The following is a 70,218-nucleotide window of genomic DNA, read 5'->3' as shown; positions in this document are numbered from 1 at the left end:
GCACTCCGGAGCACTGCTTGGCAAGGACTGGTGATGCTGCAGGTGATCGTGTCCAGAAATTCCTGTCCTAGGCATAAAGTCAAGAAGACAGGTATTCCGACGTCCACTGCAGCATGGGGACTGCCCACACACCCATCAATGAGAGAATGGAGTCCTTGATTGTATTGTAGTCATACAAGGGAGTACAACCCAGAATGTGTCAGCCTTGATTACAATCTCACAAGTGCAATGCTATGGAAGAAGCACGTTGCAGAGGATTACAGCGCCATGTACATAAATATATTACATATGTGATTATATGCTATTATATAGCGCCATAAAACATTACAACACCATATACGTCAGGTTTAAAAGCTTGCATCACACTTTATCGTGTTTGTGGATACATAAAGAGGCAGTGCAAATATAAAAATGTGCGTGAGGGTGATGAACGCTGAATTCAACACAGTGCTTAACTCTGGGAAATGAGGGGGAGACAGTGAGACGAGGCGTGCAGAGGGCAATTCGGTTGTATTTCTAATATTTACTTTCTTTGAAGTCAAAAGGCACGAAGCAAACAAGGCACAGAGCAAGTGAGGCAGAGTGTTAATATTTGCTGACGCTGCTGTGGCCATCGTTAATGCTGCCCGCCAAGTGCTTCTGCCTCTCTGCCTTCCATGCCCTTGGAGCACTGCGTTTCCCAGTGCACCTGGACGTGAGGGATGGCCTGGAGACTGGCCTTGGCCCATGGCCTGTGAGCAGTGAAACCTGAGGTTCTAGCCTCATGAGCTGGTCTTCCAAAGCTTTGGCCAAGAAGGCAGCCCATAGGTGAAGCGTCTCCCTCCCTCGTCCCAGGGACAGCGTGCACCAGGGACGAGTGGGTGAGAGAGATGAACCTTGTTGTTTTTGGTTGCTGAGATGTAGGGGTTGTCAGTAACAACACAACCAAATCTCCCCTGGCAGAAACAGCTGGGCAGTGCGTCCACAGGCGTCTGCTGTCTCAGGCTCCAGTTTTAGCTATATGCTGAACCAGCACCCTCTTTAGAATACTTCATTTAGTTTTAAAAATTATTTTCATTTTATTTAAAATACAGAGAGACAGAGAGGTTCTATCTGCTGGTTCACTCTTCAGATGTCCACAACAGCCAGGGCCAGGCCAGGTCAAAATTAGGAGCTAGGGCACCGGCACTGTGACATAGTGGGCTAAGCTTCTTCCTGCAGTGCCAGCATCCCAAATGGGGCTGCTTCATATCCTGGCTGTTTCTCTTCTGATCCACCTCTCTGCTGTGGCCTGGGAAAGCAGTAGAAGATGGCCCAAGCCCTTGGGTCCCTGCACTCGCGTGGGAGACCTGGAAGAAGCTCCTGGCTCCTGGCTTTGGATCGGCGCAGTTCCGGTTGTTGCAGCCAACTGGGGCGTGAACCATTGGATGGAAGACTGCCCTCGCTCGCGCTCTCTCTCTCTCTCTCTCTCTCTGCCTCTCCTCTCTCTGTGTCACTCTGACTTTCAAATAAATAAACAAATCTTAAAAAAAAAGAGGATGGGACTGGGTTACCTGTCTCCCAGTTTGGGACACCTTGTCTTGACCGGCCTTTGAGAAGGCCCTTTCCTATTCCAGTAGCCTGTTTTCTGAGTACCCCGGAGTAGGGATGGGAGCTGTGTGCACTTGCAGGGGCCTTATCAAGGATAAGGGGATGGTGAGGGGCCACTGCCCCAGCCCGAGTCCACACTTCCTTCTGAGCGGACCCCCAGTCCACAGCAGCCCCCCCCCCCCGCCCCCCGTCAGCTCTGGGAGCCTTAGCTCTGCTCCAGAACAATGCAAACAAGAACCTTGCAGAATGCCACTCTTGCTGACTCTGGATGGCTTTGGGAAGGAATTTCACATTTCGTTCCCCCTTCTCGGATGTCGTGGGCAGCATCCGCTCCCTGTTTCCCCAGCCTCAGCTCACCAGGGAATGTAAGAAAACTTTCCCACTGTTCTGGGCATGGAGGCTCCTTTCCAGGGTTACCTGCGATCCCCTTCATCCATCCCCACCCCCACTTCCACCTGGGAAGAAGTGGGGGCAGGGCAGAGCTGGGAGAGCAGGAAGGGAAACTCAGGCCCTGGCTGGCGAGTCTTGTGCGAATGGTGCAGAGACAAAAACCGTGCCTGGAAGTGACCCTGAAACGCGACACCTCTGAGAAGTTCCGTGGAAAGAATGACATCATGGCCAGCCACTCCCCCACCCCACCTTGTTTCCAGTAGGAGTGAGAAATAAATAGACTGACACATTTTCCAGTCGGGGAGTGATTCTGGAGAGCAAGTTTGCCTTGGCATCAGAGCCCAGGTGGGGCTCTGCTTGCCCAGTAAACAAAGAGCCTGCAATCTCCCTGGAGCCTTGGCCACTGAGCAGGTGACTGAGGGAGGCAGGTGAGCAGGGCACCTGGGGCTGGCCAGAAGCGCGGGCAGAGCCAGGCCAACCCAGAGCGCCCCGTGTAAGGTAAATACTGCCCTCATTTGAGTGACGGTCTCATTTACCGACTGTCAGTGGGTCGCCAAGAGAAATGCCATCAAATTCACCGGATTCAAAGGTGAATGTCCTGTTCCTTATATGGACTGTTCTTAGACTGCAGAGAGCTGATGGTCCCCGGGGAGTCTCACTCAAACGCAGGCTCTGACTCAGCAGCTTGGGATGGCGAGAAATGGGCCTCTTAACACACTGCCAGCCGTGCCCTGCTGGGGCTGCTCTGGGTACCCCTCGGAATTAGCAAAGCCTTAATGCTCCCATGATTGTCTTCATTTGGCCCAAATAGTTGCCACGGATGGAGCACCCAGGCCGGCACCAGGTGCTGTACCAGGTGGCTCCTATTGTGTCTGTCTTTGAACTCCTCACACTAGCTCTGCAAGGTGGGTGTTATTATTCCCGCCCACTCCTTGGCAGGCGAGGAAATTGAAGCTGAGAGAGGTTAATTCATGCCTTCTACATGTCATTTCCAAGAGACTTCATTGCTACCTTCCCTGCCTTCCCGGTGATCTGAAGTAACCCAAAGACAAAGGATAATAAACCCCTGCGGTAGAGACGGGCGTTGTCTGCCTGTGCTGATTGGCATCCTCGCCACCTGGGAATGAGTAATTCCTTTTGTACAGAAGCACCAGGGCCAAGCACAGATATCGAGGGAGCCTGGTATCAGTGTTTGGGCTGGGAAGCCCCAGCTTCTAAAGAGACGGTCCAGCAGGAAGGTGGACATGTCTGGTTTTCAAATCGCTTGGTGCTGATGCATGGATACACAGCTGGAGAAAATCCTTCATACCAGGAAGAGTTGCTGTGATGTGTCAGGTTGGAAAGAATGTCTTAGAAAGGCCATTCAGGGTGGCAGGGTAACCATAAAAACCAGTCCAGCATGTGGAAACGCCAAAGCAAAGGCAATTTTCCCCGGCTGACCCACCTGGAGATGTTTAACTACCTGGAAGACCTGTGCTATGCCCTTGCAACACCCAGGCAGCTTCCAGGAACAACTTTGCATCACGTCTGGGTCACAAGAACCCAGGCAGCCAGACTGGCTGATCCTGCCCGAGATTACACTCAGGGAAAGTAGGAAGAATGTGACTGTCCCCATGGCGGCCCTTGGAAGACCTGGATTTTGGTGACCACTCGACAAGCTGAGCCACATCCGTAGTGGCTCCAGGGCACAGCCATGATTTGTGCTGCAGGTGGGGAGGCCACACCAGGCTCTCCTGGAGGCCCACAGCCACTCCATGTCCCAGAAGCTATCCCACAGGAGGCGCTCAGAGCAGCAAGACCCAAGGCAAAGCGAAGGCCTCTGAGGAAGGCCTATCTAATCTTGTTATTCACATGGGACATTGTTCCAGAAAGTACATAAAATAGGCCAAAGTTCAGCAAAATAAGAGCGGACACGGAAGGGAGGGGAAATATAAAGTGAGCTAGGATGAATCCCAGTGTGGTTGCCACGTTATTGTATGCTGTGAGCACCTGTGTGCTTGGACTAAGGTGTTTCTGAACCAACTCAGACTTCCTAATGTATAAAGCAACCTGTAAGACACTTCAAGAAAAGCTGCCTAAGACTCACAGCCCTTCCCAATGCCCAGGTTCCCCGTGGGTTCTCGTAGGGGATAAGAAGAAGACACACAGAGGGACCAGCATTGTGGCACAGGAGATAAAACTGCTGCCTATGATGCCAGCATCTCGTATGGGCACTGGTTTGTGTCCTGGCTGCTCTGCTTCCAATCCAGCCCCCTACTAATGACCCTGGAAAAGTAACAAAAGATGGCCCAAGTGCTTGGGCCCCTGCCACCCACATGGGAGATCCAGAAGAAGCTCCTGGCTCCTGGCTTCTGCCAGGTCCAGTGCTGGGTGTGGTGGCCACCTAGGAGAGTGAACCAGTGGATGGACGATCTCTTCTCTCTGTCTCTCCCTCTGTAACTCTTCAAATAAATTAATTATAAAAGAAGACACATGGAGAATGTCCTCAATAACATCCCTACAGTGAAACTCAAAGGGACTTTCATGATTATGTAGCATGTTTCTGAATACCCCCAATGCAGGCTGGTGGCCATGCCAATGCCCGGGGCCAGGACTGATGGAAGCAATGAAGGAAGATTCCAGAATGATCTCTGCTGCGTTGGCTGAATCCCAGGATTAAAATCAGAGGAAAGGAACTTCTCTGGGAATCTGAATTCAATCTGCAACCCCCACCACCCACCCTGGCTCCAACGCCCCCCTCCACACACGTACCCAAGGTATGTATTGTGCTGGCCTTGCTCACTCAGTGCTTGGGGAGTGAGAACCCAGGGCTCCCAGAAAAGTGGCAGACATGGGATACAGGAAGCATCATGTACATACAGCCCAGAGTACCGAAGCATCATGTATATACAGGCAGAGTCTTCCCACCACCCCACTCGGGGCACAGAGTAGACTCTGCTCTTGGGTCAAGCAGAGACCCGAGGAGCTGGGGGGAGCACACACTGTCCCGGCCTCACCATTCACTGGTGGAACTTGGGGAAGGCATCTCTTCTCCGTGAACCTTCATCCCATCACCCATGATATGGAGCAGTCAGACTAGCATGGAGCGGATCCCTTTCACAGGGATTCTCCCAGTCCCTGTGCTCTGCAATGCCTGGAAAACCACACAGAGGCACCGGAGCAGGCTGTGGCCTTTGGGATCTGTGGAAGACAGGAAAGGCACCCCCCAGACGTCCCTTCAAGGGAGGTGCCTGTTGCAGGCCTAGGGGAGGCAGGCTACCTCCAGCTGTCAGCTCTTTACAGAGAGCTGCCACCCCCAAGACGGTGCCCTTCCAGGACAGCCCACACCGTGGTTGGGTGAGGCTGGGGAATAGGGACCCAGGCATTGTGTCCCTGAGCAGGCCACTCTGCCAGGTCATATCTGCACCAAGCTTCCCCAAGGGGCTGGCCAAGAGGAGTTGCACCCATATCACAGGGAGAATTCTTTCTTGACCCAAGCCTGCCAGTCCTTTCCTCCAAGTTTTGTCCTAGGATTAAGCAGACCCTGCAGGGATCAGTCTGGAGTCTTCCACTGTTGCTGTGGATTCGTTCTGAGAGGAGGAGCGTGATAGGGGCAAGAGGTGCGGTGCCACCACACAGGCCGTGGGAGTCGGGTGAAAGCAGGCCAGAGGCGAGCAGCCCGCAGACTCGTTTATTTCAGTTGGTACAGCAGCTTATATAGCCAAGACAGCCAATCCGGTCAAGAGGCAGTTTATGTCCTAATCAATCACACCTGTTGCCAGGTGGGTTCCAAAGCCATTCCTGAGCAACCGAGGCTTGCTTGCCAGAGGCCATCTTGGCATGGCCTTCTCATTCCACCACATTCCACACTCCATCATTGCCATGGTGGAGTGGGCATTGGCGTGGACATCAGCCTGCATTGGGCATGTTACCAGAGACTCCCTCTGGGTTTCTCTTCAGGGCTCTCATGGAGGGCATGCTCCACGACATTCTGCCATGTCTGCTTATTCTCCCCTTCCTTTCCCAAGCCCTGTCTGCAGAACCCAAGGACCAAAGACCCACCAGGCATGAGACTTCCACGGCGGAAGCCTTAGCGGCTGTGAACCTGGGAGCTCCAGAAACAGTGAGCATGGATGGGCTGGCAACTCTGGTAGCCACAGTGACTGTTCTGTGGATGGCTATGGCATAGAAGCACCGTGTCTAAAGCAGGCATTGCCCTTCTTCTCCCCATACCAGCCCCCTCCTGACGGCTTTTCCAGCAGCAGGTGCCAGCTTTCCAGCCTTTTCTGGCTCCCTCTCCCTGCTGCTACATCCCAACAGCAGTCTGAAGTCCTGTAGCTCTATCTCTGAGCTGCCTCTGGTCCCCACCTTCCTCCATTGCTCCCCCTTTGGGGGCCCTTGAGCAGCCTCCCAGCGACCCTCTGCCCCATCCTATCAAAGGCTCACCACTGGTCCTGCCCCTGCTGCTCCCCATCACTGCACGGAAGGGAGACAAGGATATGCCAGAGTCATGCCCGCCCCTTGCACCTGTTTCCTGAAGTCACTGGGAGGTGCCGGCTGCTGCTTCTGAGAAATACCCACACACAAACAAACGGCGGCGAAACCATGTGTGCTGGATGGCAGCTTTCTGTTTCTATTTGGACAGAGGTCAGTGTTCTTTCCCCAGCTTCACCCCAGAAAGCTGAGCCGTGGTTCAAGTGCTGAGTAGCCACTGGTGCATCAGTGTGTGTGGACAGGTGGGAGCCCATGAACAGAAGAGCTGGGTGAGTGGCTGACACTCCATACTGGGATGTTTCTAAATATTCCTGCTGAACAAATAACTGTGGGAGCCCGAAGAAGAGGCCCCTAGTCCCGTGAGCCAGAGGGAGAGCTGTAAGAATGATGGAGCACACCCGCCAAGGAGGATGTGTTCAGCCTCTCCCAACTGCAACCCACGTGCAACAGCTTGACCTGAGTGCTGGAAGCCAATTTGTCAGCCAGTGTGAGATCCAGTGCACACGCCCCACAAAGGTTCTGGAAAGAGGGGGGACGGCACATGAGCCGTTGCATCTGGCCACATTCTCTTCTAAGCAGACAGGTTTGGCCTCTAGTTCTCAGAAACCGAGAAGAGGTTTTTGCTGCTGCCTTGTTAGGTTTTCCTGTTATCGAGCAACAAAATGAAGTAATCCCACATGGGTTTCACTTTCCCTCCTGTTTCAAGCCGGGCTGATAGAAGATAATTTCATATTGCACATTTTAGACAAGGAAGCTTGTCGCTGCCCTATCTCAAGGGCACCATAAGCTGAGGCAGGAAATATCAGGCCCATTATTCAGATGAGTAAACTGAGGTCCAGCAAGTAAAAGTGATCATTGGTTCTTTTATTAAGAATGCCAAGCATGAGGCAGGCATACAGCCTCATGGTGATGCTGCTGGATGGGAAACCTGCATCCCACAGCAGAAGGCCCTGGTTCAAGTCCTGGTTTTGCTCCTAATTGCGTCTCCACTAATGTGAACCCCAAGAGGCAGCAAGTGGTGGCTCAGGTATTTGTGTTCCTGCTACCCAGTGGGAAGCCTGGACTGAGGTCAGGGCTCCCAGCTTCAGCCTGGCCCAGCCCGAGTTATGGCGAGAATTTGGGGAGAGGACCCACAGATGGGACCTCTCTCTTTCTGTCTCTCTGCCTCTTACGTAAATAAATACATGAATGAATTACAAAAATAGACGAATGCCAGGCAACCTTATATCTGGCGTGTAGCCCATTAGGCTTTTTATCTTCTTCCTTTCAGGTGGAGAAAGACGTTAGCATTGTGGAAGACTGGGGAGGACCCTGGAGATGAAGGCAGTGGCAGGAGAACGCTGCTGGGAGGAGTGTGCTCGAGGGGACCTTCTCCAGGACCAAATTGGAGTGTGCACTGTGCACCTGCCCCCAGGTGGAAGAGCAGGTGGCTGGGGTCAAGGAGCATCGAAGACCCAAACACACAGAAGGCACCTGGGTTTTCAGTGATGTCATCAGGACCATGGAAAACAGCCTTGGGAGCGTCACCTCCATCTCTCTGGTTTTCTTTTCCTAAGAGAAAGCCCAGATGAGAATGAACAAGAGAGCTGGGCCCTCCTGCAGAGGCCTTGCCTCCTGACTCACCCGCCAAGGAAAGGGCAGGAGGTGTGGACTCCCAGCTACTCCTGCTCCGGTGCTCAGTAGTGTCGCTGGTTCTGCCCCAGCCCAAACTGTGCCACCCCGCCAGCCTCCTGGGCTCTGAAACCCTGCCTGTGAGCCTCTGCTACCCTGAGCTTCCGCCCACTGTGAAAAGGCACCTGCTTTTCTCACGGTCATGCCCGGTGACTGCTCTTGTTCAAGTTGAGCAGGACTTGTGTGCGAACCCAGGGCCACCTCCACGGGCGCACATCTGGATGGGGTGCTGGGTGCCCGGGGAAGTACTCAGAAGAGTCTTCCTTGGTCCAAAGCTCCACCCTTGTTTAGTAAGAAGGATGGAAGGAGGAAAACAGTGGGTGCAGACCCTTTTAACCTTCTCTCACTGATCATTGGAATTAATCCACTAAAATGCTGTTGTCAGGGCCACAGTTGTGGCACAATGGGTTAAACCACCCCCTGCAATGCTGGACCCCATATCCAAGTGCAATTTTTGTGTTCTGGCTGCTCTGCTTCTGATCCAGCTGCCTACTAATGCACCTGAGAAGGCAGCAGAAGATGACCCAAGTGCTTGGGTCCTTGCTTCCCATGTGGGAGACCTGGATGGAGCTCCCAATTCCTAGCTTTAGCCTGGCCCAACCCTGACCATTGTGGCCATTTGGGGAGTGAATCAGCAGATAGAACCTCTCTCTCTCTCTCTCTCTCTCTCTCTCTCTCCTATTCTCTGTCTCTATCTTTCCCTCTCTCTCTATCACCTGTCTTTCAAATAGATAAAATAAATCTTAAAACAAAAACAGCGACTGGAGCTTGGGTCAAAGGCTCCACTGAGATCTCTCCAGAAAGGCGGAGACCCACAGAGTTATCCCTCACCTGTGCCTGAGGCTGTACCCAGCCCAGCCTTTCTGAGGGGCTCCCTTCTTTTTCTGTCTCCCCAGGGCCTGGTTCCCTTCAGGCTGCCTTTCCTCCGCTGCAGGGCCGGCAAGGCAGGGCCTGCATGTCCTTCTCACAATGGTGCGAATTTATCTGCTGGATCAAGTTCTCTTGCCTGGCAGCTGCCCACGCCTCAGGAAGAGCAGGGTGGAAGCTTCAATGGAAGGAAACCGGGCAGTTCTGGGGCCTGGGAGGCTGTAGTGCAGGGAGCAGCTGCACTGGCATGGCCCGGGGGTGATGGCAGAGACATGTGAAACCAGAGGGGACGGAGAGGGTAAGTCTCTCGGAAGACACTTGTCACATCAATTGAATCTGACCTACTTAACACTTCTGCGCAGGCCCCTCCTGCCAGCTGGGGAAATGCTCATGTTCGCTCGGTAACTAGAGGTGAGGGAAATTGCACAGATTTGGCTGAGAAATGAACAGGGTTTTTTTCCTCAGCTAGAAATTCTGTTTCGATTCCTTCTTTTAAAAATGGATTGTTTATTTATTTGAGAAGCAGCGAGACAGAGCGAGATCTCCCATTTAGTGGTTCATTCCTCAAATGCCTGCAACAGGTAGGACTGGGCCAGGTGGAAGCCAGGAGCCCAAACTGAATCCAGATTCCTGAACTGGTGGCAGGAACTCAATCTCGAGTCATCACTGCTGCCTCCCAGGGTCTGCAACAGCAGGAAGCTGGAGCTGGGTGTTGAACCTAGGACAGGCTGATGTGGGCCCTGGGCATCTTAACGGGTGACTTAGCCACTGAGCTAATGCCTGCCCCTCAGAGCTCCTTCTGTAGAGAACAAGGTTCTGCCATTCATCTTGTAGACTTGGAGTCACGGGAGGCCCCGGTGCCTCTTCCCAAGATCCGGATGCTCCTCTGCTAGCTTGTAGTCTCTGCTTGCACCAGCACTTTTGTACCACTGGGCCTTTGCTTGTGCTGCTCTTATCAGCAGAACTGCCCTTGGATGGCTTCTTCCTGTCCTTAGAGACCAGCTCCACTGTCTTTCTTTCCCTTTCTCTTTCCTCTTCCTTCTACTGAGTGCTACTGAATGCTACGGTGTGTGTCAGGCACTCTTCCAGGCGGTGGGGCAGGGCAGTACACAACACACACACATGCACACACACACACACACACACACATACAGAGTCCTTGCCCTAGAAGGGTTCTCCCTAACCCTCTGCCCGGCATAGAACTAATCTCTCTCCACTGGAGGCAGGTGCCTCTGTCGCGGTGGTTATTCGTGGTATTGGAGAGTGCTGGAATCTCAGTCCCCTGTCTCCCTAGTGCCTTACTCTGTGCCAAAAATCAGGGACAGTCCCTCATTTCTATAGAAGAGGCATCCAGGAGTAACCAATCCCATAGGAAGGGCAGAGCCTAGGGAACTTACCTGCTAACAGCAAGTGCTGTTTCCTCTGCACTTGATGATTCTTTGGGGATCCCTAGTGAGCTTTAGGGAACTCATCTTAAAGCTGTGTGGAAAGGAAACACACACTGTGACCATGCAGAGGGTGTGCTGATTTGGGGTGGTCTGGGGAGGAGGGAAGCTCTCCTAGAGCAATTCCGTGGAGATAACACACGTGGGTGGCACATAGTGCACACCGGTGCCCGTTGGGGTTGTTGCTGTGGGGCAGGAAGGCGCAGCAGGGACCCAGCCATCTGATCCCAAGGGTGTGAAGTGCACCAGGGGCTCCAGTGAGCAGGTGCTGGCTCGGGTTACAGCTGCGGAGCAGGCAGAGGTGCCCCAGGAGGAGCAGTTCCCGGGTGCATAACACGCAGCCGCTTGCTCCTGCATGGAGCCAAGGAGCCAAGGGGCGGCAGCGCGTGTGAAAGCAGCAGGGACCAGCCGCCGCTGGAGGAAGCTAGCGGACATCCTGCCCACAGAAAAGAAAACTGAAAGTGCTCTTCTCGTGAGAATCGGTTGTGCTGTCCTCTTTTTCCGTAGTCCCACAGGTACGCTCGACTTTCTCGGGTGCAGGGGTGTGGGTGCCATGGGGAGACGCAGAGTGGTCTGGAGGGGGTTTGCGCTGTGCTGTGGTCCGGGCCCCCAGGGGAAGGTCTGAGCCCCTCCAAGGAGCCCTCCGCCACAGGACCTGCATCCTGGTGACAGTCAGCTCTCCCTTCTGGCTGTCGGGGCGCATTCCTATGTGGATGTGGAGAGAGCGTAAGCAAGATAGGGCCAGAGCTGGCGCAGGAATGTGAGCGTTTCCTTAATTGGACATGAGAGCCTTGAGCTGATTCCAGTTCCAGCGTTGTCTTTTAGGGCCGAGACCCTAAAGACTCCATAGAGCTTTCTTTCTCCGAAAAATCCCTTTGCTTCAAAGGTCCCTTGAGAGAAGAAAAGAAAAAGGGGGGTGGATCTCTTTGATATTTGGGAAGGCGTGAGCTCATGGGCTGCCAGCTGCAGGCTCCTTCTGGGGGCCAGCGGGCTCTAGATGGAGGAGCCTCCCGGGACAGCCCGTGGTAAGAGGATCCTGGGCTTTCAGATGGGGCTGCCGAGCCCTGGTGCAAAGCACTTCTTTGAGCATGTATAGAAGCACTTTGTTGCGGCTGCCTTCGCGCCCCCAGACCTGGAAAAAGAGACTTCCAGTGCCAGCTTTGATGGCTGGAGGACTCTGTGACACCGAGAGGGTGTCCCGCTTGCCAGAGGACAGACAGCAGGGCCAGTCAAGGACTGGAGGATCTGGCCTGGGGGGTGCGGCTTGCGCCATGCTCTTGACTTTTAATGCCCTTGGAGCTGGGGCCTGGGCACATCCTTGGGTCTCCCTGGTTCATCACAGGCCAGCTGGGTACTTCTAAGATGAGAGCAACTAACTGATGGGAGTGAGGGGGGCATTCCAGGACACTGGGAGCCCATTAGTGGCCGCCAAGCAGGGCACCCCTAATTGCCTCTGATGTCTGCCCCCCCACCCCTGTAAAAGCTGGAAGTGTCAGTCAAGGGACTCCAGGGGGAGTGTGTGAATGAAAAGAGTAAAACCTGAAGCAGGTACAATCAACCCCGCCAGCCCCCGCTTTCCCCCAGATACCTTACAAACAAGTCCGGGTCTGCTCCGTGCTTTCCAGTGTACCAAGTGTTTTCATAACATTATCTCATTTCATCCTCACCTCAACCCACACACAGTCTTGCCTTTCAGATTTCTTGTGTAGTCAAATGAGCTTCACCGAAAAATTGGCTAGAAACTCCCCATCTCCTACTCACTTTTTTTTTTTTAAACCCAAGTCTTTGAGTGGCATCTTTAAGAAGCTCCCAGATTCACAGGGTGCACACTTTGTTTATTCTGCCAGCTCTGCCCTACTCGGTGGACACCAGGAGTCCTGGTCTTTGTTAATGGAACTGACACTTTTGCGTTTAGTTCATAGCCTAGCTGTAAACCCAGACAAAGCCACAGAAGCCATGATGAGTGTGGTATCGAGGGAGAGAACAGAGGTGTTGGAACCAGTAAACCCCACAGTCAAATTGTGGTTCAGCCATTTGACAGCCATGCGGCCATGGCCAAGTGACTTACCTTCTCAGGGCCTCTACTTCTCCACCTGTGAAGTGGGGCCAATAGGAACCTAATGTCAGGTGGTTGTGAGGCATAACTGTGAGGGCAGCTCAGCAAATGTCCCTTCCCTTCCCCTATCTTCCTCCTCAAGGTCAGCCACCTTAGGCCCCTGAGAGCTAATCGAAGCTGCCGGCTTCACCACTCCTGGGCAAATTAATGCAACACTGTCTTTTTTGGAAGCCGGAGAGTAGAAAAATGTAGGACTACATTACCAAACAGATTCAGGTGGAGACTTTTAAAAATTAAAACAAATAATTAGCTACAGGTTCTGCACCCCACGGCACAGCTGCAACTGAGGTAACTCTAATAAGATTTCAAGTTCATTACCTTTATTCCTCTTTTTAAAAAATTATTTTAGGTGGGAGAGAGGGAGCTGGGTAACTGGACTTATGTAATGCTGGGAAATAAGGCAATTCTGATTTCACCTGGATTTTTATAGAAGCAGAATCGCATCTCAACTTCGCTGCTGACTTCTTGGCCAATGCAGCTTAAGATGCAGTGCCGTCGCGTGGAAAGAACACTGCCCAGCAGTCTGAGGCCTGTGTTCAGGTTCCATCTGCACCCCTAATAGCCTGTCGACCTTGGCCATGCGATTTAATCTCTCGGATGTCTTCTCACCTGTAAAATGAGAAGACAGGACTAGGTGATTTGGAAGGTCTCTTTTAGCTCTAGGGTTCTGGGGCTCTAAGTAACTTTATTCGCTGGTGTTTCTGTTTCCTCTTGTATTCAAAGGCAGCAGGGATAAAAACCTATCGCATAGAGCGTTGGTCAGTGCGCAGGTTAAAATACTGGGTCTCTCTAGAGAAGAGAAGGAAATGCAGCAAGGCTGAGCAATGGAACTGAGTGGGACCTCTGAGTGGCAGGCCCAGGCCAACCGCTTTCCAGCCCTGCGATCCTTGGCACGTGTGATAACTTATTTCAGCCTCAGTTTGCCGGTTTGTGGACTGGGGACTGCTTTGTTAACCTTATCACACTCTTGAAAGCCAAGATAATGAAAATGCTTTGAAAAGGTGCGGGACGTTATGTAAAGTAGTAGCAGTATTGAGAAAGGGCACACTAATTATGGTTGCATCAGAGTTCAGCATAGGGCCTCCTGGATTTTCAAACGAATGAATGTTGCTCTAGTCCCAGAGGAGAGACAGGTTTGAGGTCCCAGCCCAAGGCCCATTTTCTATTCTAACTTCCTGAGGGAGGTGAGATTCACCTACAACGGCATTTACACAGCGTTCCGCCAAGAGCGGCCTCTGAGAGTGACCCTAATGAGTTTTCCCAGGGGTTACTTCCCAGCCTCTTCCGGAGCTGGGCGGTGTGACTCTCAGGCTCAGGTGTGTGTGTGACCCTGTGTGGGGAGGGGCAGGCGGAGGTCAGCTTCCTGAGTTGGGAAAGCGCCACAAGGCCATCACCGCAGATGAGCAAAGTGGATCTATCGCCACAGCCTTTCTGCCCAGCCCCTGCTGGAGGTGGCTGCTGGGCAGAGCTGGCAGAAGGCTTCGCCCTGCTGGCCCCGGGGGCCTGGCTCAGCACCCTCCTCGGAGGGCCCTGGAAAGTCCCAGCCGGGAAACCTGCCCTCCCAGTCCTGGCTTCTCCTTCAGCTGCCTGGACAAGTCACACCCAGACATGAACGTGGAGGGCACAAAAGGCACCCACAGCCCCCCTGGAAGCAGGAACACCTCTCTGCAAAAGCTCCCCCTCCCCCTCCAATCGGGACACCAACGCGGGGGGAGCGGAAGGCGGCTTCTGGTAGCACTGATGGATTTCTGGTTTAGTGCGCGGGATCCATGGGGTTGGGGGTGCTCCTGCATCTCTCCGGCAGAGGGGGCAGCTAGGGGCTTGTCAGGAAGCAGCGCGTTTCTGGGTGCAGTTTTTACTCCGGTTGACTACAGGAAGGGCTGACAACAGCAAAGCTATCAATTGTTTTTTCTTTGGGTTGGTTTTGACAGGGGGCACTGATGGAATCACGAGGGTCCCCTCCCCTGCCTCTGAGGACCCTGCCCCTGCTGATCTCTTCCCATTCATTCCTGCATCTTTCCTCCCTGAGACGTCTGTGTTCCCACTTTTGAGCACGTACACAGGGGTTCAATATATTCCCTGTCTTGCCTTGCAAAACCGCCTGTCTTCAAGGCAGATTTTAATATTGCCTAGTGTTTGAAAACCGCCTCTGGCGTCACGGCCGCGGAGGCCCCCCAGTGGCCCAGCTGGGCTCTCATCGTCCTGCTCTGCAGGCTGCGCCGCTGGCCAGCCTGGGAGGCGCGGGACCTGTTCCTCCCGACCCCCTTTGTGGCGGCTGTCACGCAGCGAGGGACTCTTCCGCGCCGATTAGGGCGCCGAGGCTCGTGGGGTGCGCTGGTGCGAGTGCGCGTCCCACAGCGGAAAGACCCCAAGCCGACAACACATCCTTTCTCCCACGAATCGGACGCTTTTCGGCTCACGGCAACCGCACAGCCCCTCGCACAGCCAGCCCGGGGGAGAAGGGACGCGTCCCGGGCGCCGCGGAGAAGCCTGGTCCAGGTGTGGATGCAGAAGAGGGGGCCCCGAGGGCTGGGCCAGGTCGGCGAGCGCGGACCGAGGCTGAAGGAACTGCGCCCTCCGCCGGCGCGGAGCGGCCCCGGCGATCCCGCCCGCTCAGCCCGGTCGCCTCGGAGGACCCTGGGGGTGCAGGGACGCGCTGCGGGCGCCGCGCTGACATTGAACTCCAGCCCGGGGCGTGCGTGTGTGCGCGCGTGCGAGTCGCGGGGAGGGGCCGGGCCGGGAGCTGCAGCAAACCACGGCCCTGGGGAGCAGAGCCGAGCGCGTCCCCGAGCCGCCGCCCGCCCGAGCTGCGAGCGCCCAAGCCATTCATGATTTTGGTGACGTTATTCCAGGAGTGGGTGAGGGGGCGGGGCCTCTCGGGGCCAGGCTCCTCCCCCCTCCCCTATAAATGCGGCCTCCCGGGCTCTTTGTGGGGCCGGGATCGCGGTGGTGAGCGGGGAGCTCAGCGCGCTCCGCCGACGCCGCTGGCAGTGGGGCTGTTTCGGGACGGCGGAACCGCTTACGCCCGGCACCTCTCTCGGCCGCCTGCCGCGCCCGTCTGCACTCGTGTCCTTCTCTCCCGGGACGCGGTGACCATTTTTCAATCACGAGGGCGCGGGTCAGCCTCCCCTAGGACTTCATGTCTGTATATTTCCCCATTCACTGGTGAGTACCCGGTGCCCGCGGCGGGCGCCCGTCTCGCTGCCGTGGCTCCGGGGCGAGTGCAGCCGGGGGAGTGCGCGCCCCGCGCAAACCCGCAGCCGGAGCCCGTGCAGGAGTCAACGTCAAGGTTGCGAGGGTGGGGGTGGGGGGAGGTGGCGCTGAGAGCATCCAGACAAAGGAAGTGAACTCGGAGCGCTCAGCGGAGTGACTGCTGGAGGGCGTGTGTGGTGCTAGCTGTGGCGGCGTCGAGCCAGGGGTTGCCTCTGAGCCCCCCTCCCAGCCCACGAGACCCCCTCTCTGCAGAGAGCTGCGGGAGGCGCGCGCCCCCCTGGCGCAGGGGCTCCCGCTCTGCCGGGCCCCTCCCCTTTTTTCTTTTTGTTTGCATGCAAGTCTCGGCGTCGAGGCTGCAGCCAGGCTGAGCTGGTGCAGCCGCCGCTTTTGCAAAGCTCGGGCAGGGGGAGAGACGCCTTCCCCACCCGCAACCCCACTGAAGCCACAAACAGCAGCTCCCACGCAGCACACTTTCGACCCCTGCTCGCTCGGTAGCCCCCCAAACCCGTCCAGCCTTCAGTGCCGGTCCTTGCTGGCGATGAGCCGCCCTTCCCGAGCTGGGCCGAGGGGCGGCGGCGGAGGTTTGCCCCCAGCGGGGGACCCGGGTGGGGAAGGGTGCGGAGAGAGGCCTTGGCTGCCGGGACTCGCGCGCTGGCCGCTTCTTCCTTCCTGCGCTGGGGTTGGGGAGCAGACCCAGGGGCAAGCGCCCCGGAGCGCGCCCGAAGGTGCGGCTGTGGAGAGCCAGGCCCTGGGGTCGGGGTTCGGCACCCTGAGAGAGGAAACGGGCTCAAGTCTCGGGGCGCCGTCCTGCCGAGCCTGGGAACCAGGAAGTTCACTCTTCTTGCCCCAACTTTTCGGGGCCTGCGCCAAACCCTCGAGCGGGGATCAGCCCCCCTACATCAGAAGAGCCCTCCCCTGCTTGAGCATTCCTCTAGGAGGGAGGGGCGCGGCCCGGGAAGAGACTGTGCCGTGGGGGTCCTGGCTCCGGATCCAATCCTCTGCCACATCCTCCCTTGGTCTCTCGCTTCCGCCCCAGCCTGCCTGTGTTCAGAGAGAGGACTGAACTCTCCAAGCAAAGTAAAAATCCCCCCACCCCGAGACTCATCCAGGCCCCCCCCTTCCAGGAGCCCAGGTACACTGCACCCTGTGGTGAGGGAGCGGCCAGGTGTCCTGTGGCTGGGGTTCGCAGGCTGTTGGCCGCTTTTCCCCAGTGGTGGCAGAGCCCATCGGGGATAGTGCCCCTTGTGAAATTGAGGTTTAGGGTCAGCTAGCTGATGAGCAGTAACCTTTCAACCTTTCCCCTTACTTGCGAGACACCCAAGATCAACATACAAGTAACACGCGAACACGGGACACCTGTGACTCTGAGAGATTACAGGACCTGTTCTGTATCACTCAGCTCTTGAGGGCAGCACCCATTGCTTCTGCTCCCAAATCCAATGCAGTTTCTCCACTGTGTATGAACCTTGCAAGGAGTCTGGCGTCCCCGTTCCCTTAGGTAGACTCCCTCTAAAGCCTGCCCAGTGGAAATACTGGGTGTTGTGTAGCCAGGACCCGGGTCTGGGCTGTATATGTGGCATAATGCACATAGGGTCCTGTGTGTGCCCAGGGCTGGTGCTAGGATAATGGGACGTTTGTATCCGGCTTACAGAGTACAAAGCACTTTCACATGTCAGCCATTGGTGGGCCAGCGTGGCCCCTCTGGAAATTTCCTTTGCAATCAGAGTCCGGGTATCCTTAAGGCTTTTAATCCAGGGGATGTTTTTCAAGCTGTGAGCTTGCAGCTGCCGTGGCTCGGGCTGGAGAAGGGGGTTGGATGACAGATGTGGAGCTTGCAGAAAGCTGACCCCTTGGGGCTTCCAGTGGGACATTTTGCCAAAAGGAGCACCAGAGAGATGGAGAGAAATGTAGGCAGGGGGATTCGTGCTGGGCTTTGTTTTCCCCGAGGCTGACCTGTTACCATTATTGTGTAATTATGATTTGCAATTTCCCTTTGGAAAATTCATGAGGGTTATTTTTATGCTTAGTTGGAGGGGAGAGGGAGACCCGGCTGGATTGATTTTCATATAGACAGAGAGATCAGCTGCCTACTGTTTTGGTTTTTTCCTGGTGCTGTCACTTAAAGGAAACCCAGGGTCATTCTGTGCCAGGGGTCTCCCGTGCAGGAGAGGAGGGTGATGGCGGTTTGCCAGGGGCAGCGGGCTTTGTCCACTGGGGCTTGGAGCCCTGTTGCTGTGGGTTTGCAAGGCACTTCCTCAGAGCGCGCGAGCTTGTTTTTCTGCGAATCCCTCTCATCCTGTCTCCAGACGCTCCCCTGATCTCCTGGCAGCGTACGTACCCGAGAGGAGGAACGTGAAAGTGCCTGTGTTTGCTGACTTTGGGTCTGGGTTTCTTGGCAGCCCTGACTATCTGAGATCGGCCGAGATGACCGAGGTGATGATGAACACCCCATCCATGGAGGAGATTGGCCTCAGCCCCCGGAAGGACGGCCTTTCCTACCAGGTAGGTATGGAAGTCCTGCTGACTCTTCGCAGGGTCTCACGGCTCTTGCTGCGGATGGAGGCAGACTTGCTTTTGCTTCCGAGCGCCACTTGTAAAGAGCTGTGTGATCTCAGCAAAGTCCCCGGATGCCAGTAGGCCTCAGTTTTTTCATCTGTAAAATGGGGCAACAGTAGTCCTCACCACATGGGATCATGGGAGAGCCACAGCTTGGTGAGAGGCGGTGCTGAGGCGGTCATGGCTGTTGATTAGCCATCTGGCTCTGTGCACTCCTCCATTCACAGCAGCCAAGGAGGACGCACTTTGTGCGTTTCAGAGCTGCCTTCCCAGCCATGCTTTAGGCCACGGACACATGGCTGTGAGGAAGGATGGTGTCATGGGGCAGGGGCTAGGCCCGCCCAGCTCTCTTTCTAGTGCTGATACCTGGCCAGCTGATTCAGGTAATGTTCCATCTCATTAGAGCTGCGGAGTTGTTTCTCATGGGTGTTGTTGCTGGAATCTGACTTCGGGATCCAAGAGCACAAGGACCACAGAAAGGAGCCAAGGCCTCTTTGCACCCTGGCCCCACTGCTCTTGCTGGCTCCCCGTACCTGGCAGGAACAGAGCACTCTCCCTTACCTCTGGGGCGGTGGACAGATTTCGGATTAGCAGGGAGAATTCCTAGGCTGTTCAGTTTGGGGGAGGGAGCAGTTTGTTTTTAAGGGAAGATGTTGGGGCCAGGGAAATGAGTAGGGTGACTGGCCCAGGAGAGACAAACGAAGGTGTGATGGGTCCATGCGCCAGATGCAGTCGACGCCCAAGCACATTGTGTGTCACCTTATCCACCTTCACTGTAGCTCCCCTCCGGGGGAATGCTTGCCCTGTTTCGTGGCTGTACAAACAGCCTCAGCCAGAGCCGGAGACTTGGGTCTCCAGCCCCAGAGCCTTGTTCCGCTCGTGTATCCTGTGTCTGCTCCTTGGGCTGATTCTTGCTGGAGTCTGCGCTTGCTCTGGCGGGTCCTTCCTCAGAACTAACTGTTCCAGGGGCATTGACTTTGTAAAGAAACAGAATTCTGGGGCGGGTGTGCTGGGGAGAGGCTGGTCCAAGAGAGCCAAGGAGGAAGCTTGGGTTGGGGGCCCGACTACAGAGCAGCTAGGGTGGGTGGGTGGGGCTCCAAGAAGCCCCTTTGTCTTGTGTTGGTGCACGCAGGCCCTGTGCAGGCTGGAACACCAGGATTCTGTTAGCCTGCATGGGCCCAGGGGATCAGGGGAGAATTCTCGAGGTTGGTTTTATGTTCTCCCCCCGCCCCCCCTCCAGAGTGGGTCTGAGAAAGGCAGCTGAGGGCTGCACAGCAGTGGAAATGTAGCGAAGTTTCCTGGCTCACCAGCTGGGCTGTTTTTGGATACCAGTTTCTAAGCCACTGAGTCAGACCGAATCTCTTGGTGGTTACAGGTGAGGTTTCCTTTCAGTTTGGGTTAGATTTCCACCACGGAACCTTTCCTAACTCAGTCCTCACTCTGTCTTGTGTGTGCCTGTTACATTCTCCCAGGACCAAGGGCCATCTTCCCAGACCTTCGGGTCCCTGTCGCCCTTGTGCTGGGCCTAAGTGTTGGGGCAGGCGGCGATGGAGGAAGGGCGAGGTGGGGCTGCAGTGGCAGGAGGAGAATGAGACCACTTCTAGGCTCCAGAGGTGTCTCAACACTGCTGGGCGAAGTCCCCAAATCTGGGGTTGCTGCACTGGGGGTCCAGTTCACACAGCCTCTCGGGAAATCAGCTCTCCTGCCTGGTGAGGGCCACTGAGCAGTTTCAGTGTCTTCCCTGGAACTTCAAACCACAGTGCCACAGGTGATTTCAAGAAGGTCTCTGGGGTGCCGGTTGACAAGAAAGAAAGAGGTCATAGTATCCGGCTGCACAGCATCTACTGGCCATTTTCTGTGTGTGACCTGCTGTGAGAAACCAGCACCCACATACACACCTGGACACAGGCAATCTGGCCTGTCCAGGTGAGGGGATACAGAGGCTGTGGTTGATCTGGGTATGGGTGATACGACAGCAACAGTCAATCCAGGTGCGGGCAATAGGAAGTGGCGGTTAATCCAGGTGTGGGTGAAAAGGAAACAGCAGTCAGTCCAGGTCTGGGTGATACAGCAGCTACAGCCAATGCAGGTACAGGTGATATGGAAATAGCAATCGGTAGAGGTATGGGTGACACCAAAGAGACAGTGCAGGTATAGGTAATTATGGAAGCAACAATCAATCCAGGTGGAGGTGATAAGACAGTTAATCCAGGTACAGGTGATGTAAAGGCTGCAGCCAATGCAGGTCTGGGTAATGCAACAACAGCTACAGTCCATCCAGGTTCAGCGGATACGGAAGTGACCATCCACCTGAGTACGGGCAGCAACACTGACATCTGATGGAGTCTAAGAAGGCTCAGAAGAGGGAGGTCAGACTGGGGGCTGGTCTTTGAACGAAAACCAGGTCATTGAGAGGGCAGCTTTATCTTGTGTGTAACTTTTCCAAAATCCCTAGACTGGCCCCTGTGTGTGCCAGGTGCGGGGCCCTGCCCTGAGCTGGTCTGACAATGATCGAATGACAGATGCTGTCTGGCCTCCCTCAAGGCTACTTCCATTCAATTCAACACATTCCCACCAGAGCTCTGGGGCTCGGCTGGGCCCGGCCCTTGGCTGGAGCTTGTCCTCTGTGCGTGCTGGGGCCCGGCTTGGAGCTGGGGGCGGAGGATCTTGGAGCCATGTTCTTGGCTTTACTCCTGAGGATAAGAATAGCACATGGCTTTTACTCAGACCTGCTTTTCCAAGGGACTGAGAGTGGGAAGGAGACATCAATCCAGACTTGGCAGATGAAGTACAATCCTGGGCTTATGAAGTGACCTTGGAACAAGGTCATCAAATAAGTGGTCCGCTGGATTTTGGCCAGGATGCTCTCACCTTGCAGGTCTGCCGACAAGGAGGCTTTCCTGATTTCCCAGTGCCAGATGTGACCTTTTCCTCAACGCCAGTGGCATTTTGTACTTTCCAGTGATGCCAGGCTGGGCTTTGAGGATGCGGGGCCTGCCTTATTTTCCCCTTGCCCAGGTCCTGGAGGGCAGGAGGTGGCTTATTATCATCTTTGCACCCTTCAGCCACCACCCAGGGTGGCTGTGTGCTCAGTGCCTTCCCAGAGCAGGTGCTAAGTGGACAGTGGTCCTTGCAACGCAGTCTCCTGACTCTGAAGCCAGCACCTGCACTTCTGCCCCAGCCTCCTTAGGGAGCTCTGGCCCTGCTTACCCAGGCCTCAGGTAGATGCTCTTTTTGATCTGAAAGATTCAGGCAGACCCTGCGTATTGCCCATTCTGTGAGCATCTACAAAAGTCAGCAGAGCCTGTTTTGTCTTGCCGCCCATCTGCGGAGTCAGTTCAGAGTGAGTGAGATCCAAGTCTGCACATTCACTTGGCGCGAGTTATGACGCCCCGTGGGCTGGGCTAGTAAATGCTTACTAGAAAGTCTGAGCAGTCTCAGGCAGGTTGTGGGCAGCAGCCAGCGTGGAGCTGGTTGTGGGGGGTCTCTCTGGTGACTGCGCTGCACCTGGGACCTCCAGGGTCTGTTGTCCAGCACCGTCTTTCTTTCCCACCTGCTGGACCCTGGCTCCGCGTTGTGCCTGATTTGGCTTGGGCTCTGAATGCAGAAGGGTCCTGGACGGCTGCCTGTGGGCACTTGTGCTGCCACCGCCCAAGGGCCCTGGGACCCTGGCCTTGCCGCGTGACTTCTGCCCACACAGCACGCTGAGGCTGCACGCTTCTGTCACCCTCCAGAAGGCCCAGACACAGGTGTGGCTTCTGCATTTCCCCTTGAACCCCGCTACTCCTCCAAGCACCTGGATCAGGGCTGATACCTTTCTCCTTCCCACAGCTCTTGAAATTCCTCCCCAGCCCCTCCCCTCTGCCCTTTGGACCCCCTCTGCTGTGACTCTTGGTCACATAACCCCTGCCCGGGAGGGCTCTCCTTCCCAGGGAAGCCAGGGAGGATGCTGTGTGGACCAGAAGGTGTGATTCCTCCCCCCACGCAGTGCTGAGGCAGGTGCACTCTCTTTGATCAGCAGAGCTGCAACTCTCCAGAGCCTCCCAAGGAGGAGCCAGTGAGACCCTGGTGGGCTGATCTCTCTTCCCTCCGCCCTGTTATTTGCCTCTTGCAGTCTGGGAGCCTTAGCTGCAGCCCTGCTTCGAGGGGTTGGCAGGACTCCCAACCAGCACTTGCTCTTCACTCCCTCTCCCCTGAGCTGGGCTCCCCCATGCCATTCCACCCATGTCGAATGTGTTTGACACACGGGATGGGTTAAGCCCCAAGCCGGTTCCTGCTCAGGGTCACGCCCCCTGCTGCCCATCAGCCCCTGTTGGTGAGGACATTCTGGACATAACAGCAACATTTGTGTCATGTCCTCAAGAGCTTGGGAGGCCCTGCTGAGTGGTGTGCAAGTCCCTTTGTCATCAGGAAATCATGTGCACAACTTCAGCCTTAAAGCCTGCAGTCATCCCCAGAGAGACATACAGCTGAAATTCCAGAACACTGGGCAGGAGACATTGACTGCAATGGCCTGAGCATCGTGTGTCCTATCCCTCTCCTTCCCTTTGCTATGAATCTAAAATGGACCACTGGGGCCCCAGGGCTCCGGGCTCCTCTGAGTGACATCGGCCTGGTCTGCCCGTGCTGCTCCTCCATGTGAATCCTCCCCTCACTGTGTCCGATCAAGTCAGCTCCTCCCCTCCCTCACGCAAAGCCTTGACAGCAATGCCACGTTCAGCATAGTGGGAGGCCCCGCGGAGGGTCCCCCGTTCCCTTGTGCACCCCAGATCACAACAGCGAGTCTGTAGCCTGGCCAAGGAGAGAACAAGCATCCCTCACTTCCCCAGCCACGTGCTGCACACTAGAACCTTGCAGCCTGGCCTTCTCTCAAAGGGTCTGTGTTGGGCCCGCGGGCTCCCTCTGCCAGAGGCTGTGTGTTCGCCCTGCCACAGAGCCTGGGGCTGTGTCTCAGACCGCTCTTTGTTCCTGCAGTGCTGGGCACAGTACCCTATAAACAGTTACTTCATGAGCGTGGAGTGATGGATTGGGCCCTTCCTCTCTCCTTTTCCTGCCATGAGAACCACCCCCTTTACCCTGGCAATCCCATAGCGTGGATTTTTACAGGATCAGCGTTTTTCAGTCTCCCGCGTTGGAGAGAAAGAAGGATTGTACAGCTCGGGAGAGGGGTGCGTTTGGGTGGCTAGTCTTGTGACTGCAGCCAAGAGCTATTCCTGGGTGTCTGGTGAGTGTCCTGGAATGATCTTGCGGGAGTGAGTGCTGAAATAAGCCTGGGAGGATGTGAAGACAGGCCCTCATTCACACAGAGCTTAGACTTGCTGGGGCCCGGGAGCCGCTGTGCTGCCTCCGCCGGCCTGGCCTCTCGCCTCGCTGCCTGTCCTGCCTGTGGCCCCAGGCCTACCTCAGAAGGATCACACATCAGTGAATCCACCCCCACCCCCGCGCCTGCTGCTCCACTCCTCTACAGGCGCGGATTCATGCTGAAAGAAATCTAATTTGCCCCAAGTTTCTCCAAATTGTTGTCAAGCTGGCATTTTGACCTTGAGTGTTTTGAGCCCCAGTCCCTCCCCAGTGGGCTGCATTGATTTGCACTGTCCTTAGCTCATGTCGGGCAGACCATATAAGAAAGGCCACTTAGCATTTTTGCTGAAACAGTAGCAACTGCTTGCTTCTTGGCCGGAAGTTTCATTGGAGCCAACAGGAAGGAAGGTTCTAGATCTCTCACATAATGTAGACTTGGCCGGTGCAGAGAGACTATCACATGTTGCAGTCCAGAGGAGGTTTGCGTCTAGGCCTGGCTTTTTCCTAACTTGATTTGGGGGAAGGGGCAGGGAATTGTTCTCCAACAGAATTTAAAATAGACTTTGATTTCATCATGCATCTATTCTGGAGAGCTCAAAGCACTTGTCCAAACTGGATTGAAGACATGTCCTTAGCTCTCCCAAATTCCTAAATATCTGTTCTAGACACAGTCCTATGTGAGGAGACTTCAAAAAGTTCATGGAAAAATTGGAATTAGAAGATGTTTATTTTGGTGCAAAAATTTTTTGCAAACCATGTGTAGATTTTTCATCATACAAATGTTTTATAATTGTGAAGACTCCTATAAGCTCTGTTTTGTTCATCTGAGAGGCAGAGAGACAGAAAGAGATTGACAGAAATCTCCCATCTACTGGTTCACTCCTTGAAATGCCAGCAATGGTTGGCTCTGGGCCAGATCTCAGCTGGGAGCCAGGAACTCAGTCTAGGCCTGCCACTGGCAGAGACCCAACTACTTGAGCCATCACCTGCTGCCTCCCAGGCTGTGTGTGAGCAGGGAGCTGGAGTCAAGAGTAGAGCTGGGACTCAAACCCAGGCTCTCTGATGAGATGCAGGCTTCCAAAACAATATACATATTTTTAAATTTATTTATTTGAAAGTCAGAGCTACACAGAGAGAGAAAGAGAGGCAGAGAGAGAGAGAGAGAGAGGTCTTCCATCTGCTAGTTCACTCCCCAATTGGCCGCAACGGCTGGAGCCACGCTGATCTGAAGCCAGGAGCCAGGAGCTTCTTCCAGGTCTCTAATGCAGGTGCAGGGGCCCAGGCACTTGGGCCATCTTCTACTGCTTTCCCAGGCCATAGCAGAGAGCTGGATTGGAAGTAGAGCAGCCAGGACTAGAACCAGTGCCCATAAGGGATGCTGGCACTGTAGGCAGTGGCTTTACCAGCTGCACCACAGCGCTGGCCCCAACCCAAACAATATCTCAATCAATATGCCAAATACCTGCCCCTAGAGTATCATAATTATGAAATAGTTTTCCCTTCCCTCCTCTCTGTTAATTCATATTTCAATGATTAAGTATGTGTTTTATTATCTTTATATTTACTTTTCAAATGTTTAAAAGTAATACAGCCTAGGGCTGGCGCCGTGGCTCAATAGTCTAATCCTCCGCCTGTGGCGCCGGCACACTGGATTCTAGTCCTGGTTGGGGCGCCAGATTCTGTCCTGGTTGCTCCTCTTCCAGTCCAGCTCTCTGCTGTGGCCCGGGAGTGCAGTGGAGGATGGCCCAACTGCTTGGGCCCTGCACCCGCATGGGAGACCAGGAGAAGCACCTGGCTCCTGGCTTCGGATCAGTGCGGTGCGCCGGCTGCAGTGGCCATTAGGGGGTGAACCAATGGAAAAGGAAGACCTTTCTCTCTGTCTCTCTCTCTCACTGTCCACTCTGCCTGTCAAAAATAAAAATAAAAATAAAAATAAAAAAGTAATACAGCCTATTGTGGAATTTCTATTTTCTTCTTGACATTTTTTCTTCTCTAGTAGTGATGTGATCAGCATGTACGTAAATCACAAGTTAGTGTTTTAGCATCTTTTGCCTTTCTTTTCCAATGCACTTACACTCTTACATGCCTAACATCATACATCATGTGCCTGCAGTCTTAGCAGCATTTAAATCATCGGTATCAGGTCTTTACAGTTCATCTTAAAAATGCTCCCAGGGCAAGTGTTGCGGCACAGTGGGTTAAGCTGCTATCTGGGACGTCCGCATCCCATAACCAGGAGTGAGCCTTGGCCGCTCTGTTCTGACCAGCTTCCTGCTCGTGCATCCTGGGAGGCAGCAGATGATGGCTCAAGTATTTGGGACCCTGCCACCCACATGGGAGACCTGGATGGAGTTCTGGGCTCCTGGCCTTGGCTTGACCCAGCTCCAACTGTTGCAGGCATTTGGAGAGTGAATCAGTTGATAGGAGATCTCTGTCTCTCTCTCTCTCTCTGTCTCTCTTCTCTGCCTTTCAAGTAGATGAAAATAAATGCTCCAAAGCTATCCTTTTAATAACTTTACAGTATTGTCAACCAAAACCTAACATTTCTTCATCCTCTAATTGCTGAAGCTTTTAGTTCCGATGTTTTTTCTCATATATATAATGTGATAATTTATATAGAATTTTAGGTATATGTTTTTGCATGATTTATGGGAGTCTTAGGAATAGAATTTCTGAGTCAAAATGGGACAGGGTAAGTGTCCATGTGTTGTGTGTTTTCAGTATACACTTGATCTTAGCCAAAAGACCAACAAGAAATTAGATGTTATTGTTATAAAGGCAGTATTTATTTTAGTGGAAATTCAGGAAAATGAGAGAAGTACAAAGAGGAAAAAAGAAACAGCCATATTCCTCTCAATGACACAGTTTGATACGTTTGGTTTCAGCATTCTTAATGCATTTATATTTAAGAAATAAAATCGATTACACTGTGTATGCTCTAGTGAATCCTTTTCCCACTGAATATGATGTTGTATTCATGTTCTTGTCACTTGATTTTCTGTATAAAATTGGGTTTCTTCTTGTTATGCACCATTTATTATTGCTGAATATTTAGGTTGTATAATATTTTGTTCTTACAAGTAACACTTTCAACATCTTACATAAATCTCTGCACAAGTCTGGTTTGTTTCCTCGGACTAAATTCCTGGAATTATCATTACTGCCTCGAAGAGATTCGACATCATCAAACCTCTTGATTATACAGCACTTAAAAACAGAAAAACATCGATAAGAGAGTTGATCAAACATGAGCTCCCAGCAGTGAAAGCTGGAGCAAATAGAATCAGGGGTGTCAGCTCCACAGAGGGGATAATGGAGGAACTTTAGGGTAGAGCCAGAGAGGTTTTGGTTATGTTGACAAGTTTAGGAGATGTGGATTTTAACTGGTTACTTGAGCATGAAAACAACAATTGCTGATGCTTACCCAGCACTGCTAGTTAGCTGGTGATCATGTACCTGACACACCTTCGGGATGACAAACCTGTATGGGTCAGTGATTGCTTTCTTTGTCTCCTTCATTCTCTTAATGACATTGGAGAACTATATGACCTTGAAGACCATGAAGGTTGGCAGGATGCATTCCTAGTCCCAAGAACATCTTGGTTCTCCTGGGCTTCCGGGTGTGGCTCGTGGCATGTGCATGGTTGAGGAATACTGCTTCCCTGGACTTTAGGGGCTGAGCTCTAGATGTGGATCTGAGCATCCTGCAAGTCTCAGGCTCAGTGCCCAAGGGGCTTCTAGCCAATGACTCTACAAGACTCCAGGGGCCTTGCAGCATGCAAACAGCCCAGGCCAGTGTTCCAGGGAGGTCCACACATTCATGGTGGTTTATGAAGTTAATTTAGGTGTTAACACAGACAACTTGAAGAAGTTTGTGCATTTCGATGGTCACACCTATGGCATGTAATACAGGTTCTCTATTCGTGGAGTGATAGAATTTCAACACACGAGTGGAGAGAAAATGTAACATGTACGTGGATTTCGCAGGAATGATGCAGACAGCAAGCACAGGCTCCACAGTGTGGCTCTTATAGGCGACATCCCTGGCGTTACCCCGAAGGAATTTTTTTGTTCCAAAGTTGAGTGTGTCCTAGATGGAAGCATTGTTAAAGCTCAGCTAGCACTGAATTATAATTTCTGTATTTCTCTGGATGTTTGTTCCCTCGAATGTGGCACTTTAATTATCAGGATCCTTCCTGGCTATTTTCCTTGGCACTTTGGGACTGGAGATTTTCATGCCAAATTACTTCTTAATAACGCTTCTGTGTGTCCACCACTTCCCATCTGAACAAAGCCTAACGCAGGAGCACAGCTGCCCCTGGGGCACCCAGAGACTTTCCAAGAAACGTGTCGGTGGGGAGAGTTTGCAGGAACTCCATTTCCACATCTTCAGCCCCCTTCTGCAGCTTTTCTTACGTTGCCGTCCCTGCAGGCAAGTCTCCCGTTTCCTCTTCCTGCCTTTCCATGGAGCTCACCCTGTTTCCTCTCCACAAGCGAAGGACCTGCCCACCTTCCCAGATCCTTAAAGCTGCTTCCCCCAAGTATAGAAACCCTGGGAGCCTCAAACAAGTGAACTGTTCCAAACATAACTCTCTAGGAAGCCCCATAAATCATCCATCTATCCTAGCGAGGAACCAAATCAATAAACTTTTACCTTTGTGTTTTGGAACTATTTCTGATGCATGTGGTCCTCGGAGCTGCAATAAGCCAATCTAGAATTGTTTTCTTTCATTAACAAAGCCTTACAGTCATGGGACATTTTTTTATAATGTTAATTTATTTACATAAATGAGTCTTTTTATTGCAGTGAAGTAGGAAAAGCTAGTGACTAAAAATTTTAAAACATAAGTGTTATATTAAGAGAAGTAGAATGGAAATATAGCCTCAAATAAAGAAAGGAATAATCTAATATTTGACTTGAGCTTGTTCTTTTTTTTTTTTTTTTTTTGGACAGGCAGAGTTAGACAGTGAGAGAGACAGACAGAAAGGTCTTCCTTCCGTTGGTTCACCCCCCAAATGGCTGCTACAGCCGGCGTGCTGCACCGATCCGAAGCCAGGAGCCAGGTGCCTCCTCCTGGTCTCCCATACAGGTGCACAGAATCCCGCGCCCCGCCCGGGACTAGAACCCCGGGTGCTGGCGCCACAGGCAGGATTAGCCTAGTGAGCCAAGGCGCCAGCCAAACCATGGGGCACATTTAAGAGTGCCATAAAGGTATTATTTTAAAGTGTTACATTCATAATATATCAGAAGGCTTAGCACATTCAAAAGGAAGGCATAGTTGTTCAAAATTCTTTTAGGAAGGACACAAACAGGAAGCTTGGAAAACACAGACATTTACATGGTCCTAAGAATCAAAGCTGTGGCATCGTAGAATCTCAGAGCGAAAGGGCAACTCCGAGATTGGTCCAGGCACCTTGATGTGGTTGTCCTCCTCAGTAGCATGATATTGGGTCACTCAGGTGTTCTGTGGACACTGCCAGTGACACCAGGCTCAGAACTCCTCTGCATAGGGGGCGAGTGTTTGGCGTCTCCACTTGGGATGCCTGTGTTCCATATCGGAGCACATGGATTTCAGTCCTAGCTCTGCTTCCGATTCCAACTTCCTGCGAATGTGCACCATGGGAGGCATCAGGTGATGGCTCAAGTGCTTGGATCTCTGCTGCCCATGTTGGAGATCTGCACTGGGATCTGGGCTCCTGGCTTCAGCCTGGCCCAGTCCTGGCTGTTGCAGGCATTTGGGGAGTGAACCAACAAATGGGATATCTCTCTGTCTCGCTGCCTTTTGAATAATAATAATAATAATAATAATGCCCCAACACAGAGAAATCATGGGCTGAGAGCCTGGATAACTACGTTCTAATCTTCGCCTTGCTGTTCTCTGTGTGATCTCAGCAGCTCTCATCAGCTCTCCAGGCCTTGGCTTTCCCTTGTTAGAAAGTTGAATAGTGGGGTGAAGTCCTCCATCCTCGACCCACTGGGGTTAAACACCTGCTTCCCTTCCTCATTTCAGCCTCTCAGATTTGTGAGGACATCGTTTGTGATCTCAACAACACATCCTCCTCTACAGTTTTAAAATATGAGGGTGCTTCAGAAAGCTGGTGGAGGAGGGAGTAGAAAGATAAGTCTATTTTGGTGCAAAAAATTTTCAAAACCTAGGTGTAGTTTTCTTATAATACCATTTTCATACAGTTTTTGAAAACCCTTTGAATGCATAGATTTAAAACTTTTCTGTACCAAAATAAATTTATCTTTTCATTCCCTTATGTATGAGTCTTTTGAAGTATTGGCTGTTATCTTTCAAACTGGACTTACAAGTTTGTCTTCCTAATGATATTTCTTTTTCTCCAGGCCAACGGTTCTTGAACTTTTTAGTCTCAGCCCCTTTTACATTCTTAAATTAAAATTATTTAGGACCACCCAAAGAGTTTTTGTTTATGTGGATTAAATCTTTTGTATTTATTGTTTAAGAAATTAAAGCTGAATTTTTAAATCTTATTAATTCATTTTGAATAATAAAGCCATTGCACGTTAATATAATTTTTTGTATAAAAATAGACATATTTTCCAAAACAGAACAAGTTTGGTGAGAAGAGAGGCACTGTTTTACATTTTCTTGCAAGATGGTTTTATGTCTGGCTTAGGAGATGTCTAGACTCTCATGTGCCTCTCTGGTCACTCTGTTGCCATGTGTGTTGGTTGAAGTAAATTAAAAAAAGCTGGCCTATACAGACCTGTAGTAGAGAGGGAAGAAGCATTTTAACAGTCTTGTCAAACATTTCTGTGATACTTCACTAAACATCGGCTCAGGGGTTCTTTCTCGATTGTCAGTGATAATGTGGTATCTGAAACCTTATGAACACCTATTTTTATGCTCTTCTGTTAAAATCCATTAGCCTATCTTACACATCGAGTGAATCTTTTACCTCTGCTGGGTTTTCTGGGTAAGGCACTGATCATTTGGAAAATGTGAGTTCCCCGAGTGTGCAGCTCTTCCAAGGGTTGACACATTTCATCATACAAAATTTTTAAACGATCACCTTGGTTAATGGCTCCAGTGGACACATCAATGTCTTCAAGTATTAGGAAGCTGTCATGCTCATGGTGGCCAATACAAGTTTCCCAAAATTCTATTTTTCGCTTGAAAGCTCTATTTTTATCATCAGTAACAAATACTATCAGTTATTTGCCTTGAAGTGACAGACTCAATGTGTTCAATGTTGAGAAAATATCTACTAAATACCCAAGTCGGCATAACCATGGTTTGTTGGCCAGTTGTCCTTAGGGGTGAGAACGGTGTTCACGCATCAAGAGGTTAGTTCAGCCGCCAGCTCAGTGCCACCAATGCTTGTCCTCGAGGCACCCACTACACGTCACTGCGTGCTGGCTGCCTTTCCACTCCACCTACCACACGTGGAATCAAGTGTCTGTGTCGATATCTCATAGGTACAAATTTTTACCACTTTATCAAGGACATCAAGACTTTGTTTTCATTTTAATCATGAGCGTGACATGGTGAACAATACAAGGACAACAAGCACACTTTGTAGCCCCTGAAATAATTCTTCTGAAGGTGCCAGCAGCAAGACTCAGTGTCGTTGTGTCATTGGTGCAGTGCCCATACAGGGAAATGCATGTAAGAGCTTAGTGCTCTTATGACAAAATTTTAACTCCATGGATACTCTCTCCCTGAAGGGATCCCGAGATCCCCTGCTCCAGACTGAGAATATGTTTGATGAGTGCAGGCAGCAACTCAGTCAGTGCCCACGGGCTTCCTTGCGTGGAGTGTAGCTCTAGGAACAGGGAGAGCCCGGCTCACTTAAGTTGTCAGCATCAGCACTACGACTGGGATCAATTAAATTCTCCAGGCCTTCCACAGGAGTGAACATCAGGCAAAGCTTCCTGTTTGGGGGAACATTTTTTATTTTAACTTCCGATGGGTCATGTGCTGATGGGTCTCACTTTGGGGTCAAGGTGAGCTGGCCTGGTGGTGTGCAGAGGCGGTACTGACTGACAGCCAGGCAGGGTACAGGTGTTTGCACACAGGGGTGGGTTGTTTTGGAAGCCATGTGGTAGGAGTTAGGAAGGGGACTCTAAAGATGGGAAGGCTGTGGGACCAGGCAAAGTAGTCACGATCTTATTTAGTTTCCAATGCAAAGAATGAGGGGATGGTTGGCAATGGCCTTGAATGTCAGTGGCAAGGTGGTATGTGAAACCTTCTCAATAAACCTTATGTGCTCTTAAGTTAAAATGGAATTGCCTGCCTTGCAGTGTAAGTGAATCTTTTACCTGGATCCTTGGGGGCTTCCTGAGAGACAAGGTGTGTATGTGGGATGTTTGTGTAGTGGCAATGGAGGTGCAGAGAGAGAGAGAGAGAGAGAGAGGCTTCTGCGGTGCCCAGGAGCCCTGACTTCTTTCAAGAGGGCATTGATGATGCAGCTGGTGAGGCACCCGCTGTGAAATCACCTATTCCAGATGATTGCAGTCTCTTCTCACCGCCCCCAGAGACCTGAGAGAGTTCTCTAACCTTCCAGAAGCCTCATGGATTCACTGGGCCCAGAGTTATCAGTAGCAATTAGCACTAATGAATTGGCGTTTGGAACTCCCGGCTTGCAGGATGGGTGTGTGTTTGAGAGATGTTTATGAAAGATGGTGTTTATCTGCAGGATTTCCTTTTCTTTCAAGTTTCAGGGCTGGAGGCTTAAGCACCTTTGATCCAGAGGAAGGAGGCCCAGCCGTTGTTGTAAAGCCCCAGACCCCTGCTCAAGGCCCCTGTTGGATTAGAGGCACCAGGGATGGGCAGGAGAGGGTGAGGTGGGCGTTCCACAGCCCCAGTCCAGGGAGCTCTGAGCGAGCGGAGCATCTCAGAGATGAGCAGAGACAGAGACTGTTCATCCATCCCCGAGTCCAGCCAGTAGCTCCCCTGCCCTTCCTCCAGTCCTGTCTGTTTTACCACCTGCCTTTCACTTTGCGAAGTCAGTAAAATGCAAGTAATCATAATAAAATTATAATAAAATAGCAGGAGGCAAGTATTTCAAAGCCGGCATTTCTTGCCTGCACATGGCGTCAGGGGGCAGGGTTTTCCTGTGCACTGGCTGCTGTGCAGGATGCAGGGGGAGATCTGCCCATTGTTACAAGCCAGCCCCTCCTAGGAAGGAATAAACACGTAAGGCCGATCCATTGTTGTTCTCCAGGAAAAATAAGAAACCCAGCGTTTGGGAGGCAGGAGGGGTCTGACGTACCAGGTGCAGGCCCTCGGAAGAGCCTGCGGCGGGAGGGAGGAGGTGTGGAGTGGGAAGACCTTGGGCTGCAGGGCCATCCCTGGGAGATCTAGGGGTTCTGCTGCAGCTGACCTGGCCCACGCCTTCAGAGAGGGAAGTGGGGAGGTCACAGCCCTTCCTCCAAAGGACCTGGCCTAGGGTTTGTGAGCACGAGCTCAGGAGAGCTGCTCATGTGCTCCTGTCCTGGGCTGCAGCTGTTGGCTTCGCAGGCCCGCCTGGAAATGCTCCGTGGGGACCCCAGCTTTGCGGAATGAGAGCCAGCATTAGGAACTGAGAGTTTATAGAGCGTGTTCACACATACCTGTGCTTGATTCTCTGCAAAGCCCACAGGATCTGAATTAGCATTAATCCGATTAACCTGAATTTACAGATGAGGCGAGGAAGGGGCTGGGCCAGACGTCCAGGGGACCCCACCACCCCCCACCTCCTCTGACGTCAGCGTCAGCACCGCAGGACCGCTCCAGCCACGTCTGTGAATAAAGGCGTCCTCGCTTCAGCCGGAGGCAGTGAGGTTGAAATGACCACAGCAAGGTCACAGAGGCAGTCAGAGATGGGGACTGGGCAAAAGCTGGCTCTTCCAGACTCTGGGCTGCCTGTGGGTGCAGCTGTTTTCCATAGCAGCCCCGGGGTTCTTTTCTCCTCTGTGCAACTAGAGAGGGCAGGGGCTTACTGGGCGGCTTTGTGCACAGAGCCTGGGGAGCTAGCTTGCTTATTTCTCTTGGACCCTCTGCCCTCACCCCCCAGCACTCCTCCTTGCTGGGTTCCCCCCCAGCTCCGGAGCTCTCAGCTTGCATTAGCCCTTTGTGTCCAGTTAACCACCTTTCATCTCCTCCACCTGCCGGTGTCCGCTTTCCCCATTAGCATTAGCATCTCTCGGTTCTGTGCCGTGCCCTCTGCCCTCTCTGTGGTCAGCTCGGCTGTTTGTCAGAGGGGCTGGCTCAGGGATGCACACGCAGGGCAGGGCGGCTCCCGCCAGAATCGCTCACATTTTCCATGCCAGGTGCCAGCTCTCCCCTCTCCCCATCCCAGAGGCAGCCAGGTTTAGGTCACCTGGCTTAGAGGCAGACAACTGATAGCCAGGTCCCCAAATTGGGGCTTTGGAGGCCCGGTGTTGCCTTTCAGTTCCCCTCCGTGGGTGAAATGGGAGCCGATTCATGGGCAGTGTTTCCACGTAAGCATAAAGCCTGCTGACAAATCCCTCATCACCAGAATGAGGCTTGCCCCAGGCTCAGTTCTCGGCTCAGGGGCTGCCTGTGTTGGTCAGGTCACCAAACACCCCGAGTCGGCCCAGATGGGCCTATTTTCATCATTGTCAGGCTTAACCATCCATCCGATGCCATAGGTAGCCATTTACATTTATATAACATTTATGTTCATATGCTACTTACATATACATTTATGTTAACAATATTTGAATATGATTTAAAATGCCAGCCATGTTTTAAGTGCTCAATAGCCATGTGTGGCCAGCGGCTGCAGGTATGGGATAGCACAGACAAGGCTACCATTACTGCAGAATGTTCCACTGAACAGCACGGAGCTAACCAGCCACAAACTCTGGCCTCTAAACTGCATCACACCAATTGCCACTTTCTAGATGGTCCTAAAGCTCCCTTGACCTTTCAAGTCAGTCCACGTGCGTTCCTGAACCGTTGGGGCTGGCTGGAATCGGAGGCCACCTGGCAAATCTTCCCTCCGAAATTCCCATCCATCCCCAAGACCTCCTGCTCTTCCTGTGCAGCGGGGCCTCTGGACCCCGGATGATCTTGGTGAGCAGCTGTTTGCCTTCGAGGTTCAGACGTCTACGTCCCACATAAAAGTGTCTGGCCTGAGCCCTGGCTCCACTTCCAGTTCCAGCTTCCTGCTGGTGTGCACCCTGCAAAGCAGCAGGTGGTGGCTCAAGCAGTTGGGTCCCTGCCAACCACATGGGAGACCTAGATTGAGTTCCTGGTTCCTGGCTTCCACTTGACCCAACCCTAGCTCTGGCAGGTACTTAGGGAAGGATCCAGTGGATGGGAGCTCTGTCTTTCTGCCCACCCCCAAGTTAAAGATTTCATTCTATTTGCAAAGGAGGGAACTTGGTGTTCCTTAGTGTCATAGCAGCCAACAGTCGAGGCAGCCTGGTGTGACAGGTTGCAGAGTGAGTGTTGGCAGAGGGGGAAAGGTGTAGAGCTGATTGATCGCAGCTGGGGGCGGTGCTGCCAGACCTGCCCTGCCCTGGAGTGAGAGTGGGAAATGCCTCCTAGAGGCTTTTGCTACAGAAGGAGAGGGCTTTGTTGTGTTGTGTTTGAGCTTTCTGCAGTCCCAACAGAAGGGACTCTGTTGGACACGAGGTCTGCCAGTCCCAGTTTCTTCTGGGGAGGGGGCAGTTTTTTATTCCCGGCCAGTTCCTGCAGGCCAGCAGCGCGCCAGGCGGCCAGCCACCTCAACCCTACTCGTCATGCGCGTGGCGAGCTGGACTCCAGTCTTTTTTTCCACAGTCTCTCCCACCCTGCAAATTGTAGTTGCAACCTCTCATTTTTCTGCTGCCTACATGATTAAAAAGCATGACTTAGTGGAAAAATCTTGACCTCCTTGGGGTCAGCCTCTTAGGCAGCTGTCGGAGATAAGATTGTGCTGGCAAAATACTCAGCAACATTTTGCAAAGCTTTCTGTCTCTTTGAAAGGAAACCAGAAGCTGTTTTGGTTCTGGGTGCTTTTTATTTGTTTTTGGAGAGAGCTACAATTTTCAGAAGCACAAATGGGTATAATCTGATAATAAAATCTCCCATGGGAGGGCGAGATTGATTATTACAGTGATTTTTAAATATACAGTTAACAAGCTTTGTAAAAAAAAATTGTTAATGGTGCCTGCTTTGAGAATTTGGGAGTCAAAGTTCCCTGGCAACTGAGCCTTACCAGAAGTTCAACTCAGGCTTCCCTCTGGGGACTTAAAGGACCTAGTGGTACAGCTCTCCATAGCAGAGGCATTGTTTGGAGCAATTGTAATGACTGTGTTACTTGTCCCTTGCTTGGATAGGGGACATACACTGCAGTCTTTTTGAAACGGTGCCAAGGAAGACACTGGAATTTGAATTTAGCTTGTGTCCTCAAAGCATTTTGTCATCCTTGTGTTTGCCAAGAACTTGTACCCATCTCGTGGGACAAGCTGCTCACACCATTCCTGGAAGGGGGAAACTGAGGCACGGGGACTGCAAGGCCTTGCTATCATAGACAGGGAATGAGGACCCGTGTATTACCAAGTGAACGCCTCAGCCAACAAAAGACTGACTTCCAGCCCGAAGCAAAATCCGATGCCTCCCACCCCAGTTGTCCTCTTCCTCCTCCTGCCAGCCTGGCCCTGCTTCTCTCCCTCTCCCTCTTCCTGGGCTTGGTGGTCATAATTCCAATGTCGCTTTTCACCTCTTCCAGTCATGAGGTCCACAGGCAGGCTCAGCCCTGGGCTGGTGCTATCAGAGGAAGGAGGCAGGGGCCAAGAGCTGTGCAGGGCCAGCTGTCAATCTCCTTGTGACATCTCACTGCTCTGCCTTGGGGCCCTGAAAGTTTAGGACACACTCCGGATGGCAAACTCATCTTTTGAACCTGGGTACCCAGATGCCCTTCCTGGCACCTGTAGTAGCTAACTTGGCCCTAGAGTCTCCCTCAACCTGCTTCATCAGTTTTCTCTCTGTGAAATGCGGACATTGACCCAGGGGCATCCTTATATTTTCCAAAAGGCACAGGTTCCCCAAACCGCAGAGCGAGGTTTGAATACTGGCTCAACCATGTGACCATCAGAGACCCCAGGGTCTTGTTGTCCATAGGGTGGCAGTGAGGCCGCAGCAAGTTGGTGTCTGAAAAGCTTTGTCACCTCTTCTCTGCCTTCCAGTCTGGTTTGCCTTGCTCCCTCCCAGAGCTCATGCTTGGGACGCTCACCCCCAGGGAGGGACTCCGACCCCACGGAAGTGAGGAGGGGGCCCAACCAGCCCGCCTGAGCCGCTCCCCATGCAGCACCTGCCAGTCTGTGTGCCCGGCGTAGTCCACGGCAGAATCCTTGGGCTGGCTGCAGCAGGTGGAGAGAGCCCAGAGCCAGGGTCAGCTTCCCCAGCCGCCTTTGACCCACCCTGGCCCAGCTCCTCCGTGGCTTGTTTTCTGTCTGGCTGCCATTACAGTACGTTTTATGAGCCTTGTTAAGTCTTTAATGATGCCTGGTTGTGCAGCTGGCTTAAGGCTTAATCCCCAGCAATAGGCCTTTATTGGATAAATGGTTAATAATCACTTGTCTGCAGGGATTGGGGTGACGTCGCAGAGGCCCATGACTCCCCGAAGCCCCACGTGCCTGTGACGTGGTCAGAGTGTGATTGGGCCAGGCAGCATTGCAGGGGGCTTGGGTGCAGTAGGACCAGCACCCTCAGAGCAGCATGAGAGGTGGGGAGGCCGGGCTCGTAGGAGAGCATTTCTTTCACCTGCTGATTACGGACGACACCTGTGGGCCGCCATGGGTCTGTCTCTATTGGGGCAGCCCCAGGTTCTCTCCCCATGTTTTCTCCACCCACCCCAACTCTTGCTTTCCTTTCCTTTGCCTTGAAGACACTCTACAGCCTTGGGCCAGTCTCTGACCCCTGTGGGCCTCAGTTTGCCCTTGAAGTTGCTATGTCTGGGATTTCGTGAGCCCTGGCATTCTAGACAGAGGCTCTCCTCTCCAGCTCTCGGATGTGTCGCCGCAGGCCGTGGGCTGTGAGTGGCAAGGGACCAGCAGCCCAACAGATTAAACACTTAAGCTGCTGGGCAAAGAATTGGGTCAGCTGTGGCCACAGGGCAGTGCACAGTGCAGCGGGAATCCACAGAGCAGACCTGGCCCTTGGTTTTATAGCCTGGCTTGAGGTTTCTGCCAGCTCCGGGCAGGACACACAGTAGGTATTAACAAAACGCCGCTATGTTGACAAGACCCTGGAAAGAACTGCAGACTCTTCCAGGCGTTAAGCCGGCGAGAGGCTGGGAGGTGCCTGCAGGTGGAGAAGGTAGGAAGGATTTGTTCCCAGCTGATGGACTGTGGCTGGCGGCTATGCCTCTGTTCAATCTGGCTTTGACTTTATAATGACACCGGGATCATTTCTCACCCTGAGGGGCTGCGCGGGGTCGGGGCACAGCCGTGGAAGTCAGACTGCCCTGGGTTTGAGTCCCATTCCACCCCTCGCTCGTTTCCAGCCTGTGTGGTCTAGGATACTCAGCCTGGTTAAGCCAGGGAATCTTTGAGGTAGCATCAGCAGCACCAGTGTCCAGCATGGCCGTGCTGCCTGTGAGCACCTGCTAGCCAGCTCCCACTGGCCACACTGAATGCCAGGGCGCCTCTTTCAAGCTTTGGCCAGCTGCAGAGACATAACTCACTGTGATGACGTAATTTGGAAGTCTTTTGTGTGTAAATAAAACAAAGAGTACAGTCACTCCCACCCGCAAGACTCAGTGGCACTGCCCCCAGACGTTCAGCTTCAAGGGTGGGAATCAGAGCCCGGCCTTGGACAGTTTCCTGTCTTGCCCTAGTCTAGAACTGACTCCCCCAGCTCCAGCCTCAGATGCGCCGCAGTGGCCGCGGGTGTGGGGGGGTGCCCCTGGCCGACCCCAGCGCATGCGTGGGAGGCGGGTATTGCACCTCGCTCTGCAAACTGACTGACCGGGTGCCCGCTCTGCTTGCCTTCCAGATCTTCCCCGACCCGTCAGACTTCGACCGCTGCTGCAAGCTAAAGGACCGCCTGCCCTCCATAGTGGTGGAGCCCACAGAGGGGGAGGTGGAGAGCGGGGAGCTGCGGTGGCCCCCCGAGGAGTTCTTGGTCCAGGAGGACGAGCAAGACAACTGCGAAGACACAGCGAAGGAAACCAAGGAGCAGTAGAGTCGCTGCGGCCTCCCACGGGGCGGTGCCCGCCGGCGGCATCGGTCCCTGAACTGTGTTTTTCCCATCGTGGAAGGCGAGCGTGAGCCCCGGTAGTTCTGAAAATGTCAAAGGAGGCTTCCGTTTTGCACCTGCGACTCCCCGAGTGGGTTTTCTTTCGTCTTGTCTTTTTCTTTTTTTGAACTGTGGCGAGCAGTGGAGCCCTCTGACAACTTGCAAGGTCTTCTGAGAAAGGAAGCTGCTCAGAGCCGGGGTTTGGGGTGTGGGCGAGCGATCGTATCAGGGCTCCGGCAGCCAGGGGCGGTGCGGGGTCCCTGGGGGGGCCTGGGGTGGGTGTGGGGGCTGGGCAAAAAGAGCAAGGAGCTTGTGGGGTAAGGAAACCAACTTGGGGCTAAGCGAGAAAATGCCTGACTTTAGGAGACATCAGCAGAGAAGGGCAGCCAGGAGCAGCTCGGGGAGTCATGGCTCTGGCTGCGGGGGCAGCAGGAAACCAAGTCTTCATCTCTCTCCAGCCTCACCACTGCCACCCTGGGCTTCTACTGCAGGTGTGCTGGCCTCTGGTGGGGGGGTGGGGAGCAGGGGAAGCCCCTCTGGAGGGAATATGCAGGAAACCAACAGCACCCTGCCATCCCCCTCTAATTGCTCCCACCAGGCTGGCTCATAGAGCCCAGGGCTGGCCTTTGAGTAATTCACCTCTGATTTGTCCTTTTGGCCTCCCAGCCCTCTGGGAAGTAGCAAGAACACACCCTGTCCTTGGATGCCCTCAGGCAGACACCCAAGCAGGAATGTCCCACCCTAGAAGGCCCCCTCCTCTCCCCAAGCCTTGCTGTCAGAGTTCAGCAGAAGCAAGGACCAGGTCAGCTTCATCCACGCCCTTCCCTCTCCTTCCCGCCATGCTGCAGCCTTAGCCACAGTAGCCAGGCAGAGCTGTGCCTAGCCTGCTGTGGATGGCAGCCCGTCTGACCAGCTGCAGCTCCCACTCCCATGTGGGTTCTTGGCCTCTTTCTCTTGTGGAGCTGAGTGAAGAGTAGAGGTGGCTTTTCCTGGTTCTTGCTGGGCAGATCCCGAGAGCTGGCACAGCCTGGGAGTGGCTGCATAGTGGTGACGAGGCTCTGATGAGACAGACCCATGGCTTCTGTCTGTGTTGTCTCTGGACACAAGTGGGAAGCGTGGTGAGGGAGCACTTCTATGTCCCTCCCCAGTGGTGGGCTTTGTCCCTTCCACTTGCTTCCTGCATTGGCATCAGGTGCATGAGAAAGTTCGCCTTGGACTCAGAGCTGCTTCTCATGGTTCAAAACCACGTGGAGCAACAGACTGCCGGACAAACTCTCCCGCCCTTCTCTGTGTCTGAGCAGGACAATGCGGCCAAGAGGTGGACTTGGAGCCTTCTTTGGGCTAAACGCAGCCAACCGAGGCACCCACGGTGTCCCCTCAGGTCTCCAGTCGGTCCAGGTGGACCCCCGGATTGGACTTGTGTGTCTAGCAGTATTTAATACCTCAAGGTCAATGGGGCTCTGGGGCGTGTGGGGCGGGGTGGACGAGGGTGCACTGTGGGCGCCAGTGGAGTTGGCTCTGAGATGCTAGAGTCGCCCTCACCCCTGCTTCCTCCCTCTGTCGCCTGCCTGTGTCACACACACCGATGGCAATAACTTCTTCCGGCTCCTTGCAGACGTGGGAGAGGCCGGCAGCCTGCGCCATGAGGGGGCTTCTGTCTCTTGTCCCACTTGGCTCTGTGCTGGCTGGGACGGGTTGCTCAACCTTCCTCATTCCCACGCGCAGTTTCTCTTCCCTCTCTCCCTTTGTTGGGGGGGGGGGGTGGGTCTTGCCTTCTCAAGTCCTGTGTTTTGGTGTCTCCTTCTCATCTGCTACCCTGTATCATCTGTCCTGGTCTTGCTGTGTGGTGGGAACGTGCTTGTAAACTGCATAACACATCTACTCTGTGTCTGTGTATGTTTGTGGGGCTGGCTTATTGTCCCGGCTGCACGGCCGTTTGCAGTCTGAGCAGGCCAGGGCTGGCAGCTCCAGTCAGGCCCCTCAGCAGCTGAGCCTGTTGGGAGGGACCCAGCTGCTCTTGGACAAGTGGCTGAGCTCCTGCCTGGCCTCCTCTCTCTTTTTCTTTTTCTTCTTCTTTTTTTTTTTTTAAAGTAATTTGTGTGTATTTCTAACTGACCGTATTGAAAAAAAAATCCTAGTATTTCAGTAAAAACGCCTGCCGTGAGATGAACCTCCTGTAACTTCTATCTGTTCTTTTTTGAGGCTCAGGGAGAAACTAGCATTTTTGTTTTCCAAACTACTTTTTGTCACTGTGACAGTTGTAAATAAAGTTTGAAAATGCTTTCCACTCTGGTCTGATTTCCCACTTCCTTCTCACTCTGAAGCAAGGTGACCCTTCTGAGAGGCTGAGTCGGGGGCGTCCGGGTGAGGTTCCTTGGGTATCCCACCTGCTGGCCTCCTACAGGGAGTCCACCGTGGTTTTTCATCATCTGGCTGCATGACAGCAGCCTTTTCGTTGGTGTCAATGGTTCTCCAGTCTGGGTGCTTGGCAGAAAAGCACAAATGCCAGGGCCTTACTCCCAGCGACTCGGGTTTCAATGTTCTGGGATAGGGTCTAGGCACTGATATTTTCTAGAATCTCCTGGGGAGATTTTCACCCACAGCCAGGATTTGAACTCCCCTTAGAAAGGAAGAGAAGAGGAAGATACCCTGTGAGGTCACCCACAAAGGTGGAGGAGCGAGTGGGTGAGTGGCTGGGTGTGTGTGTGCAGCTATAGAGAGCTCCAGCCCCCATTCAAACCGTTAACTGAGTGCCTACTGCTTGCCAGGTAACAGAATGGCATGGGCCTGGCTGTCCTGCTCCTGCTTGGGTACAAAATCGAATGACGAATGCGGGGAGCGCAGGCAGGTGTTCTGAGAGTGGTCACCGGTCGGGAGGGCTAGGAAAGGCTCCGGGAGAAGTAACGAGGGGAGTGAGCAGAAGCGGGGCGAGGGGCGCCGGTGAGGCCTGGGTGCGGGGTCTGGGTTTTAGTTGCGGTGCAGGGCCTGGCCTGGCACGATGTGCACTTTCATACTGGCCCAGCGGAGAAAGGATCAGAGCAGGCCACGGTGAGAAGCCTCAGAGACCAGGAAGGAAGCTTCATGAGGTTTGGGTGAGAGAAGGAATTTTCTGGAGACTGTTCCAACCAGGAGAGGCAATCGTTGCCTTCACCCAGCTCTTAGGCGTAATTGAATGATCCGCGCTCAGGGTGCACCCAGTTTTAATAGACCACTGACCCACTTCGACTTTAGCCTCAGTGAAACCACCAGGTCTGTGGATCCGCTGCCCTGAGGCCAAGCCCGCAAGACTTGACTGTCCTGGAGTCGGCTTTTCTTGTTCCTCTACAGCAGCTTGACGATGGAACTTTCTAGAATGTAGCCTTCTTGAACACAGCCCCTCAGAAACCTATTTTGATTGAGTCATCTGTGCAGAAAATCCCATGAAATCTACCAAAAAAAAAAAAAAAACAAAAAAACAAAAACTGTGCTACTAGTACTAACAGGATGAGTCCTCAGATGTATGGAAAGCAAACATCTTTGAACTCCATTGCCATAAACTTTTTGAAATCCCTTTGTGTACGACTTTTGCAAGGTTGCAGTATTTAATCTCAATATACAAAAATGGATTTCATTTCTAAATACAGGAGGTCCCCAACTTATAATAGTTTCATTTTTGATTTTTTGACTTTAATGGTGCAAAAGCAGTATACATTCAGTAGAAGCCACATTTCAAACTTGAATTTTGATCTTTTCCCAGGACAGTGCTACGTGGAATGACACTCTCTTGCAAGGCTGGGCAGCAGCAGTGAGCCACAAGTTTAGAGGGTTAGCAAACAGCACTGCACCGTGTGTTGCTAAGCTGTGGTGTTCATTAGGTTATGTGTATTAAATGCATTTTCACCTTACAATGGACCCATTGAGGACCCAATAGTGAACAACTGGAAATTAAGTTTTTAAATATTATTTCTGTTATCATAAAAATATAACCTACTTAGGGCTGAATATGAAAAAGATATGCAAAAACCTTTGGGATTAAAACTATTAAATACTACTGAATGAAATTAAAGAAGGCCTCATAAATGAGATATACCATCTTCATAAATCTGAAGTCTCAATGTCATTAAGATGTTGCTTCTCTTCAAATTGATCCATAGACTCTACGCAATCAAAATATCAGCAAAATTTTTGTGTAGAAATTGGTGAGCTGATTCTGAAATTCAAGTGCAAATGCAAAGGACCAAGATCAGCCACAATAACTTCAAAAAGAGAAAGTTGGAGGGCTTGCAATTCTCAACTTAGAAACTCATTATAAAGCCATAGTAATCAAAACAGTGTTGTGGCATCAAGATGAATGAACAGATCAATGAAACAGAGAATTCAGAAATAGACCCACATATGTATGCCTACTGATTTTTGGTGAAGGTGACAAGGCAACTCAATGGAGAAAGGGATAATTGTCAACAAATGATGCTGGAGCCACTGGAAATCCTTAGACAAATAGCTCCTGGGGGTGGAAGCAGGAGGCATCACCCCATCTCCCTGTGACCTTCTCAACATGATAATTACTTGTTGGGGGAAAAAAATCCTTCACCTTCTTTCATAGTTGACCAATTGCCTCAATACCATCCCAATTCACTCCAAGTTGCTTCCTCTCTCTCGAAGGAGGAGGGACTTTAGGTGGCAACTGGTGAACTTCACTGTCTCATTCAAGTTCTGCTCAACCACTCCATATGTGCTTCAGGGCCAATTTCTTCATATCTAGGAATCTCATCATTTTGTCTGTGAAATGGAACAAGACCAATATCTCCTGCAAAAGGGTGTGACGATTTAGTACTCAGAATGGGCTCCACAATCCAGGATTTTATCTGTCTTTCCCTTAGATTTGGTGGCTAAGGAACCAGCTCCTGCCAACTCACGGTAGCTTTTTACTGCGTCCTTTGTGCACACTAGATTCAAAGGGGGCTTTGGGGTGAAGACACTCGGCCCCTAAATGAAATGTCCTTAGCTGCTCCTCCTTGTTTATCACTCTGAGAGGCAAAGTGATAAGGACACGTCACTGCTTCCTGCTCACCAGTGTGGGAAGGAAGCAGGAGACGTGTCTCCACTGGCTGGATCTACGGCTCTGCCTGGCTGCAATATATAAAGGTCATCCTTGGGCAGAGGCCTGTCTGACGCAATGGCTGAGTTTGGAGAGATTCCAGGTCGGGGAGATGGAATTGACAGAAATCGACTCCGCCTTTCTGAGGAGTCTGGAGCTAGCGCGGCTGGGGCAGAGAGACAGAGAAGCAACGGAGACCAGCTAAAACAGGGAAGGGCCTTGTGGGTCCTAATGCAAATGGCTTTAGGGTCATGATTGCGGGTTGGGAGAAAGCCCTGGGAAGGCAGCACGCGCAGCAGGCATCCCAGCCTGTGTGAACCCATCAGTCTGCCCATCCAGGTTGTCTGACTGGGAGCAAATGGACCTGAGTTACTGTCACACATCCGGAAGGGACCCCTGGATCATCAAGGGGGGAGCAAACCAGGCAGAATTCAGTGTGTCCAGCAAGGTAGTGAGGAGTGACAGTGGCTCTGAGCTCAGACCTCCACATCTGCCACTCAGCCCTGTCTCTAATGAGCTCTGAGATCTTCTTTATTGTTTTAAGGAAGAACTAGTCTCCTGGTGTTTCCTTCCTTCCTTCATTCATTCAAGAGGCAGAGAGAGAGACAAAGACAGAGCCTCCACCTGCTGATTCATTTCCCAAATGCCTGCAATGGCTGGGACCCGTCTTGAAATTGGAAAATCTGCTACACTTCTCTCTCCTCTGCTTCACTGGATAGAAGGCCCTATCTGGAAATGCAATTCATCTGCAATATTTCCTTCACTGTTTCTGTCAGAAAAATGTGGATTTGCTCTTTTCTGTCACAGGCTGCCATTTACGTAGTGCTGCCCCCATTTGTCCTGCCAAGCGTGGGTTTTCATATGCAGTGTTTTTGTTTTCACACAAACTACATTTAGCAGCACCAGAAATGACCAAATATGGTGGAAGAGTCACGGTAGCAAATCAGCGATTTGCATTCTGGTTTCCTTCTAGTAGCCGTTGTCCCTGGAGCTTGCCAGACAAGCTCGATGGACGGCGCTGGTGAGCGTGGAACAGCCGGCTGGGAGAGAAAGAGCTGGATTTGCAGCACTGCCGCTTCCCCAGGTGAAAATTCTCCCACCGCAGCTAATACCACGAAGTCTGGAATCCCAGTCTTCCCCTTCTAACTACCAAAAACAGCCTGAGCCTCAGCTTCCTTCCCTCTAAAATGGGCATAACTCCAACCCAGAACTGTGCCTACAGGTAGGGCCTCCGAAAACTCCAGAGTCCTTCCTTGGTTTGGAAGAGAGAAGCAGCTCCAGAAAGGTATCCGGCACAACATTTTCCTTTTCTTTTTAAAGATCGTGTGTACTTCGTTGAGAGGTAGAGTTACAGACAGAGGGAGAGACAAAGAGAAACGTCTTCTATCTGCTGATTCCTTCCCCAGATGGCTGCAATGGCAAGGGCTGATCCGAAGCCAGGAGCCAGGAACTTCTTCCAGGTCTCCCACACAGGTGTAGGGGCCAAGCACTTGGGCCACCCTCTGCTGCTTTCCAGGCCATAGCAGAGAGCTGGATTGGAAGAAGAGCAGCTGGGACATGAACCAGGGCCCATATGGGATGCCGGCAACACAGGCGAGGCTTAGCCTACTATGCCACCGTACCAGCCCTGCAATATTTTTCAAACTGGGTTGTGAAATCACTTACTTTGCAGCTTGCAATCAGATTTTTTTAAAAAGAAAGTAACTAGAAAAGTCTAGAACAGAACAGAAAAACCAGAGTGCAGCAGATATAGGAAGAGTAAATATTATTCCCCGAATGGTTGTCTCAGCCTTTCCTACAGATGAGTATGTCTACTGCGCCATGAAACAAACACTTTTCTTGCTGCAAGTCACAGGCAGAACAGTTTGAGGGCCACTGGGCAGTGTGAATCTGGCATTCTAGAAAGCAATCCTTTAGTTAGAAAGAGGCAGCCAGAAAAAGTAGCTTGATACCCCTCCCTGCAGAGGAAATGGGGTCACGGCATCCAAGGGTGGAGCCCAAGGAGACTGGGAAGGCCAGTACACCCTGGGTCTCCTCCAAGGCCAGGGTTAGGCCGTGACAGCCTCAGATTGTTGTCTGGGCTGTACAGGAGGAGAAGCTGCACAGGAAACCTCCCCCCCTTCCCGTATGCTTGGTGCTACTGGAACCCGGCAGCTTCCAGCAACCCACAACAGTACCATCAGATAAGAAGAACCCCAGGGTCTCAGCGCTGGTGTGCAGGGGCAAGTGTATTCTATCTACAGGTCGGCAATGTCTCTGGGACAGAGCCGGGGTCGTGCAGTGTAGCGCAGAGCTGAGCCTTGATTTCCTGATTGCTAATTAGATGGCAGTTTTTCCTATCCAAGGTCATTTGGGCTGTGGCAGGAATGGGGCCACTTGCCTACAGGGCCTCCGCTGCCCTCTCTCTCTCTCTCCCTCTCTCTCCCCCTCCCCCCACCCAGACTTATTTATTTATTTAAGAGTTACAGAGAGAAGGGTAGAGGCAGCGAGACAGAAAGAGAGAGAGATCTTACACCCACAGGTTCACTCCCCAGATGGCTGCAATGACCAGTGCAGCCCAAACATGTGGGCCGTCTTCCACTGTTTTTCCTAGGCCGTTAGCAGGGAGCTGGATGGGAAGTGGAGCAGCTGGGACTTGAATCAGCATCCATGGTGGCAGTTTTACCTGCTATACAAAACCGCCCCTACAAAGCATATTTCTTATTCACTTATCTAGAATTCCTTAACCTGGGGTCCAAAGTGTCGCTCCCCCTCTTCACGGAGGAACGACACTAAGCCCTGCCTAGGCTTCATATCCGAGTCACGGCACCATTATGTCGCTCCCCCTCTTCGTGGAGGAACAACACAGGATTCTGCGTTGTTCTTTCGTCTGCTCGGCCCTTCCCGGGTTTGCTGCTGGTTCTTCCCGGGTTGGCTGCTGGTCCTTTCCGGGTTGGCTGCTGGTCCTTCCTGGGTTGGCTACCGTCCCTTCCACCTCCGTGGAAGGGCGGTTCCCCCTGCCACATTCCCCACTTCCGCAGGGGAGCGGCACACCGCCGGCCGGCTCTCTCGGGGGCTGCACAGGTGTTCCCCTTAGATGTTCCTCGTGCATGCCATCCCTCTCCTCCTTCATAGTCCTCCTCCGCCAATCCCAACTCTGCTACTCACACGCCGAGTACGCTGCTCTCCTCCAATCAGGAGCAGGTCCTGCAGTTTATTGGTTGAACTGGAGGCAGCTGTGTAGAAGCTGTTTCCCTTCTCAGCGCCATATTGTGGGAGAGCAGATGCATAGAATAAGTCTTAATTCCAGTAACTTAGTCTAGTCCGGGTTGCTCCCCACATAAAGAATGCAGGGGTGCATGTGAAGTCATCGGTTGGGAGGAGATTGACATCTGTATTTTCATCAACTACCAAGTGAAATGTCACATTTTCCAAACTAGGAATACAAGCGACAAAGCACAGGAGTGCCAGCAGCACTAAGAGTGGCCTCTAGCAGAAACCACAAGTATTGTCATTTTTGTGGTCCACTTGTTGTGGGTATCAGCAGATACCACTTGTAGTCATGGCTGCCTCAACTTCGCACCTGCTGCTCGTTAGGCAAAACTTTAATAATAATGAAGGACATTGATGACGCTGCCACAAATGCATGTTTGCAAAAAATCTCTTGATGGCTGTATCTCAGCATTGCTGATTTTCTTGGCAACCTGCTGTATGATGTTATGCATTTAAAGCACTTTTCTGAGAAGGATATGAAAACTTCTTCCAGCTGCCAAAAAGATTCAGAGCACAAAAAGATTTATGAATCCCCTGAGAAGCTGGTAGAGTGGCCCTGAGCAGGGCTGCTGTTGTGTGCAAAGGTGAGGAAGATTCACCTACACCCTCAAAGGGCTTGAAGTCAGATAGAAATACCTACAAGCAAATAAGGAACTCCTCACTCACCTGATGGGTGCTGTGGAGGCAGAGGAGTTGGGAACAGAAGGCATGGCCGGGACAGCCTGGGGGCAAGTAGGATATGAATGGGAGAGACACTGCCCCATCACAGCCCACCTCTGAGGGGAGAGGAGAGAGCCCGCCCACCTAAACCACCCTAGGTCCCCCCCTCTACCCTGGACAGCTCCGTAGCCCTGGTTGGAAGTGGCTTCCCCCGGGCCTGTTCCATTTCCTTCCTATCACAAAAGGCCACCCACAGCCCAGGGCCTAGGAGCAGGCTGACCACTGTCCTCATTTATCTTGGCCTGAGAGGTTTCTTGGGACATATTGGGCAGGGTTCCAAGGCAGACCAGTGTGGTTGGTCACCCTGTTGGGAAGCCAAACCCCACCCTTTCACCGAGGACTAATCCAACTGAGTCTGGGTCAGGCTGCTCCCAAAGCACCTTCCCTATCTGGGGGTCCAGCTCTGTCTGCACCTGCATATTTGGGTTTTCCTCCAGCTCTCACCTTTCCTCCAGCCCCCCAGTTTCTACTTTCACTCCCAAGCTTGCCAACGTCCCCAAACCTGCCTGCCACAGGCATCAAGGACTTAGCTTCACCCTGGTGGCCTGTCCAGCTCTACTCACTCTTTATAAGTGAAGCACAATTTTCACAAAATGCTCAGTGGCCGGGTGACCACGTTCATACGTGGTGCAGCCACCAGCTAGGCTGTCACACCCCAGAGGCTCCCAGAGCCCTTCGCTATCCACTGCTCCCCGCCAAAGCGCTGCCCAAGGGCTGCCCTGCCTCTTCATCCTTTCCCCAGCACTGGCGGAGTGGTTTGAGCTGTGGGCTCCTGGCCTGGGAACCCCATGCTCAGTTGTCCTATGCATTGCTATTCCCAAATGCCAGCAAGGAGAATGTCCCCATGAAGTGAAGGCTGAGACCCAACAGTGCTGTGATGGCTGTCTTTATTTGTCAACTAGACTGGGCTAAAGAGCACCAGAGAGCTGGTCCAAGGTCATGTCTGGGCATTTCTGGGAGTGTTTCTGGGAGAAACCAGCATTTCAACTGGTAAGCCATGGGGAGCCTTTCCCCACGTGGGTGGCATCGTCCAATTCATCAAGGACCTCATGGACTAACAATTGTCCTGCTGGCATGGGAACTTGCATCTCCTGCCCTTTGACGGCTGCGTCCCTGGTGCTCAGATCTAGACTTACACCTTTAGCCGGGGTCCTCAGGCCGTCAGGCTACAGCTCATTTGCACCACTATATTACGTCTGGCTTTCCAGTTTACAGACAGAAGGTTGTAGAACTTCATTTTTACTTTTATTTTTTCAAGATTTATTTATTTCGGGGCCGGTTCTGTGGCATAGTGGGTGAGGCTGCCGCCTGCAGTGCTGGCATCCCATATGAGTTCCAGTTCGAGTCCTGGCTGCTCCACTTTCAATCTAGCTCTCTGCTATGGCCTGGGAAAGCAGTGGAAGGTGGCCCAAGTCCTTGGGCCCCTGAACTTACGTGGGAGACCAAGAGGAAGCTCCCGGCTCCTGGCTTCGGATCGGCGCAGCTCTGGCTGTTGCAACCACCTGGGGAGTGAACCAGCAAATGGAAAACCTCTCTGTCTCGCTGCCTCTGCCTCTCTGTAACTCTGTCTTTTAAATAAATAAATAAATCTCTAAAATATTTATTTGTTTGAAGTGCAGAGCAACAGAAAGAGGGAGGAGAAACAGATAATAAGGGATCTTCCATCCACTGGTTCACTCCCTAAATGGTTGCAACAGCCATGGCTGGATCAGGTTGAAACCAGGGATTCCGTCCAGATCTCCCGAGTGGGTGGTGGTGGCCTAAGAACTTGTGCCGCGGTCAGCTGTTTTCCCAGGCACTTTTTAGCAGGAAGCTGGATCAGACACAGAGCAGCTGGGACGTGAAAGGTCGCTGTTGGCTTCACAAGAGGCGGCTTCCCCACAACCCTCCTCAGGCATGTGAATCGATTCTGATAACGCTGTCTTCACACCAGTTCTGTTTCTCCGGAGAGTTCTGATGCCCATCACCGGAGACCCCTCGCATCCCTTTGTCCAGGGGCAGACAGAGCACAGCACACAGCAGCGCCATCACTCCAGCTCCCACGTCAATGCTCTTCTGTCTTCATCCCAGGGAACCAAGGAGTGAGGGAGAGGAATGGGGGTTGGGCAGAGCTCCAGGTTCTCCATGCCCTTGGAACCTCTGTCCCCAGACCATGGCCAGGGACAGCCTCTGTCTTTGCTGGCATCCCCAGATCGGGAGACCTCTAGCCTCAGGTGTGGGGTGCTGAGATTTTCAGTGTTGAGGGTGGGAGGGAGAACGAGTCGGCACGTGGATGGGTTTGCAGTGACCCTCGCTCAGGCCAACACGGATAATCACAGTTTATCAGCCCGCTGGAAAAAATGACTACAATTACATGTCACACATCAACACAAAGGAAAAATAAAAGCCCCACTGGAATGTCTGAGTCACTCTTCAGAGCCTTTAAATTACCCATTCATTTATGGCCCTTCTTACCACCTCCCCCCTGCACGGGGCAGGGTGGGGCCCAGCCAGCTGCCATTTGTCCAGTGCTTGCCAGCCTGGCCCGCAGACCCTGCCAAGCGCAGAGATTCTTGGGGACTTAAAAGAGGTTGCAACAGGATCTCAAAGAGATCAGAGGGAACGGGAACACTGGGAGAAGTCTTTCTTTTACAGGCACTTGTTCTATACTCAACACTGAGCTGGAGGCTTGGGCGTGTTACTTGCACACAAGAAACAAAGCCAGGCAGAATGAAGATAAATCGCAGTCAACAGGGAGACGTTGCTTTGTCACTTGGGGCCACCACGTTTGCACCTAAGCCAAACAATTGTTCTGCTGCCCCAGTTTGCCTCTTTGAAAACAAATTGCTTTGCACAGAAGAGGGTAGGAGGATTCAGCAGCTGCTGCCACTGAGGCCTGGCACTGGCCCCGGTCTAAGGTGCCCTTGGAAACAATCCATGCACCTCTTAAACGCTGGAGAGAAGTGGAATGTCGCTGTGTAAGATCACATTTTAAATTCGCAGGAGCCGGGGTTTTCAAGCGTGTTGGGGTCATGCACTCCTTTGAGAATCAAATGGGAGCTATTGGCCTTCTGTCTGCAAAACCAACACATTGTTTCCAATTCCAGGGAATTCACAGGTGCCCCTGGTGGGATGGGGAGCAGCGCCTTCTGATCCCAGGAATCCCTCATCCCACTTCCTCTTCCCGTGTGTGTGTGTGTGTGTTTTTTTAAAGATTTATTTATTTATTTGAAAGTCAGAGTTACACAGAGAGAAGGAGAGGCAGAGAGAGAGAGGTCTTCCATCCATGGTTCACTCCCCAATTGTCTGGAGCTGGGCTGATCTGAAGCCAGGAGCCAGGAGCTTCTTCCGGGTCTCCCATGTGGGTGAAGGGGTCCAAGGACTTGGGCCATCTTCTACCGCTTTCCCAGGCCATAGCAGAGAGCTGGACTGGAAGTGGAGCAGCCAGACCTCAAACTGGCGCCCGTATGGGATGCTGGCACTGCAGGCGGCGTCTTAACCCACTATGCCACAGCGCCGGCTTCCTTCCCATGTTTTAAGACTTCATCTTTGAAGGTAGGATTTGCTTGACAGGAAGAGAAGGAGCTTGGACACGGAGGCCCCCGGAGGGCCCCTCTTAGCTCCCTCAGAGATCGGGTCATGCACAGACTCCTCCGTGCTCATGGCCGGGCGTGGGAGTGGGGTGGGGGTAACGTGGCCTCTGAGGGTCACTCCTTGTGCTTCCCCTGCCAGGACTTCCTTGGGTCTCTCCAGCAGCCCCGCAAGGCCCAGCCCCCAAGCACGATGCTAGTGGGGAGCGAGGACTGCCAGGTTTCCAGGGTGAACGTGCAAACTCTGTGATGCCCGGTGCTTCCAGAATTTTCACTATCCTCATTCATTCCTCGACTTGGTGCTTGAATCTGTGGGCTGCGGTGGATGGCGGGCAGCAGGTCTGGGCTGGAGAAGACAATGTCTAAGCAGCAGTTTTATGGCTGCCCATCTGTCTGTGAACTTTGGAATGCTCGCTCACCATAGCAATGCAGTGATCATTAATAACGCTAACAATGGGGGTGTGTGTTTGGTTAAGATGATGGTGGGATGCCTGCATCCCACGTTGGAGTGCCTGGGTCCAGTGCCCAGTTCTGGCTCCTGGCTCAATCTTCTGGGTGGTGTAGACTCTGCTGGTTTGGTTTCTGCCACCCATGCAGAAGACCTGGATCCAGTCCCCGGCTCTTGGCTTTAGTCCAGCCCAATCCTGGACTTTGCAGGAATTTGCAGAGTAAATCAAGGGATGGAAGCTCCATCTGTCTGCCTTTTCTTTGGTCTCTGTCTCTTTGCATCTCAAATTTTAAAAAATTAAACAATAATGAAAGCAATGGTTTTTTGTAGGGCACACCTTTTTACCCTGTATAAAGTGTTTATGCAGATATTCTTTTTTTTTCCTGGAAAATACACAGAAAACTTACCGTTTTTACTATTTTTTAAGTGTACAACTCAGTGGCATTAAGTACATTCACAATATTATGCAATGATCACCCCTACCCATTTCCGGAATCTTTTTGTCATCCCAAACAGAAACTCGACTACTTCCTGTCTCTATGAACGTGCCTGTTTTAGAAACCTCCTGTAAGGGAAATCACACAAGGCTGCCCTTTGGCGCATGTTTCATTCCATTTAGCATGGTGTGTTTGGGTTCATCCGTGGTGCAGCATCCCTGTTGTACCAGAATTTCATCCTCCCTAAGGCTGAATGACAGTCTGCTTATGCATACGCTCAGCTGCGTCTATCTAGTCATCTGTCCATAGATGCTTGGGTGTGTCTAACGCTGGGCTTTTGTGAATAATGCTGCCATGAACACTGGTATGCAGGGCAATCTATTTGAGTCCCTGCTTTTACTGTTTTGGGGTCTACACCATAGGGGCAGAATTGCTAGATCATATGATAATTCTATTATATTCTCTCATCTTGTGATTAAAAAAAAAAACCTCTTACTTTATCATAGATTCAAAACACGAGGACACTGAAGCTCAGATGAGTGAAGGAAATGAATTCACTTAAGAAAAGTTGCTAATCTGGGATTGCAAATATTCCTGCGTTCCGGCCTGGGACTAGAGGGAGGCTTCTGATATCCAGGGGCAAAATGCAGGAAGAATCACTCCCAGGATGGCGCCGCCCTCGCCATCCCAATTCATCCATGACAGGCAGTAGCAGGCCAGGACTCACAACACTTTTGGGGCCCACAAAAAATGTTTCAATTTATTTTAAAGATTTATTTGTTTATTTTAAAGTCAGAGTTACACAGAGAGAGAAGGAGAGACAGAGAGAGAGAGAGAGAGAAAGGTCTTCCATCTGCTGGTTCACTCCCCCAGTTGGCCACAACTGCTGAAGCCGCGCTGATTTGAAGCCGGCAGCCAAGGAGCTTCCTCCCGGTCTTCCACATGGGTGCAGGGGCCCAAGCACTTGCACCATCCTCCACTGCTTTCCCAGGTCATAGCAGAGAGCTGGATCAGAAGTGGAGCAGCCGGGACTCAAACCGGTGCCCATATGAGATGCCAGCACTGCAGGCGATGGCTTTACCTGCTACGCCACAGCGCCAGCCCCCTCAATTTATTTTAACATCAGGAAAAAATGGATATACTCCAGGTTGGATCTATTTGTCTTTATATCAATGCAGTTTTTTTTTTTTAATGGAGAAAGGGGCCCATGATGACAAAGGTGCCCACAGCCCCCAAAAGTCAGAATGGTCCCTCCCCGAATTTGAGCATCTTACTAAGCCTGAGTTCCTCGGGGCATGTGATTTAAGGAGGCTCTCATTTTCCGATTCCTGCAGGTTTTGAGCCTGCATTGTCATGAAACCCAGGGTGAGTGCCTCCTTACATTTTGCGTCCTGAGGACCTGGCTTGCTTCGCTCCCCTTAGGCCTGCCATGCCTGGGTCCTGAGCAGGTTGAATTATTCCCCCCAGGGGGGGTCCACTGGGAAAAATCCTGGGTCAAGGGCTCCTCAGTGGGTGGTGTGCTCTGTGCCACTAAAGGAAACAGGGAGGCCAAGGCAGGCCAGCTCAGTCACAGAGAGGCTGCAAGTTGGTCTTTGTATTAATTCCCAAACCATTCGTTAATCTTGCAGGAAAGATTTCCTTTCGAAAGCTCTACCTCTGGATTCAGAATCCTTACTTCTTCATCCATTCCGGGGACCACAGCGCCCCCCTCCATGTCACTGTACCCCGACCCGCTGCGGGGAGTCTGGTCTTTTCACATGAACTTCTGCAGGGAGAGGGCGCCTGGGGAGACAAGATGCAGTCACTTAATTCACCTGATGAATCCTTACCGAGCACCTACTGTATGCTCAGACACTCGGCATAGGAAAGTAGAAGTAGTCAACAAGCCCTCCCTGCCTTCATGGAGCTTATGGTCTAGTCCAGGGAGACACTTAAGAAAAAGCAAAACCTACAGCGGACCTGGTAGAGATGGGCAACGAGAAACAGAAAGCAGCGGCTGAGAAGCCCAGAGTGGGCCTGGGGAGTGCGGTTTTTTCGGAGGTTCCATTTTAGCAAAGGCCTGGGGAGAATGAGAGGAAAAGTTGTGTGGCTATCTGGGTGGAATGTTCCAGAAAGAGAAGTCGCAGGTGCAGGGGCCCTGAGGCTGCAGGGTGCCTGGCTGGGGCGAGTCGCTGTTGTGTTCCTGTGGGCTGCTTCCTCTCCACAGCACCCCAGGGTCTCAGACTCCCTGCGGAGGCCCTCCAAGACCCAGCTCTGCAGGTCGCTGTGAGTGGCAGTTGTTCGTTCTCCCCTGGCCTATGCAGCCCTGTTTTCCAGGAGATTGCAGTACTAGTCTGGTCTGTTTTTTAATAGAGCTGTGATGTGACCTCCAGGGCCATGACATGGCCTCACTTGCCCCAACCTGTGCAGGGAAGCAGAGAAAGCAATGCAGGCCCAGAGAGAGCTGACTCGGGATAGACGGCACAGGGAGGATGGGAGAGAACCACTTCTGTGGTTCCAACAGTGCTTTCGCTTTCTGGTTCTTGTTCCTCCCTTGAGAGGCCCCACTGGGTGCCTGCCCTTGACTTCCATGAGAGATCCATACATCTCTGGGATTAGCCCCACCCCATCTGCATCTCCTGGGAGTGGCAGGACCTGAAGTCTAGATTTGTTCTCCTGCCGCCCCTTCTCCCAACCAGGAGGAGTGCTCCCTTTCAGCCATCTGCGTTCCTGGAGGTGTGAGCCCTTCGTGCCTGTGCCTTGCAGACTTTCCCAGAGGGAGCCCTGATTCTGGAGTCAGGTGCTCTGGGCTCATCCTTGACCAAGTCCTTGGAATTCCTTGAGCCTCTCTCTTCACCTCTACCATGGGGATTATAATCCCACTCTGCTGGCCTCTTTGCACTTCTGAAGCTGTAATCACAGAAGCTCTGCAGATGGGTTCTGTCCATTGTCAAATGCCATGGTCATGTAAGTGGCCATGACCTGCCTGTGCCCAGGCCCCCCTCAGCCCGAGCCGAGACAGAGCTGGCTTCTGAGGCCTGGGTGCCAGCTCTGGCTGAGCCACCCCTCCGGGCTCCACCCAAGAGCTCGCGCCTTCCTGTTTCCTCCTTGTCTCACCCTTCAGGTTTCCTGTTGAGTTGGTTGCTCTGAATCAGTGCCCCTCACTGGCCTCTCCAAACCTCCCTTTCTTCCCTAAAACTCCTTTTGCTCGACAAAAGGTCCCACCTTGCCTGAACATGCCCACCTACTCCCTGGGAGTCTCCCTACACCCGTGCAAGTCTGTGTCACAAAGAGGAGGGCAGCTACCACCTTGCCTTGTGGATCTTCCACACTGTCCTCCCTACAGGGCCCCAGGGCCCCCTGCCCAGCAGTGGCCACAAACAAGAGGGCTGCCTTAGAAACAGTAAGGTTGCTCTGCTGGCTTCAAATCCATTCTGCCCACACAACCACTCTCAGTCTCCAACTTAGGTCACCAGCCACTCTCAAGATGATTCCCACAACCTCCTCACTTTTCCACACAGACCTCTTCTCCCTCCCTAACCAAGCCATCATCCACCTGTCCCCTGCATGAACTTGTGAAAAATGGATCTACTACTCTTCTTCCTTAAGATCTGCCAAGACTCCAGCCCATGGGATGAAACTAAACCACACCACTTCTCTTAGCCCCCCATAACGAACGCAAACTCTGTGGGTATGGTGGGCAACCTGACAGCCCCCAGGACCACACCGTTTGCTATTCCCAGCCTTGGTAACCCCCTGTCTCGTGAGTCACCAGGCCTGGTGATTTGCTTCTGCAGTGTGATAAGGCAAAAACAGCTCTGAGGCTGTAGCTTCCATCTTGCACGCCCTTCCTCCATCTCCCTTTCTCAGACACCAGCTGCCATGTGGTGAGTGGCTCAGTAGAGAGGCCTGTGTGGCCAAAAACTCAAGGAGGCCCCAGGTCAAAAGCCAGTGAGGAGCCGAGCCCTCAGCCTAGTGGTTTGTGAGAAACGGAATCCTACCCACAACTGCACCTTCCCCCGGCTGAGACTGCGAGACCCCAACCTGGGCTGACACCTAGGCTTTGAAAGAGAGGCAGCCAGCTGGATGTGCCCAAACTCCTGAACCAAGGCTGAGCTAACAACCGTTTGTTCTTTTAATAAGCTTTAGGATAACTTGCTAAGCAGCATGATATACTTAATACCACACAGTCTCAATGAATCCCAGACAGCCACGCCAGAGATTCACGCAGCCGTGAACTTGTGACTGGCTTTTCCGCAGGCCTGTCATCCAGCCGCACCTTCTGTTGAGCTTCTCCGGCCACCTCCCCCCTCACCTCTCTCCCACAGTCATTGCAGGTCAGACCAACTTTCTTTAGATGCCCAGCCCTCCTAGCACGCACCCTCAAAGGCTCCTCTCCAACACACACACACCCTTCCCTCCCAGGAGCCAGCCTCCCCCTGGTTGTTTTGTGCAAAGTGGAACCATAATGGATGTGGAGAGCCCAGTTAGCCCAGTGAATCACAGCCCCAGCTGCAAGTCAGAATTAGTTGGGCAATTTTCATAAGGAGGATTGGAGTCCATTTCCAGAGATTCTGTCTTTTTTGTTTTGGTTGGGTATGAAGTTTGGGAACTGGTAATTTTTTGAAGTTCTGCACATGATTTAAATGGAAGTCTTCTTTGTCACAAAAATCTCCTTGTGTCACTCCCCTGCTCTCAGGACGAGATCCGCACCATCTGGTCTTCCACCACCTTGCCCTTCTGCCTGCCTGCTGGGGCCTTGGGGCTCCACGGATGGTGCACTACTCTGTCTGGTCTCTGTGCTCTGACCTCAGGAGCATGGTGCACCCCCTTCCCTCTTCCTAGAATGCCTTGCATGATGGATCCCTCCCTAGACAGGCCTTTGCAGGACCCCAGATTAAACGGGGCCCTCTCTCACCCCATTCATGCTCCCAGAGTAGCTGCTTTTTCCCTTCACAGACCTGGCCCGACTGCAAATACACAGTTAACTGTGTGCTTTTGGTTTAATTTTTGTTTTCCCACAGAAAAAAGAGAAGGGTCATGTCTACCTTGTTTTTCCCTGCATTTCTGGCACCTAACCCAATTACCTGGCACCTGGGAGGTATTGACTAGAATTTTATGCAATCGTAGTGAACACATGTTCCTCATACCCCATGGCTTGGCACATTGTCCCTTCTACCTGAACTGTACTAATCCCGCCCACAGCATCTCCTGTTTCCTCCTGGCAAACTCCTATGCATCCTTCATGACCCCTCAGAGAAGCCCCTCGCCTCAGGCACAGTTTATTCTCCTCTGTCAGCAGCTAGCACGTGCCTGCTTTGGGCACCTGGGGGACTTCTTTGCGGCCCCCCCATCCTCCAGCTGCCCTGAAATGGGAGCTCCTGCACCTTCCACACGACTCTAGCTGGCTACTGCCTCGGGCAGCAGCGGCTCCCTGCATCCTGAGACACTCACCCAAGGAGGTGCCTGCAGCCCTGGAACTGCTCCTGGGCAGCTGTGGGCCCGGCAGGCAGCTGGGCAGAAGGCCAGCTGGGTGGTTCTTGTCTGCTGCCCAAGTGGAGAGAAGCAGAAGTGGCAGGGCAAGGCTGGAGGAAGCCATCCGGGGAGCCCACAGCTGGCGGCTCCTGGGGGCCAGCCTCACCCTGCCTGTCCTCCGTCCCACTTTCTCTTCCTGTGACCAACTGACTGCCTGAATGACTTGGGAGCTGCGGAGGGCGTGGGAACAGTCTTTGGAAAAGGACCACCTGCCATACAGGAAACATCTTTTTCGGGGCTGGCACTGTGGCCCAGCAGGTTAAAGCCCCAGCCTGCAGTGCCAGCATCACACATGGACACCGGTTCTAGTCCCAGCTCCTTCACTTCCAATCCACCTCCCAGCTAAAGCTCTTGGGAAAGCAGCGCAGGATGGGATAAGCCCTTGGGCCTCTGCACCCACGTGGAAGAAGCTCCTGGCTCTTGGCTCCCCAGCTCTGGCTATTGCGGCCATTTGGGGTGTGAACCAGTAGGTGGAAGACCTCTCTCTCTCTGCCTTTCAAATACATGAAAGGAAGAAAGGAAGAAAGAAAGGGAGGAAGGAAGGAAGAATCTTTTTCGAGTTATACAGATGGAGCAGGGTTGATGGGCAGCGTGGATGCTAGGAACATCAATCCCTGGCATCCAGTTCTGGAGAAATGCTGACTACGGTGATTAAACACCCCGGGGACCCTGCTCCAAGTCCTCAGGACTTTGTGTCCCAGGAACAGCAGTCCGAGTTCTCATGTTCCCGCCCAAAGGAGGGACTTTCTCAGGGAACCACCTGGTGGCTGGGGCCCAGGACAGCTTCCTTGGTCCCCACTCCCTCACCTGCCTTGACTTCATCCTGGACGTCTTTGTCCTGCTTCCTCATCAGCCTGACTCTCCAGCATGCACCAGGGCATGCCCTCACCTCCACGGTGGTTCCTGTCCACACACAGGTGATCTCCAGCAACCACGCAGAGGGTGCCAGGAGGCAGAGGGGGGCTCTGACCCAGTTTGAATGAAGTAGACAAACTTCTCCTCCCCCAGGCCTCACGCTCAGGACCTGAGCAAGATCTACACCCTCAGCACTCCTAGCTTGCTAACATCTTGTACCCAACTATCTTTTTAAAGGTTTGATGAACAGGAAACCATATCAACACACGAGACATTCACCGGGGCCTTGTCCTGTGCTTAGCTCCCACACCCCGCCTGGCTTGGGAGCAATGCCGACCTGGCCCCGTTCCCAGCAATTCCACCCACAGTTCTGCCTGTAGGCACTTTAGCAGCCTCTCCTGCCCTGACATGATCACAAAACCAGCCTTTCTCCAGGATGGCTCTCCTCCACTCTCCGCATTGTTTGCCCTCCGAGGGCTGGGTCGCGGAGAGGGCTGGGAACGGCTCAGGCCCCACCTGCAACAGTCCCGGGGAAGGAGACCCAGCCGCCCCAGTAGGGGAGGATGTGGGAGGGACAGCTCTGGCGTCTGTCTCTGCCCCTCCCTCTCCCCGTCACCTGCCTTCTATTCCCCACTGTTGGGAGGAGAGGCTTTTCCGCACACGGTGACCCTTTTGTACCATGGTTCATCCTTGTTTCATTTAACCTATCTCTGTCTTCACACTTCAGCTTGGCTTCCGATGGACAGGATATAGTCATGTATTCTATCTGTATAGTTGTGTTTTAGTCCAGTCTGGCGATCCCTGCCTTTCAAGTGAGATGCTTACACAGTTTACATCTAATGTGATTAGTGACATGAATCATGTGGGGTTTGCCATCCCACCCTTTGTTTGCCATTTCTCTCATCTGCTTTTGTTTATTGCCCTATTTTCCTCTCTGAGTTAGAATAGTGTAGGTGACTCTTTTTTGTCTCTTTTATCGGCTTACTTGTTACATGCTATGGAGGTTGCTTTAGGGTTCATAATATATGATTTAGCTATCATACTCTGCCTTTAACTATTAGTACTGTTGTTGCTGCTTGCTTTAAACAATCAGCGTTCTTTTAAAGAAATTTAAAAAATAAATTTAGGGATGGGCAATGTGATACAGAATGTTAACCTCAGTGGGGGTGCCCGTATCCTATACTGGAGGGCCTGAGATTGAGTTCTACCTCCTTGGGCCCCTGTACCTGCATGGGAGACTCAAGGGAAACTCCTGGCTCCTGGCTTCGGATTGGCGCAGCTCCAGCCATTGCAGCCATCTGACCCAGCAGATGGAAGACCTCTCTCTCTCTCTCTCTCTTTCTCTCTCTCTCTGACTCTCTGTATCTCTGCCTTTCAAAATAAAATAAATAAATAAATCTGGAAAAAAAAAGTTCATGGTAGGTGGGCATTTGGTACAGTGGCTCTGTCACCACTTGGGGTGCTCCCACCCCCATCCCACCTCAGAGTGTCTGCTTTGAGTCCTGGCTACTCCTTTTCTGTCCCCGCTTCCTGCTCATGTGAATCCTGGGAAGGCAGCAAATGATGGCTCAAGTACTTGGGTCCCTGGAAGAAACATGGGAGACCTGGATTGTGTTCCAGGCTTTGGCCTGGTCCGTGCCTGACTGTTGTGGGCATTTGGTGAAAGAGCTAATATATGGAAGATCTCTTTGCATTTATCTTGCCTCCACTTAAAAAAATGAAAATAAACAAAAAAATTTTTGAATGTTCATGGGAAAATAGAATGTTTCTTTTGATGCAAAATCATTTTGAAATCATATTTGATTTTATTTTCCTCCTGCCCAAAGGTCCCCTTTTAACTTTCTCATTAAGGTTTTACATGCATCAAAAAAGTCCTCACCTTCATTTTCACAAGATAGTTTTGCTGTGTATAAAACTCTAGGTTTCCAATGTTTTCTTTCAGTTTATTAAAGACACTGATCTTTGGGTTATATTATTCCAGCCATGAGTCTGCTGTCTTTGTTTTTGCTCCTCGTGCCTTTTTCCTGGCATTCCCTCTCTCTTAGAACTTTTTCTTTTTATTGCTATTTTAAGTAAGTTGTTGATGCACATTATCCGCATGTTTCTCACGCTGGGGTTGAGGAGGGGTGCCTTGAGCTTCCTGTGTCTTTTAATCAAACTGGGAAAATGTTTCAGCTATCATTTCTGCCCTTTTCTTTCTATTCTCCTTTCGGGACTGTAACTGTTTATATATTGCACCACTGGAAGTCTTCCTGCAGCTACTCTTGCTCTGTGTAGTGTTTTCTTCCCATCTGCAGTGCCTCATCGACTCTTATTCCCCTCCAGTGTGGTTTTTTTCAATCTCAGACATTTCAGGGTTTGGTTGGCTTCTTTTGTTTTAAATCCCTAGAAGTTTGACTTGGATCTCTTAAAAAGCATCTTTCATGTCATCCTACTCATTTGTCCATGCTTTCCTCTATCTTCCTGAACAGATGGGATGTATTTATAACACCTGTTTTAAGAGGTTCGTATCTATTCTTTCTATCATCTATGTCATTTCTGTGTCTGGTTATACTGACGGATGTTTCCTCATTATGGATTGTGTTTTCCTGGTTCTTTGATGCCTAATGATTGTTTATTGTGTGCCAGATGATGTAAGTCTCACACTGTCAGATTTTTTTTCTTTGATTACTTTTGAGTTTTATTCTGGGATTCAATTAAGCTATTGGAAACGATCTGATTTTCAAGACTTGCTCTCCAGCTTCTTAGGTGGAGCCAGAGCAGCCTTTAATCTAGACCCAATTTTTCCCATTCCTGGGGCAGGAAGTGAGAGCCATCGCTGGACATGATAGCATTTGCACTTAAGGAAACCAGTCTGGCAGCAGGAGTACAACAGGAAAAACGGAGCGGGCAGAGAGAGACCTGAGCGAAGTCGGCTGTTTATCCCACCAAAGGAACGAAGAAGACCGGAGTTCAGGCAGCCATCAGAGCGGGAACGAAGGGTGTTTGGGGTGGCAGAGTAAGGGGGGGGGGTGGTCTGAAACGATCTGAGATTTCCCACCTGGGCTTCTGCTGGGCTTCAAGCAGAAGACATCCCACTTGCAGCCACCTAAAGGCTGCCAGAGGCCAGGGTGTTCCCATCACACCTTCTTGAATCTCTGTCATTCCAAAGGGCTGACAGTGGGATGGGGCAAAGCCAGGACCACACAACCCTTGGGTATCCGCTGGGCTTTTTCCTCTGCTGGCTCCAAAGAGTGATGTTAAATAAACACCACAGGAGGCTACTGTTTGCGACTAAGCTCCAGCACTGGGCCCCAACAGCTCAGACTAAAATCACAATGGAGTCACCCATGCCAAAGTTCCAGGTCAGCAACTTGAAGCTAAGACTGGTATCTGACCTTCCCAGGAGTCCGGAGAAGACAAGGGACGAATGTCCTGAACAGGCTGTGTCTGCTGGCTTGATCATGGAGTGCCCTCTGCCTTCACCCTCACACAGAACACGGATCCCAAGGCAACCAGGTGTGAACCGATCGGTTATTTTTCTATTGCTCTCGCTTTCACCTTGCAAGGGAAGTAACTTTGAAATCACCAATCAACTCTTCAGATTTTGTTTCTGCTTTCTTTGGCTTTTTTTTGTGTGTGTCTACAAAACTAAATCCTGAGCGCCAGCACTGTAGTGTAGCAGGTAAAGCCTCCGCCTGCAGTGCCGGCATCCCATATGGGCACTGGTTCGAGTCCGGGCTGCTCCTCTTCCAGTCCAGCTCTCTGCTGCGTCCCGGGAAGGCAGTGGAGGATGGACCAAGTCCTTGGTCCCCTGCACCTGCATGGGAGACCAGGAGGAAGTTCCTGGCTCCTGGCTTCAGATCGGGACAGCTCTGGCCGTTGCGGCCAATTGGGGAGTGAACCAGAGGATGGAAGACACCTCTCTCTCTCTCCCTTTCTCTCCCTCCCGCCCTCTCTCTCTCTCTGCCTCTCCTTCTCTCTCTGTGTCACTCTGACTTACTTTCAAATAAATAAATAAATCTTAAAAAAATAAATCAAATGCTGCTCAGCCCATGGAACCCTTACTCTGCTTGAAGGACTGGAGTGTTGAAGATCTCTAAACGGTGGTGATTTGTCCCTCGATGGTGTCCAATTCAACATCTCGAACACCTGGACTCTTCCTGCCTATGACATCACAGGCTTCCTCCCGCTGGAGCAGAAAGTTTCTCAGTGTCAGTGAACCATCTGCTGCCTGACAGAGCTCAGTGATCGGTCTTTCTAGCACTGTGCCTTTTATAATGTGATTCGATGCCTTGAAATTGCGTTAGTATCTGTCTAGGATCAAGTCTGTCTCTTTCTAATGAAAGAATGTTAACAAAAAATTTCGTTCATGAAACATGGAATGGGCCTCCCCGGTTCTCACTGAGCCATCTAGAGACTGTGGTCTGTCCTCTGGCTCCATTTTCGGAAGAAAATATTTCTTTATGAACAACATAGTGCGTAATCTCCCCCTTGCTTTGATGCAGCAAGATGTCATTGGGAAGAAATCCAAAAACAGTCAAATGTATGGTGGGAACTATGGCCTTCAGAGTTAAAATGTACTCTGTCCACATCAAGGTAAAGAAAGAGTTAAATTTAAAAAACAAAAAAGAAAGTTCAACAAGTGAGTCTCTTACTTCCTCTCTCTCTCTCTCTCTCTCTCTCTCTCTCACCTCCGGAGCCATGCATTTGACCAACAGTAAACTATGTATCTCTAATTATCTTGTCTAAGTAAAAAAAAGTGCTTCCCACCCTGCCTGGGGCCCAGGAAAGTCATGAACTTGAGCTGCCTGCAGGGACAATTCTTTCCCCTGGGATAGGGGCGAGTTAGCGCTCAAACCTGACAGTGGAAGAAAAAGGAAACCATGCACATATGTATCGTAGTTCATGCGCTTTGCAAACTGTTGGGGCATTCTCTCGGTTCCTCTATTTTCTGTGTGTGTTTCACACACATGTGCACACCCAAATAAGCCTGCCTAAATATATTAGCAGGGTTGACACTCAGGGCCCATTGTGATCATTAATTGAAGCCGTGAAAAGGCAGGAACAAAAGCATTAATTGGAGGCTAACAGAGATTCGCCTCAGTAGTAAACTCCCTCTGTTTTAAAGTGAACAAAATCTGAAGCAAAGGATTAAATTATTAAGACAGTGAACGTCATACAAATTATCTGAAAATGCTGCAGGCCCAATGTCTGCCTTCTAAAGAGGGAAAAGGCTAACCATAGTCTCTGTCTCCTGGCACCCAATAGGCAGCTCTTAACAAGGATCCTAAATACCGAAACATGCCCAGGCTGTAGTTCTTGAGCACTGGAGCTGAAGTCCAATGCAGCAAGCCTCGTAACATCTGGTCTCCAGCAGCAGCGGGATGTGTTGAAGCCTGATTTTGCACAAGTCTGGGGTAGAGGCACAGAGGGACTTTGCAAGAGCGACCAGTGGCAGCGTAGGAACAGAGGAGAGGGGTAATTGGTAAGGAGAAGGGAGGGATGAGGATGACATCAAACAAAACCAAATGAGCTGAAAATAAACAGTCTCCTCAAAGGTTAGGAAGAGACGATATATTACTAAAAGATTGCTTTCAGAAAAAGGTAAAATCACGACTCATATTCAGATATCCAAATGTACCTGTTAAAAGAATTTATTCAGGGCCGGCGCTGTGGCGCACTAGGTTAATCCTCCACCTGCGGCAACGGCATCCCATACGGGCGCCGGTTCTAGTCCCAGATGCTCCTCTACTAGTCAAGCTCTCTGCTGTGGCCTGGGAGAGCAGTAGAAGATGGCTCGAGTGCTTGGGCTCCTGCACCCACATGGGAGACCTGGAAGAAGCTCCTGGCTCCTGGCTTCAGATCGGCGCAGTTCCAGCTGTTGAGGCCATTTGGGGAGTGAACCAATGGAAGGAAGACTTTTCTCTCTGTCTCTGTCTCTCTCTCTCACTGTCTGTTACTCTACTTCTCAAATAAATAAATAAATAAAATCTTTAACAAAAAAAGAATTTATTCACTCTGGATACCAGAGAACCAGGAGAAGTGGAAAACACACACATTTATAGTGACTGAAGGAATGTTGGGATGGACTGTGGGAGGGGATGACGCTGTTTTTCTTTTTTTTTTTTTTCCAAAGAGGGAAGAAGTCCATCAATTCATTATCAGACAGGACAGAATTTACATTATCTATCAGTTACTACAATTTATAGAGCATTGCAAAATAGCTCCGAGACAATGTGCAGGAGAATCGGACCATCTGGAAGGCCGTGCTTGGATGATGTGTACTTTTCCACTGAAATCTACTGTTCTTTTCCTGCAATATTCGTCAAAGATGAAAGGGAAATTGAGTTCTCATAAGATAGGGGTGTTGTTGGAACTTCTCCAGCAAAGGTTGGGCCAGAAAACAACAGCCATGGCTCAGTAATTTTATTACTTCTTAAGTTCCGTCACTGCCTGGGTGTGCATGCGTGCGTGCACACAGTCCCACAGGAGCACAAGTGTGGAATCAGAACGTAAAAACTGGGACAGACCTGCTTCACTGATCTTCTGGTCTAAGCGCCACGGTTCGTAGAGGAGGAACCCGAGACCTTGGGCTGTTTAAGGTCCCTCAGCTTTTCTGAAAAATGGTGATCCCAGTGGCCATCACCAGGTGGGCGACAGAGGACTCGAGACTCAGCACCTCCCCAGTGTGTGTGTGTGTGTGCACATTTCTGCAGATGGGTCTAGAATGTTCTAGAATGTTCATCACACGGCTGATCCTGCCTCTACACTTTCCCCAGCAGCATATGGAGTGCACACAAAATCTAGCTATGATAAACATAGCTGGAATGTGGCTACCCTCATAGAACTTTTAAAAGGCTTTTTGAACAGGAAACATTTTAATAGCCTACATCATTTAAGTTAAAAGAAAAAAGGGCTAAGAAATGTGAACAACGCATTCCTTTTCCTTGGATGAATTACCCTATAACAAGTGGAAGCTTTCCAAATCATTCCATTGTTCCTTCTACAGTTAACTATTTCAGCATCTAAGAATTAAAAGGCAGACAGGGGCTTCAGCTGTGTGAGTGTGAAGAGCAGGACGAGGGTGCCATTCCTTAGTTGCTCATTCTCCCCTTCCCATTCTCCCCTGTCCCATGTTCACAACAGAGAGAGCACCTGGAGCCTCAGGGGAGGAGGGAGTGGGAAGAAAGCTGTCCTTCCTCCTAGCCAACTGGTAAGGGATGTCAACGTGGGTACATGGAAAGCAGGCTGAAGGCTTCTTTTTCAGACCCCAGCTGTCCCAAGTCACTTCTGCCTTCCCACTTCTTGTAATCATCTAGAAACTCAGCCAGTGAGAGACTGAAGTGCCCAGGCGAGAAGCCTCAGAAGGAATTTCAACCATGTGCTCAAGATGATGGACTGATCCTACATCAAAGACCAGCACAGCATCCCAAAGCTCTGAGTGGGAGATTGCTCCAGTTTGGCATGTAAAATAAGGGTTAATCTCCAAACCACGGGCAGCTGCCTTCTGCTGGAGGCAGATCAGGGCCAGGACAGACTGGGAACCATCCGTGGGCAGTGGATATTCCTGGGACAGGGGCCCCAGAACGGCAAGGCACTGCTCTTCTTTGGGGATGCTCTGTGTGAGGACTCTAGGACATGGCCATCACCTGTTTTAGGAATGGACTTCACATCAAACTGTACACCTTGCTGTTCCGTATCCACTATGATATCACAGTGACTGGATTTCCCAAAAGCTCTAGGATGCACAAAACAAACAATGAGCCCTAATGTAAACATGGACTTTAGTTAATAATAATGTGTTAATATTGGTTCATCAATGGCAACAACATTAATGTAACATAGCAAAGTGTTAGAAATAGGGGAAGCTAGAGGTGGGAATATAAGGGAGCCACTGGTCTTCTTGATCGTCTGTAAAGTTAAAGCTGTTCTTAAAAAATAAAATCTCTTATATAAAATTAAAAGTGCATCTTAGGTCATTTCTGAATCTCCTCCCTACCACAGAAGGGCTGGGGTCTGGGCTCCAGACTCCTCCCTACCACAGAAGGGCTGGGGTCTGGGCTCCTCCCTACCACAGAAGGGCTGGGGTCTGGGCTCCTTCCCTTCACAGAAGGGCTGGGGTCTGGGCTCCTCCCTACCACAGAAGGGCTGGGGTCTGGGCTCCTCCCTACCACAGAAGGGCTGGGGTCTGGGCTCCTCCCTACCACAGAAGGGCTGGGGCCTGGGCTCCTTCCCTTCACAGAAGGGCTGGGGTCTGGGCTCCTCCCTACCACAGAAGGGCTGGGGTCTGGGCTCCTCCCTACCACAGATGGGCTGGGGTCTGGGCTCCTCCCTACCACAGAAGGGCTGGGGTCTGGGCTCCTTCCCTTCACAGAAGGGCTGGGGGTCTGGACTCCTTCCCTTCACAGAAGGGCTGGGGTCTGGGCTCCTCCCTACCACAGAAGGGCTGGGGTCTGGGCTCCTCCCTACCACAGAAGGGCTGGGGTCTGGGCTCCTTCCCTTCACAGAAGGGCTTGCTGCTGCAGATCCTGCCTCCCCGTGGAACGCTGTGGTCCAGGAGGGTGAGTGGGATGCTCTGATTCACCATCCACAGGGTTGGAGCATTTGCTGGTGCTGTAGTCCAGTAGCTGGATTTTCTGTCCATATTAGGCAAGGAGTAGGGGTGCCATCCAGGGCTGTGGAAACCATCAGTGGGTGATCCGTTTGCACCTGCCACATCATTCACTGATGACTTCAGTCAGCCAAGCCAGCCAAGGAGGAAGAGGGAATGTGTGGGCAAACTTGAGTCACCCTGCACATCTGCCCCCGGGATGCACAAGATGCCTACTCTGTGCATCCTGAGTAACTTCCGTGCCAGGTTTTCCCACAAACATCCTCACTGAGGCGCCCCCTCCCCTCCCGCTTTCTCCAGGCACCTCGCCCTGCCCACTCTGGGCAGTCTATGTCTTCACTCAGCCCTAGGGACTGGATCATTCGCTCTGCAGGCTCAGAATTTAAGGAAATGGAGAGAGGAAGGAGGCAAGGCGACCCAGTTTGTAACAGTCCTAACTGCAGCTGGAAGACCTGGGTTCCGACTCTGGCTGGCACAGTGCACCTCACTTGTCTGAGCTGGCTTTTCCTCATCAGTGATGCATCACCTTTAATGGGCTTGCTCCTCGCTCATGCTAAGAGCTGACATTTTTGAGAGTTTGCATTTCATCAGAGACTCTTCCCAGCCTTTTAAAGTTCACTAACTCATCCCATCTCTGCAGCACCCCACAGCATTGCATTGGTAAGGTACATTCTCCTTTTTCACAGGCGAAGACACTGAGGCCCAGTGTTGAGTAAGCTGTTCAAGGCCCCAGAGCTAGAACGTGATGGAACCATATTTCCCCAGCACTCAACAGCCCACAGTGGAGTGTCCTTCCCTCAGTGGCCCTCAAAGGGTGGTCTGGCTGGCACCACGGCTCAATAGGCTAATCCTCAGCCTGCGGCGCCAGCACCCTGGGTTCTAGTCCCGGTCGGGGCGCCGGATTCTGTCCCGGTTGCCCCTCTTCCAGACCAGCTCTCTGCTGTGGCCCGGAAAGGCAGTGGAGGATGGCCCAAGTCCTTGGGCCCTGCACCCACATGGGAGACCAGGAGAAGCACCTGGCTCCTGGCCTCGGATCAGCGCGGTGCTCCGGCTGCAGCAGCCATTGGAGGGTGAACCAACGGCAAAGGAAGACCTTTCTCTCTGTCTCTCTCACTGTCCACTCTGCCTGTCCAAAAAAAAAGGGGGGGCGTGGTCTGCAGGCCAGCGGCAGCAGCTTACAGACTCAACTGGGAAACTCAGGGAAGGACTGTGGCTGGTGTCACAAACTCAGCGGAGATTTCCATGTGCACTGAAGTGTGAGACCCTGTGGTCTGCACCTCTCATCCCACCTCCCCAGCAGACAAGAGCTGATCAGGTTAGGGCCCCTTCCCTGGCCCACTCTGCATTAAGCACTTTGGATGTTAACGTCATTGAGGTCTCATCAGCATCTTTTGAGTCAGAGCTTGGTCTTCTCATACCCATTGTACAGATAAGGAGACCCAGATAGGGGGCAGGAGGTGTGCTGGCCTTGCACAGACAGCACAGCCTGCAACATCTGACTCCCAAGCCCAGCTCCCTGTGGCCCCCAGGAGATGGCATCCTCAGAGCTGCCCTCCTCACTCTGCCCCGAGCAGAGTCTCTGGACCCTGGCCTGGCAGTTCAGCTCCATGGCCACAGGCTGTGAGGCCAGTCCCGGCCCCAGGTCCCAATGTGCTGGCTCAGGCGCTCGGACCAAGTCGCATTCTCTGATCTGCTTTTCTACAAGGGTAAAAGTTCCCAAAGTTCCCGTGGCCAGACCTTCATCCCCACCCAGCTCCTAACACCGGGCCCCAGCCTGCTTTCTCCTTGGTTTTACCATTTGATAAGTGCTTTGAGCTAACCTTTTTGGGGTCAGTCCCTCCAGGCAGTGGAGTGCTGCCCCTGAGCCCAGTACCCCAGCAGAGTCCCCCCATCCGTTTCCCGACCAGTCTCAGATTTCACCACCAGGTTCCAGCACTCTCCATGGTCAACATTTATTGTCAATTCTCCACATCTGGTATTGTCACCTGTTTTCTGGATCCCTCCAAGGATTAGGGGCTTAATGCTTGTCCCTGAGACTGTCTTCATCCCCAGCCCCTCTGCCTCCCAGAAGGGAGCCCTCTGCCCAAGAAGCAAGGCATGTTTTGGATAGGCTGCAGAAGATGCTGCCACATCATGAGCCCAGCCAGAGGCTTTATAGATGGGAACAGACAGGTGCACCTCCCTGCCTCTCTGAGCCCCGAGTCCACCCTCCAGGGCTCAGAGAGTCTGCACACCCAGGCCCTTCCCTGGCCCTGGCCCTCCAGTGGGACTTCCAGCAGTTGCTCCCCTAACTGGTGGCTCCAGTGTTGTCCTTGGACCCAGAGTCAAGGTTGGGTCTGTGTGCAGAGAGCTCGGGGCCCCCAAAATGTGTGCCGAGGAGCTGTCAGGTGGCCAAAGGGCCAACTCAGAATGGGATTTATCAAACCTGTTCTGCCACTTGTAGCAGATATTCGGGTCATTAGTTACCACACAGTGGAAGGATAGGAGGGAGGTTCTTCCGTGTCTCCCTTTTATGTGCCTGGAAACCGAGGCAGGGAAGGCAGGAGCACTTTGCCAGAAGCCAGGCAAGTTGAGACCCAGACCCACGCACCATGTCTCCACTCAGTCTCGTTTCTGGAGCTCCCAGGTAAGACCAGGGCACCGCTGGGGCGGCGAGAAGCTTGGCTGCCTGCCAGTGAGGTCTGGGTCTGTGGCTCCTGCAGCCTGGAGGAAGGGTGGGAAGGGGATGGGCAAAGGCTCTGGAGCCTGAAGACCTGAGACAGAAGGCTGCCCAGCTGTGGGACTCAGACAAGCCACTTAGCCCCACCCCCGGCCTCAAATATGTCACCTGGACCTAGGGGCGAAGCCCCTGCTGTGTAAGATTGTTGTGAGGATGCAAAGGATTTTATAGGTCCAGTGACCAGGGTGGTGTCTCCCTCGCCCACCTCCTCCTGCTCCTGCTCATCCTTATCC

General features: G+C 52.1%; 1 protein-coding gene across 2 annotated transcripts; it reads left to right on the top strand.

The window, feature by feature from the left end:
- Window positions 1–10,892: 10,892 nt before the first annotated feature.
- On the top strand, window positions 10,893–41,088 carry LBH (LBH regulator of WNT signaling pathway). Of its 2 annotated transcripts, none has more exons than XM_070069734.1 (3): window positions 10,893–10,930; window positions 18,144–18,246; window positions 38,559–41,088. In XM_070069734.1, exons 2-3 carry the CDS (start codon window positions 18,169–18,171, stop codon window positions 38,745–38,747), a joined length of 267 nt encoding a protein of 88 aa, XP_069925835.1. In that variant the 5' UTR covers window positions 10,893–10,930; window positions 18,144–18,168; the 3' UTR covers window positions 38,748–41,088. The 2 variants fall into 2 exon arrangements, with proteins under 2 accessions (XP_069925835.1, XP_002709982.1); XM_002709936.5 differs by lacking the exon at window positions 10,893–10,930 and adding an exon at window positions 15,461–15,696.
- The last annotated feature ends 29,130 nt before the right edge of the window (window positions 41,089–70,218 follow it).

Source organism: Oryctolagus cuniculus, chromosome 2 (genome assembly GCF_964237555.1).
Source record: "Oryctolagus cuniculus chromosome 2, mOryCun1.1, whole genome shotgun sequence".
In the NCBI taxonomy this organism is placed as follows: Eukaryota; Metazoa; Chordata; class Mammalia; order Lagomorpha; family Leporidae; genus Oryctolagus; species Oryctolagus cuniculus.
This window is presented reverse-complemented; position numbering and strand designations above follow the sequence as displayed.

Bases quoted from the DNA above. Each gene is read 5' to 3' on its own strand.
- LBH (XM_002709936.5), top strand. From the start codon at position 15,671: ATGTCTGTATATTTCCCCATTCACTG. The intron at 15,697-18,143 runs GTGAGTACCCGG...GTTTCTTGGCAG, and splicing joins GTATATTTCCCCATTCACTG to CCCTGACTATCTGAGATCGG. The intron at 18,247-38,558 runs GTAGGTATGGAA...CTTGCCTTCCAG, and splicing joins AGGACGGCCTTTCCTACCAG to ATCTTCCCCGACCCGTCAGA.